Source organism: Erpetoichthys calabaricus, chromosome 10, assembly GCF_900747795.2.
Source record: "Erpetoichthys calabaricus chromosome 10, fErpCal1.3, whole genome shotgun sequence".
NCBI classification, from domain to species: domain Eukaryota; kingdom Metazoa; phylum Chordata; class Cladistia; order Polypteriformes; family Polypteridae; genus Erpetoichthys; species Erpetoichthys calabaricus.
Genome location: NC_041403.2, coordinates 76,787,174 through 76,859,262, shown reverse-complemented (window position 1 = coordinate 76,859,262; position 72,089 = coordinate 76,787,174). Strand labels below are relative to the sequence as shown.

The 72,089-nt window shown below is 38.9% G+C and overlaps 1 protein-coding gene across 3 annotated transcripts; it reads right to left on the bottom strand.

Moving 5' to 3' along the window:
- Positions 1-19,738: 19,738 nt before the first annotated feature.
- On the bottom strand, positions 19,739-43,532 carry LOC114658538 (diencephalon/mesencephalon homeobox protein 1-A-like). 3 transcript variants are annotated; one of them, XM_028810589.2, is made up of 5 exons: positions 43,478-43,532; positions 29,325-29,489; positions 27,264-27,442; positions 24,861-25,242; positions 19,739-22,178 (listed from the first exon to the last, which is right to left on the bottom strand). In XM_028810589.2, exons 1-5 carry the CDS (start codon positions 43,491-43,493, stop codon positions 21,772-21,774), a joined length of 1,149 nt encoding a protein of 382 aa, XP_028666422.1. In that variant the 5' UTR covers positions 43,494-43,532; the 3' UTR covers positions 19,739-21,771. The 3 variants fall into 3 exon arrangements, with proteins under 3 accessions (XP_028666422.1, XP_028666423.1, XP_028666425.1); XM_028810590.2 differs by lacking the exon at positions 43,478-43,532 and adding an exon at positions 42,819-42,960; XM_028810592.2 differs by lacking the exon at positions 43,478-43,532 and adding an exon at positions 37,810-38,106.
- Positions 43,533-72,089: the final 28,557 nt, after the last annotated feature.

The window sequence follows — 72,089 nt, the reverse complement described above, 5'->3', positions numbered from 1 at the left end:
TGTAGATATGTAGATATGTATATATATATGTATATATGTATATGTATATATATGTTTACATAACCTCTTTAACGCACTACTTCTCCGCTGCGAAGCGCGGGAATTTTGCTAGTTGTTTGATAAAAGCAATAGTGATCATGATGTAAATTATTCATCAGACACAGGCATTGAATTGGACATCTGCTCAATAGACTGTTATCTGCCAGATTTCAGTGATGCTCGTATTTGGTGTCAGCTTCATACAACTGCTGACAATCCTTTGCCTCCTTGTTACCTAGTTGTGGGTAACCCCATCTAAAGATGTCTGTTGATCATGATTATCTGGACTATTTACGATTTGTCAATGTTAGTCTGATGGAGAAAATAGTTGTTGAAACAAACTATCATGCTGAGCAGTGTCTGAAAAGTCACAGTATACCATTTGTTTGTCACAGACTCTGGCAGCCTAATGTTGGTGTTTATCATTCTCTGGTATTGCAGAGCATAGTTGGTAAACCAGTCCAGAGATGATACTGGTCCACAAACCAGTTGTTGCAGCCACCCATTTTTGGTGAAGTTCTAAGTGAGTGTTGTCTTTCACTCATTATGAGATACCTACATTTCACTAGTAACAATGACTATGATGAAGCCAATCACTTACCACCCAAACTGTACAGATTGTGGGATGTGTATCAGATGACTATTAAAAATATGTAGAAGGTGCATTTTTCTAATTGTGACAAAAGTACTGATGAAAGTCTCATGGGTTACAAGGGATGTCTGAGGTGGATATAAAACATCACATCCAAAAGTTCACGATTAGGTATCAAGTTCTACATGTTGGGTGAAGCAAGCTCTGGGTACACCTGGAACTCAAAACTTTACACAAATAGAAGGATCAATTGGGATGACAATTACAGTCAAAATGGTGTCACTACATCATCTGTGTTGTCACTGGCTGACCCTTTGTTTGACCAAGGTTACTGTATAATGATGCACACTTTCTATACCTCACCCTAACTGCTTGAGATTTTATGTCAAAAGAAAACTAACACATATGGCACTGTACGACTGAACCACCATGATATATCAAGTGATTCCAGTTGCGTGAACATGTCAAGCAGCGTGTTGCAGTAACCATGTAAAAAAGGCAAGATGATTGCAATCAAGTGAAATACAAGAAAGACATCAGCCTCCTTAAAACTGTCTACAATGAAGAAACTGTCAATGTTTGGTCAGGTGAAATGTTGAAGTCACTAATCCTTGTGCGGTGGTAGGCTCCAATAACATAATGGGTGGTGTCGATCACGTGGGTCAGGTACTGACATTCTACTCTCTCATCTGCAAGCAAAAGAAAAAATATTACAAAAAAATCATCACACAAAGCACGTATACTAAATCTGCATCAGTACAGCAGTGGACCCTGAATGTACCTTTCCAATTATAATTATGTTGGCTTTTTGGTATTTTCATGTTTGTGATACAAATAATAACAACCTTTAGCTTGTAAACATAATGCTAAGGAGGCTACGTGGGTTTGAGAATGTTATGTTATAAAAGATATCTACTTTAATCCAGCCAATACCTTAGTTTTTCATTTTAACTATTCCATCTGCCATATAGTAACTGCAGATAACTCCTTTTTTGGCATCGTTCAAAGTAGTGAATGTTATCAAGAGAGTAAAAGTACTAAAATTGGTGCACACAAAAGATGGATAAACAAAGTTCACATAACAGAAGACAAAAACAAAACCCTGCTGTTTTTCCTCATGGCTACTTCCTCTTGTCATGACAGGAGGTGACTCACTCGGTTGCCTTCTCTTTAAATACCACCAAAAACACTTCCTTCTTCACCATGTCCCTTTCTCTCATGATCCTCTCCTTCTCCTTTCACCAGCTCACCTCATAATTCCAAGATTGCACTGCTAGAAGTACTTTTCAGTTTAAGTTTCAGTAAGGATGCAAAATCATTTATGAGTTAGGAGTGACCTCACTTTATGTTAAAAGATCATCAAGCTAGACCTCCCTTTATTGACTCCTTATGTACCTACAACCCTAAGCTTTTAGTTCACCTTACAAGTACGGTACTGGTGTCTATTCCTAAAAGGAGTAACAAGATTCCCATCTTCCAAGTCAAACATTCTCAGTAACTCTTAGGTTAGAACAGTGGTTCTCAAACTGTGGGGCGGGCCCCCATAGGGGGGGCGCGAAGTAACAAAAAGGGGGGCGCGAAGATGTGAAAAAAAGAAAACAAGAATCGAAAATATGAAAAATACATCTATTGAAACCAAAACAAATTAACTTAAACTACATTCTGATACTAGAAAAATAAATATAGAGTTAGATAAATGTCGATAAAAGTTAAGTAGGTATAATAAAATATGCATCTATGATATATCATTAATTAAAAAAGAACAAATTGGAATAAATGGGCTCCTTTCAAAAAAACGTTAGGGGGGCACGATTAAAACTTTTATGAAAACTCAGGTCACAAATACTTAAGGTTGAGAAACGCTCGGTTAGAAAAACTGGTCTTATTCCAGTCCCCCCGACTTTGACTGTGAAAGGAAAATCTGGCCCCTGCTTCGCCAGGCTAGCGACACTGTGCAGTTGGAAAAGAGATCTTGTGTTTCTTGTTACCTTTTTGTTGTTTGACTGTCTCTCTTGATAGAGAGTCATACAATTCTAACACATGGTGTGTCTCCTGTCCTCTGTCATCTGGGGGACCTGCTTACAGTGTCTGCACCCAAGCTATAACACACTCTCTCTTTTTGGTACTACTGCTTAATGCACTAAAGGGGAACCATGCTGACATAGCCTGCCACTCCCAGTAGCCTGTGTCTTCTCATGTCATGGTGGTGTCCTAACTCTTGTCAGCAATACACTTAGGAGAGGTTGTGCATAGCTGGATGTCACTAGTATCATGGGGCTGGCATGGGGGACTGTAAAAGAGAGAGACTCTACTGGTCTCATAGAAGTTAATGTTTTGTCCACAAGGTCAAGATTTGGTAGCAGGGAGGAAGTTCTGGAACTTTCCTTTAGGTGAGGATAGGCAGCATATACAGTAAGCAGCTCGGAGTACCTAGGTCATTAAAAGAAGATTAGTCCTCATAGGTGCAATGGGATTAGGGTCCAGTATTGGGTATTGTGAGATGGTGTCCCTGGGACTTTATAGGGAATAATGCCTGATTTTAGAAGTAATTCTGATAGTTTGGAAGCCCAATATCCAGTGGAGTTTTAAAGAGCCACAATTATCTCAGAGTTTGACAGAAAGTTCACAGACGACAGAGACCCAAGTCACTGATTAGGGTGGAAAGGTGAAAATGGCCTGAACTCTAGGCAGGGATCCTAGTACTTCCCCAAAAGGGCAATTAGCTGCTACTTTTTTGTGGTAATGTGTGTTTTCTTTCTCATTTTGCTAGTAAAAATACTTTTAGGCATTAATACTACATCGAAAGTGCTCAATGTGTCAGTGAACAACATACAAGCAATATAAATCTATGTTCATAAAATTAGGCAACTAATTATTTCACTTGGCAATAGCAATATTGGCCTTTAGAATTCCTTCAGACACAGTAGTCTCCTGGATATTTTGTTTCTGCTCCATCCCCAGACAGAGCACCTAAGCAGTTCTATGATGGTGCTCAAAATGGCCTTATCAATCCAGATATTTCTTTTAAATAAAAAGTCTTATTTTGCATACTTTGTGGACTGCCAGTTATTTATACTGGATTAGGGTTGCATGTGGAGAATCTTCATTTTACTACATATATTGTCACACACGTGCGCATGGGAGGCAGCTAAAGGGCTTGAGTGATGGCAGTTCTGAGACAGGCCGGGGGGTGGCAGAGTGCACTGACTCTTTTTCTCTCTTCCCTGTAGACCATTCCCGGGAGATTCCATCAGCCTCTCTTGTCGTCACTTCCAGGACCGAGCCAATGGAAAAAGACCTTACTGGCTCCGGCCCCTGTGATGTCATGTCCGGGCAGGAACCAATGGCTAAAGAACATGGGCCCGATCCTTATGACCTCACTTCCTGTCTTCACCTTTAAAAGCCTTCCCCTTTCCCCTATTTGTCAGTCTTGTTCTGGACTCAAATTTATGCACATCTGTGCTGTTTATTGCTACGAAAACGATTTTTCAGCCAGGATACCATATTATACGGGTGGCTGCCCCAAACCTTTATCTGTGCATGTTTCGTTTTTGTGACAATATGTATATTTATGTTCAGTTTTGAATACAAATGATCTTTTTCAAAGTATTCAAAATATTTTTTTCTGATGTATTTGATATCTTTTCCTGTCTTTCTTATCGTTTTTAGTATTCATTTAGAAAGTCATTCTAAGGATGGCACTGACTGTTAGCACTTTAAGAGATATATTCTATCTGTCTACCATGGCTCCATACACATGGCTCTTTTGCTCCATTTCCTTATGAACTCTCCTCTAACCGCAGGCTCTGAACTAAAATGACAAGTCATATAAATTATGAGATTGAAATTGGACTCAGATAATCTTTGTCCAATTTAGGCTTCATCATTTGCATGACTTGTCACTTCAGCTCTAAGCTGCCTGCCAGAGGCTGGTATTTATTACAAAGTACACTTGAACAATGGATTCCAAACTCATCATCTTTATTCTTCCCACAAGACTAAGAGATTCATGATAGCAGGAATGTTTGAACTTTGTGACAGTAGAAGTTTTTAATTCTTTTTCTTTTATAGTCACACAGAAAGGCCACACACTAGATGGGTTTGTGAAAAGGCAAGCATTGGGAAAGGCATCTGGTGTAGTATGTGTTGGGACTTCAGGGATCATCTAATGTTAAGATACTTGAAAGAAAGAAACCCAAGAGGTAGCTTGCTGAAGTGATATAAACAACAAAAAGCATATCAAAATATTAATAAAGATCTAACTCTGTAGTATATATGAACAAATAGAAAATGGGTGTTGTGGAGGTATCTGGTGAGGAAAGCATGTTTTATTTGTGGACAATGTTGAGAAAACCAATAAGGCACTGGGGTTTGTAACAAAGGAAGAAACAGTAGTTCATTTAGGTTTAAAGTAGGGAATATTAGATATCAGTGTGAATATGGTGAGTTCTAGCACATTGCAAAAAGAAAGATGCAACTTATACTGTGAATGCTGCATGAAAATAGATGAGTATTAAAAAAATCCAGAAAGATAACTCCACCCTTTAATAACAGAAAAGGGAAAAAAGATTCACACTGGAGCAGTCAAACAAATTGAACTAAACAAAACTAACAGCCCATGAAGAGAAGAAGCATAGTAAGAAAATACTGTAAAGAAACAAGAAAAAGAGGCTTTGATGAAAATGGTATCTGTAGAGTGTTAGTAATAGCAGGGTTCTGTTCAAAGCTGGCTTTTGCCTTGTGCCCATTGCATCTGGTACACATGCAAATTCTCTGGCACCCTCACAAAATGTATATTATTATAATATGTATTAAGAGGAATGCCTAAAATAAAGAGACAACAAAAACATACAGTATATTGTATTTGTGTGTAAATTTATCTTTGTACTGTTTTACTGTATATATGTAAATTAAACATACATATATTTTGTGTCACGCATATGTGTCTAGGAACCACCTTCCTGGCTCTGACGAGGTAAGCAGCACCACCTCAGTACAAAAGATGGTTGCTAATGCTAACGCTATCTTTCCCTTTCCCCATAGTCAAGGAAAAATGCCCCAGGGGAAGAACTGATCCTGCAGCCCACCCAAGAAACGGCACCCCTTCGGTCCTCAGAATATAAGGTTGTTCCCAGAAGTGCCGTCAGATGCTAACCTGACAAACAGAGGACACAGCTCCTGTGATTTTTCACAAACAGCTAGACTTGAGCTGTGATTTTATTTTTTGAGACAGTATCAAGTGTCTTGTCAGTCATTCGATTAAACAGAGCTACAAGGGTGGTACACCAACCCACAACCCCTTTTCTTTGTCTCTGTCTTGTTAACCTTCCTGGCCACTTCTTACTATATATACGGTACATATACAGTGAACATCTGGGCCTGTATATGTGCCTTCTTGAGCAGGGGGACCTTGCAGGCGATGCAAGACTTCAATCCATTACGGTGTAGTGTGTTACCACTGGTGTTCTTGGTGACTGTTTGTAATAAGTACATAAGTTTAATATGTCACTGTGCTCTGTACAAAAAATATTTTATAAATCCATTCACATGTACAGCTAACACAAGGCCAGATTTAGCACACAGGGGCTCATCATTTAGAACTGCTAGGCAAGCATTAGAAGACAACAAAGGGACAAGTGTGAAATGGGCATTGTTCTATTTCTTTGTGTCAGAGTCAGCATGACATTGGATCTTCTTTTCCTTGTTTGGAATGGCATGATTTACCTAAGTGGGGCCTGCACATGGAGAATGGGTATAAAACCTTGGAAAATTGCCCAGCACACCTTGGAAGCTGATGAACGGATGGGAGATAACGTCATCCGATGCTGAAAATCCTTCCACTGCACGGAGAAAATGGCAGACTCTACACATGGGCTTGTCATGGCTTCCTTGTAAACCGTCATTAAAGAAAGCTAAGTGATTTCTCCTATGTTATTTCTTTTCGCTGTATCACTGAGGGAGGGGTATCACCTTTTATATTATATCTGTATAGTTTCGGGTTACTTAAGATGCTGCAATTAAAAAAGAACTTATTCCAACCAGGGAGCTAGCGCCCCCTGCTGGAAAACACTGTGGTCCCAACTGCCTTCAGATCATTAACAAGCTCCCCTCGTGTAGGTTTGGGCAGATCCCTCATCTTTCTCATGATCAAACTCACCCCATGGGGCAAGATCTTGCATGGAGCTCCAGACGGGGGGCGATTGATGGTCATTTTATATTTCTTCCATTTTCAAATAATTGTACCAACAGTTGTCACCTTCTCATCAAGCTTCTTGCTGATGGTCTTGTAGCCCATTCCAGCCTTGTGCAGGTCTACAATCTTGTCCCTGATGTCCTTTGACAGCTCTCTGGTCTTGCCCATGGTGGTGGAAAGGATGGAATGGAAGAAATTGATTCTATGGACAGGTGTGTTTTATACACATAACAAACTGAAATCAGAGTACCTGTAATTGATTGATGTATTGTAATCTGTGTGCCACATGGGCACACAGCCAATATGTGGGAGCCAGAATTCTGGCTGGTTGTACGGGATCAAATACTTATTTCTCTCAATGACATGCAAATCAGTTTATAACTGTTATGTACTGTGTTTTTTTCTGGATTTTTGATTGATATTCTGTCTCTCTTCATTAAAATGAAACTACCATAAAAATTAGAGACTGTTCATTTCTTTCGAAGTGAGCAAATGTACAAATTCAGCAGGGGATCAAAAACTTATTTCCCCCACTGTATATATATACAATATATATAATATATATATTGTGAAGAAAACACAGTATAAACGTTTGGGGTTTCCGCCCCGGTTTACTGTAACAGAAATTGAGTAACGTCTCCACAATACAAAGTTAAATGGTCACATCGGACAATGTATGAAGAAAAACGGGGTTCATTGATACAGGGGGACATGAAATTGAACAGGAATGGTGGGAACACCTGAGATGCATGATGGGAGATAGATGTCATCATCTCTGAACTGGAGGGTAGAAGGGAACCTGGAAGTATGGCGTCTTTTTGTTTACTCTGGGCTTTATTACGGCGGCAAGTCCTCGTTCTGGCTGATGAAACAAGAAGAGAAAGGTTAATGCGCCCTCAACATGAGTTGTCGCGATGTGGTCTGAGTCCTTAAACTGCTCCCCATGCGCTCATTTGTGACATGACCCCCCCCTCTAGCCCAGACCTACCAGGTCGGGCGGCCCGAACCGAGAGGTCGTAAGCCCGCGAGAGTGCATCCATGTTGGCCTGAAGGTTACCCCAACGATAAGTAATGGTGAACTTGTATGGATACAGGTCCAAAAACCACCTGGTAACCCGAGGATTCGACTCCCTATGAAGGGCCATCCACTGGAGGGCGGCATGGTCCGTCACCAGGGTGAATTCCCGACCCAGCAGGTAGTACCGCAGTTGAGTTACCGCCCCACTTGATTGCCAGGGCTTCCCGTTCCACCACTGCATACCTCGTCTCCCGGTCTAACAGTTTCCGGCTCAGGTACATCACGGGGTGTTCGACACCATCAACACTTTGGCTTAACATGGCACCGAGGCCAGTGTCCGAAGTATCGGTCTGGAGGAAAAAAGGAAGGGATAAGTTAGGCGCTCTCAAAACAGGTGCCGAAGTGAAGGCCAGTTTTAAGTCACTGAATGCTTGTTCCGCGGCTTCATTCCACACCACATGCAAAGGGGCCTTCTTCTTTGTCAAACATATCAAGGGTGCTGCCCTCTCAGAGAAACGAGGTACAAACCAGTGGTAGTAACTCGCTAACCCTAAGAAAGCTTGCACCTGTTTCTTGAGTATCGGACGGAGCCATTCCAAGATGACTTTTATCTTTGAACATTGTGGTTTCACCATCCCTCCTCCTACCAGGTAGCCCAAATATTTGGCCTCGTTCAACCCAAAGAAGCACTTCCGGGGGTTGATACGTAGACCGGCTTTCGCTTGCATCAGGAGGACGGCGTAAACCTGTAATACATGCTCTTCTCAGGTGCCAGAAAAAATGATGACATCATTGAGGTAGGCAGCACAATAGGACTGGTGTGGCCGTAGCACTCTATCTACCAGATGCTGGAAAGTAGCTGGTGCCCCATGCAGCCCAAATGGGAGAACCTTGTATTGCCAGTGTCCACTAGGGGTATTGAAAGCGTTTTTCTCTTTAGCGGATGCCGTTAAGGGAATTTGCCAGTACCCTTTGGCCATGTCAAGAGTAATCAAATACCAGGCCTTTCCCAACTTCTCGAGGAGCTCGTCGACTCGGGGCATGGGATAGGTATCAACCTTGGAGACCTGATTAAAACGTCGGAAGTCATTACAAAATCTCCAAGAGCCGTCCGGTTTGGACCCCAGGACAATGGGACTGGACCACGGGCTATGACTTTCTTCGATAATGTCCATGTCGAGCATCCGCTGAATCTCAAACTCTACCTCAGCATTTTTTGCTTCCGTAGAGGTGGTACGGTCTTTCCCAGATAACCACTCCCGGGTCTGTCACAATATCATGCTGAATCAGTGCAATCCGGCCTGGTGCTTCACTGACCACTTCTGGGATGGACAGGATTGCTCCTTCGAGCTCCTGTCATTGGTGGGATGTCAAATTGTGACCGAGGTTAAGTGATGTGATTTTGGTGAAAAGAGAGAGGGTGGACTCGGAAGGAGGTTGTTCCTCCCTGGTCTTCAACAGCTTTAATAAGTTCACGTGATACACCCTCTCGGTCGGTCGACAATTTGGTTGGATAATCAAATAGTCAATGAGTCCTTTTCTTTCTTTAACCTTGTATGGGCCCTGCCAATGGGCAAATAGATTTGAGTGAGAGGTGGGCACAAGCACCAGTACTCGATCCCCAGGCTGAAATTCGCATAGGGAAGAGTTTCTATTATAATTCCGGGCCTGCGCTGTTTGAGCCCGAGACATGTGGTCTTTTAGTATAGGTCTGATTTTATCTAATCGATCACGTAAGTGCGCAATATATTCCAACAAATTTGTGGAGGGAAGTGCTTCCCCTTCCCAACCTTCTTTTAGTAAGTCCAAAATGCCCCAGGGCTGTCGCCCATATAAAAGTTCAAATGGGGAAAATCCCGAGGAGGTTTGAGGCACCTCCCGATACGCAAAAAGTACTAAAGGTAGGAGCTGGTCCCAATTCCTTCCGTCCGTGTTGACTACCTTACGGATCATCTGCTTAAGGGTTTGGTTAAATCTTTCCACTAACCCATCCGTCTGAGGGTGATAAACAGACGTTTTGAGATGCTTAATACGGAGTAACTTGGCCACCTCCCTGAATGTATCCGAAGTAAAGGGTGTACTTTGATCCAATACCACTCGGGAAAATAATCCTACCAATTAATGTGCAACATTTTTTAAATTAGCAGCTCGCAGGGGAACTGCTTCGGGATACCGGGTTGCATAATCCACCATGACCAATATATATTTATGGCCTCGGGCCGAAGGCTCTAGGGGTCCAATGAGATCGACTCCGATCCGCTCAAAGGGAACGTCAATAAGGGGAATCGGGACTAGAGGAGCTCGTTCCCTCCTGGGCATCTGGTGTAACTGACAGACTGGGCAAGACTGACAGAAACGGCGGACCTTCTCATTGATCCCGGGCCAATAAAATCGGAGTTTAATCCTTTCCAATGTTTTTTCGGCCCCGAGGTGAGCACCTAAGAGGTGGGCATGTGCTAGGTTGCAGACCTCCCGCCGGTAGGTTCGCGGCACTAACAACAACCTCCGTACCTCTTCTTCGTGCTCCACAACTCGATATAACAAGTCATTTTCTAGGGCAAAGTAGGGTCCCGGAGGTGTGGAATGTAACGACGCCAGGTCGTCTGTGGATACAACGGCATTCCGGGAAAACTTCAGGGAATCGTCATTCCACTGTTCTCTTTTAAATGATGCCGGCATAGAGCAAAATTGAAAGTCTAGGCTGGCTAATACATCATGGCTCAGGCCTGGAGCGGCGTCCTCCCGAGGCAGAACCATACCCGGTTTTACTTCCGGATCGGGGTCCATCCCTGAAAGGCATCCATCCTGGCCGTCCACGTCATCACTAGTTGCCGAGGAGCACAGCGTGGGAGCAGTTTGGAGGGCCCCCTGACCATCCATAAGTAAACCCAGTGTGTGTACAGGAGTGGTGACAGTTCTAGCACATTTATTTTTAGACCAGTCTTGTCCCAATATAACCAGATAGGGGGGTTCGGGTAACACCGCAACGAAAAGTTGTTTTGGAGTCCCCCTCCATGTTATATAACACCTTGCGGACCTGAATGATCTAGTTTCTCCATGCACACATGTTATACTCGTCCTTTTAGTGAGCCATTGTTGCGGCAAAACATAACGGTGAGCAACAATGGTGATATTGCTCCTGGAATCAAACAAAGCCACCACCGAGTGCCCATTCACCAATACCATTCCCGTATTTGTAAGTGCCAGAGGGTTTGATGGCGCACAGTACCTCTCTCCTCTCGCATAGCTGCAGTCCATCAGTTCCACGTTGAGGGGACAGGTGGGAAGAATGTGCCCCACCTCGCCACACTTGAAACAGCGCAGCGGGGTGAGCACCCGGTCTCTTGACTTCGCTGGCGGCTCTGTGGTGACGTACGAGCAGGCTTCTCAGACCCCCTGATTTAGTTTACCGCCAGTTGTCGCTCCAAGACCTCCAGGAGCCCGTTCATATCCCGAAAGGGATGTATCTGGACCTGCTGGGCGAGGTAGTCCGGCATGGCATATACTAACACCTCACAGGCCACCTGCTCAACCACCTGACGGGCTTGATTAACATCTGGCCGTAGCCATCGCCCGAGTTTGCCCCAGAACTCGAACGCCTGGGCCCTAGCTGGAAGCTCTGGGTTGAAGCGGCAGTGCCGCCATACACTCGCCTGCTGGCCAGATGAAATGCCATAGCGCTTATACAATTCGGCTCTTAGGAGGTCGTATTGGGTGGCTTCCTCCTCAGGAAGATCGTGATAGGCCCCCTGTGCCGGACCCTTCAGATAGGGAGCCAAGATGGACGCCCATTCCGCTTGTGGCCACTGATTTCTGGCCGCCGTTCTATCGAAGACGATCAGATAGGCTTCCAGGTCGTCGGTTTCTCTAAGGGGAACAATTTGAGGAGGTGGAGGTCGTGCGTTGTCCGGCATCACAGCTTCCGCGGCCGCCAACCATCTCTTCGTTTGTGCGAGCTCTCTCTGTGTGGTGGCCTGGTCCATCTTGACCGCCTGGAGTTTGTTCGCCAAAGTATTTAATACCACGTTCAAGTCTTGCCCTTCCGACATCTTCGGGCCTTACCATGCTGACTACGCCAATCTGTGAAGAAAACAAAGTCACAAAGTATAAACTTCTGGGGTTTCCGCCCCGGTTTACTGTAACAGAAATTGAGTAACGTCTCCACAGTACAAAATTAAATGGTCACATCGGACAATGTATGAAAAAAAACGGGGAACATTTATACAGGGGGACAGGAAATTGAACAGGAATGCTGGGAACACTGAGATGCATGATGGGAGATGACTTCATCATCTCTGAACTGAAGGGTAGAAGGGAACACGGAAGTATAACGTCTTTTTGTTTACTCTGGACTTTATTACGGTGGCGAGTCCTCGTTCTGGCTGATGAAACAATAAGAGAAAGGTTAGTGCGCCACCGCTGTCCCTCGGCATGAGTTGTCATGATGTGGTCTGAGTCCTTAAACTGCTCCCCAGGTGCTCGTGCGTGACTATATATATATATATATATATATATATATATATATATATATATGTTCTAGCAATTGTTGGGTTTAACATGTATGTTGAATGTATCCTGAGATTTTCAAGTGACAATAAGTCAATATGTTTATATATGGAGATGAGCATGTAGTTCAAATTAGAATTATTCAGCACAGAATAATAACTTGTGCTACTCCCTCCTAGCTCTAGAGTGCCGGATTCAAATCCTATCTCGGGCTCTTTATGTGTGAACCTTGCACTGTTTCTACATAAGGTTTTTTCAAGTTACACCATTTCTCTTCCATACCCTAAAACATGTTGATTAAGTTGGTTGACTACTCAAAATTCACCTAGCCTGAGTAGATGGGTGAGCATTTTCTACAATTAACTCATAATCACATTCTGAGTTGGTTCTTTCTTTCCTCCCAATACACACAAACTTGAGCTGTAAGAAATAAATGTATACAATGAATGAATAAGCGCGGATAGTGATATTAACTGAATAGCTACATGAAATAAAAACATTCAAAACTGAAAGCAATGTTGAATTGATGCCATGACACTTGGTTTATTTATTATGATTATGGCACAGATTATAACATTACATAATAACTTACAACATGTGTGATTTAAACCATACTTTCTATTTTGTACACATAACCCAAACAATGCAACAATGTGTTGAAAGTTCTATATGAATGAATTACACTGATTAAGTAATAAAAACTTTTAAAGAATATATTTTAAACAGACAAACATCTCAATATAAGAAAGAATTCTCTTTAATAATGATAAAAATATTGTAAGCTTGTTTACATTCTAATGAATACATGGTGAGGAATATTGAGTTTATAAGTGCCAAAGAAAGAAAGAAAGAAAGAAAGAAAGAAAGAAAGAAAGAAAGAAAGAAAGAAAGAAAGAAAGAAAGAAAGAAAGAAAGATATTTATTAATTATGCTGTATTTTTCTTTACTCGTATCTGAACTCTTGTAAATAAGTTGCAACTCTGGTATTCATCTTTTTGTGTTCTGGTTGACTAGACTACAGTATATTCAATGAGATTCTTTTCATAGGTCATACAATGAAAAATGCATTATTCAGAAGTCAGCAAAGCTTAACACAGAAAGAAACAGAAATAAACTGACAAACTGTTCTAAAATATGCAAGCAACATTTTTCAAAAAGTAAGAAAGCCGTCTTTATTAAAGTGGGCTTGTTATAAAGAGCAACACAAACAAATCAGTTTAATGCTGGTCATTAACCTTTTAGATTTTAGTTTGATGCAACTGCCATTTCCAAGTGACACGTTTGGTTTTCACCATAATTATTTGCCTGCACTCATCTTCATATTATGTGTCCCTCCAATAAAAGTGCAAGCAGAAAGTTTTCCAACTGGCTCTTGCTTGAAGAGACACAGTACAAGTGAGTAGGCACTATTTAGGACAGGTTGTTCAGTTTTTAAATCTGAATATTGTGGACTTATGGTTTGGAATCCTCAATCAGGACAATCTGGTAAGAAGATATTAGACAGCTTAATCAAGTAACAGCAGAAGCTGACAATTCAAAACACTTGTGTGTTACATTGGCTGAGAGTGAACAACCATGCTTTTAACATAAGAGGGCACTAGCTCACTAATTGTGACAGCACTTCAGGTCATCTGAGCATGTGAACTACTGAACCCTGTCGTTAATGTTACTTATAGATCGCAAGACTTAACAAAGAAGCCCATGATGGAATATAATAACAATGACAAACCAGAGAAGGGCAGTGAACACCACAGACAGCAGCTGAAAATAAACTCTCCCTGTATAATGCATAATAATATTGTCTCAGGTATATGAAACTGACCTACAATACTTCAGGAGTCAGTACACTGACACACAAGAATCTTTATTTTCTTATTACGTTTAGTTCTGTAGTACAGACATGATCAGCTCCAGGCCATCTGCTGTTTACTGTCTGTCTAGAATTATTTCTTGGATGCACTTCTGCTATGAAGGGTGGCACGGTGGCGCAGTGGTAGCGCTGCTGCCTTGCAGTTAGGAGACCTGGGTTCGCTTCCCAGGTCCTCCCTGCGTGGAGTTTGCATGTTCTCCCCGTGTCTGCGTGGGTTTCCTCCGGGCACTCCGGTTTCCTCCCACAGTCCAAAGACATGCAAGTTAGGTGGATTGGCGATTCTAAATTGGCCCTAGTGTGTGCTTGGTGTGTGGGTGTGTTTGTGTGTGTCCTGCGGTGGGTTGGCACCCTGCCCAGGATTGGTTCCTGCCTTGTGCCCTGTGTTGGCTGGGATTGGCTCCAGCAGACCCCCGTGACCCTGTGTTCGGATTCAGCGGGTTGGAAAATGGATGGATAGATGGACTTCTGTTATGAAAGAGGACTAGAATGGACACATAAAAAAAACACCATTCTGATCCATTAAGAGTTATAATGACAACGAATATTTTAACATTTTAATAACACTAACAGAACTATTTGGACATTTCTTGGTGACCTCAAAGATAATAACTTGATACTGTTCATAGATACATGAGGCAAGAAGAGATAAACAATCTGATGTGTCCAGCACATGACTTTTGTGGAAATTGGCCTGGACACAGACAGGTGGACACCGATGTTTCAAGCACCAACACACGTTTATTGTACATTTCTATTTACAAAGTGCACACACACAACCCAGTGCCCCAGCACCAATCACCCTTCAGTCCAGGCCTTTCTGATGCCTTTGTCTCTTCTGAACGCCTCCATTCATCTCCTCCGAGCTCTGTCCTTCTTCCACCTGACTCCAGCCATTGAATGGAGGAAGGCGGCCCCTTTTATATTCACCCGGACGTGCTCCAGGTGCCTCCCAATGAGCATCTGCCAGCACTCCCTGGTGTACCGGAAGTGCCGGCTGTGCACCCGGAAGCACTCTGGTCTTCGTCCCCCTAGCACTTCCGGGTGGTGGAAGTGCTGAGGGCGAGGGCCCCTATACGGTTGAGCTTCCATGCTCCTTTCCTGTGGTCCGCATAGCCACCAGGGCAGTCGCCCCCTCATAATCCCTCCTTCGGTCCTTCCGGGCGTCCCGGCTAGGTATCACCCCCAGCCACTCGCCACACTTTGCTCTACATAAACATGTGATTTGAAAATGTGCAACCCTATGTAAATATATACCTGTGGTTTATCTCTGTAAAGCAGAATTAACTACAAACATTTTTCTCAAAATCAGCAGGCTTCTAGCATTTAAATGTGCTAAGACACATACTGATTGAGTGACTTGTTACTGAGTTATCATTTGGAAATCCTGATACACAGATATCACTTTGAAATGGTTGGATTATGCTTGGTATGCCTAAAACATATAAATCTTTTGAAAACTTGAAGCTGACACTTTAAGATCATCACAATATTTCTCCTGTATACTGTATAAACTTATGAAATACGTAGAAAAAGTGGTACAATACCTAAAGGGGCTAAGTATGTGCATAACATGCCCCCTAGCAATGGCAAAAAGTCACAGGCATCATATAACAAATGCAAATATAATGACTTCTAGTTTAAACTGTAATGCCACCTAATACTTAGAAAGGCTAACTCTCTTGTTCCTGGGTACTGCCATGTTCCCAATAATATATTTTTATTCTTACATGGGACATTTCTTAATGGTTAAATCCCAATGTCAATGGAACACTTCTACTCTTGTGTATGGGTCTCTCACTTCTTTTCTTAAAGCTAATGATTTTTCTTTTTCTCATTTTTATGTTCTCTTGTTTATTTAAAAAAATGTTGCTAAAAGAATGATAGAGTGACTATATTTATAGTGTCATTAAAGTGAAATTTTATAATATTCTTCTCTGCAAGGCCCACCATACCAATTGATTTGCTCTGCTTTTTGAATTGGGCATCATTTGGGTCTTCTCAGAATTGCCCCCATTGTGGTGGAGGTCTCATCTTCCTATGACACATATAAAGATTACCAGCTACTGGTACCAGGCAGAGTGGTGGCTCTGAGGCTGGGGATCTGCACTGGCAATTGGAAGGTTGGTGGTTCGAATCTCGTAAAGTGCCAAGAGGGACTCTGCTTTGTTGGGCCCTTGAGCAAGGCCCTTAACCTGCAATTGCTAAGCGCTTTGAGTAGTGAGCCAAGCGCTATGTAAATACAAAAAAATATTATTTTTTTATTTTACTTATCGTCAAACTGCAGCCTGTCAGGCAACACTGCTGTCTTCGGGACAGAAACTCGGCTTTGACATTGGTTGTCTTACTGTTACCATCTACTATCTGTCCATTTTCTTTCCGTATGGCACCTCGTAATTTTCTTTCCATATGCGTCTTGATTTTCTTAAAATAATTGTAACTGTATCTGTTTTTGTTGCCCTTTATTGATTAATAATTTTATAAATGTTTCTTCTCTGTAGATTTTGCATATTTTCTGTTATGTATGTGAGTTTTCTGCCCATATCAAAAAGATGTTTAATAATTTAGCCTTGGAGCGGCTCAGTGGTCAGTAGAGCTGCTTCCTGAAACCGGCATCTTGGTTCAAATCCCACTGTCTTTTATTATCTATGTGGAGTTTTCATATTCTGCGTGGATTTTCCCTAAAGCAGTGTGTGTTTGGCAAAAATGGATATAATGAGGGTATTAGAAATAAACTTGATCCATTAGGATTAAAAGTCAAGACAGAGGTAAAGAATTTAGGGGTAAGTATTGACACTGACCTAAATTTTAAATCACATATTAATCAGATCACCAGGACAGCATTTTTCACTTAAGAAATACAGCAAAAGTTAGAGCCCTTATAACTTTGCAAGATGCTGAGAAATTAGTTCACGCATTTGTTTTCAGTCGGCTAGATTACTGTAACGCACTCCTTTCAGGACTACCAAAAAAAGACATCAATCGATTGCAACTAGTCCCTACATTGATGGATTGAAGGCCAGAGGTCCACATGACCATCATCATCAAATTCTTCCATGTGAAGCCTGAAAACCATGAGGACCAATTGAGATCATTTATGTTAGGTAGAATGCCTAGAGGGGGCTGGGTGGTCTCGTGGCCTTGGAACCCCTTGCAGATTTTGGTTTTTTTCCTCTTTTTTTTTTTTTGTTTCTTCTGTCCTCCTTTGCCATCAGACCTTGCTTTTATTCTATGCTAATTGGTATTGCCTAATTTTCTTTTTTTCTCTTCCTTCATCCTGTAAAGTACTTTGAGCTACATCTTTTGTATGAAAATATGCTATTTGAATAAATGTTGTTGTTGTCGGTGGGTTAATTGCAGATTCCAAATTGGCTGACTGTGAACATGAGTGTATAGGTGAGTTGGCCCTATAATGGAATAGCATCCTGTTTCTGCCTTGCTCCCAGTGCTGCCAGGACAGGCTGAAACTTAAGCTGATCTGAGAATGTTAGGTAAGTCTTGTATGAACATATCCTGCGAAAAATAGGTGACCTTACAGCTCCAGACTAGTTCCTGCCTCGTGCTGCTAGGATGGGTGCTCTTTCTGCTAAGATGGGTGCTCTTTCTCCATGGCCCCGGACTTGATGAATGGAAGGTAATCTAATAACATCCATCCATCCATTTTCCAACCCGCTGAATCCGAACACAGGGTCACGGGGGTCTGCTGGAGCCAATCCCAGCCAACACAGGGCACAAGGCAGGAACCAATCCCGGGCAGGGTGCCAACCCACCGCAGAATCTAATAACATTAAATGTAAAAAGAAATGTAACTATTCAAAGATTCAGAATATGTTCTTTTTGCATTTAAACTAGAAGCAGCTTTAGAAGAATAGACATTTACAAAAACAAAAAAAAACTGCATTCAATTAAGATTCACAATGGTTTCTTATAATGTCAGCAGTCGTATTTCTCCTTGTACAAATGTTTTCTTTCATGTTTCTTAAAATGGAGACATTGATCTTCAATGATAGTCCTTTCTGTTTCAAGTGTGGGTTGCAAGTATTCCCACATACACACTCAAACCTTGATAATCCACCTGGGAGTCAGCAGGGCTGCAGCTTAACCCAACAGCATTGAGCACAAAGCAGAAGATGATCCTAAACAGGGAGTCAGTCTGTAAATGAGCCTATTCACATAAGCCCACTGTCACACAGGGAATCTTTAGAATCACCGATTAAACTAAAGCACACATGTATGTGGGGACTTGGTGGAAAGAATATACCAACACAGAGAGAACACACAGACAAACAGCAGCCAGAAATGGCATCCAAACACAGGTTGCTGTATCTATGAGGCATGAGCACAGCCACAGCACTCAATTAAAAGCCTAAACTTAAACAAAAATTATAAAGGCTACAAGTCATTTATAATGAACATACCTATTGTATATTACCCAGATGTACGGTTGTTAAAAAACATGATAATTCAGAACAGGAAATGTGACATTAAAGTATTTCGAATTGGTCCAAACTTCAGCTACACCCCAAACATTTTCTCCAGATAATACATTTATCAACATCTCACTGAAATGTACTTTCTTTTTGAGGGTTTTTATTCACATATAAATTCAAGACATCTTTGGTAAAAAAATGCACTTTTAAAAGGAAAGTGTATATGAATACCTTCAAATAATATCTTTATTGAAGATTATATGACATACCACCATTTTTTTACATATTTCATCCACTTTGAAAGTTCACTTTCTATAATTGTTATCCTGAATTTACTCTTGCAATTAAAATGGCTTCTCATTATCTATGACGACAGCCAGAATAAAACCCTAGACGCTATTACGCTTAAGAATCTGACTCATCATGAAATCGGATCTATAATACTTCCCTGACAAGGTGCCAGCTGCATCTAATGCAATACAATACCATGGTCATGTATGAAAGACTACTGGTGCTACAATATAATTATAGTGTTTTTCAATCTTTGAACCAAATGAAAATGAGAATCATACAATTGAATATTTATAGATAAAGTGTCTTTTGTTTGATTTATTTACATATAAAAAAAGATTACAGTGTTTTATAGAAAACTTCAGAATATGTAACAAGAACAAGTCAGGATACGGACTCCTGGTGATGTCAGAAACTTCTAGTATGTGAGGAAGTGCTTTTAGTGGAAGTTCCTGCCTCCACGTGAAGTGCTTAAGAAATCACCCTCTAGACCCTGCATAATGACATTATCCACTTTAAATCTGCTTTGACAAACAATTCTTCCGAATTTAGTCATAAACTAATAAATTATACTCTTTCTGTGCCGAGTAAAACATGAACAAATAACGACCTGTTGTTACATCCACTAAAATAAGCAGTGATAATCCAATACAGGAGGCCATTGAGTCAGCATTTGAGTAACAGAGGTGTGTAATTCTGACTTGTTGGTCTTGAGAAGGAAACTATTTTGCATGTTCATTAGACTTGAAGAGTGTTATTAATTCACTATTAAGATATACATTGTATTTTGTCTTCACTTTAAACCTTATCATTAATTTAGGAAATTATTATTGACTTGCTGATACAAATGTTTAGAATTTAATACAGTGGATTCCACCATTTACTTTCATATGAATTCTTCAACAAGAACACGGGAACACAGAAACACAGATGTAAACTTGTTAAATGTAAATTTCATGCTAACAGAAATTTTGATCACACCTTGGATCAAGTATCAATTACAAAGCAGCTATTATTAGTTTATGCATTAACTATTTTATTAACAATAATAAATTATCGTTCAAAATGATGAGACTCTTGAAATACATTATTGCCATTTTTTTATTGTTTTATAGCATGTAAAAATGGCTTATAATATGATGGATAACATGCAGGCTGTTAATAGCTGCTCTTAACAGACACCTTGACTCAAGTGGTACTGAACATTTGTCTCAACTCAGAGAACTGTAGATATGTGGAGTAAATGACCGAGCGACATGGTTGACAGTAGTACTTTGGGGACCTTCAAAATCTATCTGAATTTGAATTAGGGTCGATATTGGACTGCGTGGCCTGTTTTAATCAAAACTCATTTACTCTTATGCTCTGGCTTCCCATGACATTAAGTTGCATTGAGAAGGTTTGGGGATGAGACCATTTTGAGAATGTTAATATTATGATATGTTCAGTGTAGCCATGAAAAAAAAGTAAATGTTTATAATAGTACAGTGTAGAATTAATTTTGTGGTTAGAAAAGGCAAACCAAATGAGAGGTTTTTATAATCATCTTTAACTGATTTTGTGGATTTCAGAAATACCCTGCTTTGCTGGGTACAGTGGATGGTCTCCTTGACAGTACTCTTTAGTTAATGGTGGTATCAGATTGCCTTTCCTCACCTTGACATCCCTACTAGCTAACACTTTAATTTTTGCAGGTCATATATCTGTCTAGACATTTACACATGTAGCATGGTTGTTGGTGCTCACAGAGTTTAACATCCTCAAATACATTTGCATTCAGTTTCAGCTTTACCAGTTTTACTTTTCTTAAGAGTTGCTGAATTGGAATTAAATTGCTTTGCTGAATTTCTGCTTAGTTTTCTTTTTCAAAGTAGTTCATTCTTTCTTTATGTGGATTCCTTGAAATTCAAATGTCTTCCAATTTCACATAAAAGTGTACATGTTTGAAATTAAAAATAATTAAATATCTTCTTCACAGTCTTCATGAAGGCAACACCAACTTTTAAACACACTGTCCAGGACGACAAACAAACGAAAAACAGACTATTTACAAAGCCGAGAATTTCTTGGTATTGAGAAACTGGTGCAATAGCAATTGTAAACAAAACATTTTCTTGTAATTATGTAGTCTTGTTCAATGAATACTTTTCATACAGTCACTGCACTGCCAGGTCCAGCATTACAGTATTTTCATATACAGGATCCAGCTAACAACCTCTGTGTCCATGAAAAAGGTGACATTTAGATTGTCCTTTTTTAATCATTCAAAAAAAACCAAAAAAAAAAACATAATGGATTTGTAATATGCATTCATAAAATTCCACAACTTTTATAAATGTTGAAATTCTAGCCACTATCAAATGTAAAAAAAAACACCCAACTTATAGATGTAATAAAGTCTAGTTTAGAATAACAATAAAAACAAACACATACAGTAGCACTAGGGTTTAGCAACTTTTGGCATCCAAGTAGCTAAATGAACCTTAGTAAACACTGGCAGCGTGAAATGAGTTGTTACATTAGGCTAGATATGGAGGGAGCAAGGATTGCAAACAATGAATGACATTTATTTGGACAAAGAGCATAGTTGTTTCAATTGGATCCCTAATATGAATAAAGAACATATTAGATCTAGTAACTACCATGTTGTAAAATTAGAAATCAGCACAAAATTGCAGAAGTGCCACTTTTGAGAATAATTTTACTGTGAAATGCTAGCAAGACTGTCAGTGCTGAGGCCTACATTGCAAAGCGCATGGTTACTCCAACATAAGTAATGTCAGAGCCATCAGTCCTCTTTACATGGCTCCTCCAGTACAATTACAGTCTTCTTACTCAGTTGGGCAATGTGTCCAGTCCCAGTGAGGCGGCGTGCTGCTTGGCACGAAGCCGCAAATTCTCAATGCTTGTCGTCTTGCTGTTTAAGCTTGGAAGGCTTCCAGAAGCTTGAAGTATTGGGTTATTCCACATTTGCTGAGCATGGGAAAGAGATTGATAATAAGACTGACAGTGAAGGGAACCCAAAGGAGCAGCCATGTTAACATTCATCCCCAGGTAGGGCACTGAAGAGGGTGTGCCCATGTCGAAGGAAGAGTAGTGCACCAAGTTATTGGTAGCAACCATATGCTGTCGAAACTGCTCTTGTAGCCGGAACAGACTGAGAGGAGAGGAGGAGTATGAGTGGCTCTGTACCATCCCACTGCTGCCAACACTGGATGAGGGGGTCACATTAATGGGAGAATCTAGAAAGACAAGTAAAAACATTAGAGTTTACTCGTTTGGTTGAAGTACTGACTTGTTTTAACATTTCACATTGCATGTATGGTTACACTCATTTCCTCACTTAAAGGAAGTGGTCTTTAGTTTAATACTTTAATTTTACTTTAGCTGTAATGTGATATGAAAACATTTTATTTAATAACTTCATGGAAAATTAAAAATCATACCATCCATCCATTATCCAACCTGCTATATCCTAACTACAGGGTCACGGGGGGTCTGCTGGAGCCAATCCCAGCCAACACAGGGCGCAAAGCAGGGCAAGGTGCCAGCCCACCAAAGGGTGCGCACACACACACCCCCCAAGCACACACTAGGGACAATTTAGAATCACCAATGCACCTAACCTGCATTTCTTTAGACTGTGGGAGGAAACCGGAGTACCCGAAGAAAACCCACACAGACACGGAGAGAACATGCAAACTCCACGCAGGGAGGACCCGTGAAGCTAACCCAGGTCTCCTTACTGTGAGGCAGCAGTGTTACCCACTGTACCGCCCTTAAAAATCATACAACAATGTGAATTCTTTTTTTGGGATTTGTCCCTAACCATGTTAATTTGTGTACATGTCGAACTCTTTCCATTTTAATTTGAGAACAGCAGAATTAAAGTATCAGTTTTGTTAAGGAAAAGGCATAATAATTATAAGGAGCCTGCTGTAATTGTAAGAACATTCATTAAAATGAAAATGTTAACCAAGATTTGTATCAAAAAACTAAATTGGTAATCAGAAGTGTTTTCCACAAATAAATTATTTTTGATTTTCACAACACTTTATAATAATTAGACCTTAAAGTCTGGTATTTCAATGTGTGCACTGCTTTCTTTTTATGCAGACATTGCATGCAACACAGATGTATGCAACATTGCCTGTCAATGCATTTCATTTGTGGCCTCAGAATGATGGCATTCATTGAAAATACTGAAGAAAAATAAAATCAATATAAATTAGTAAATATAAAATAGGTTCGTCACACTCTGAACATGATCCCAATGCTCATTGATTTTGCTACTGTCTGAAAACCTGTAGTTAGATGGCTTTGCTAATCTAAGCTGCCGCAGTGTTAACAAATGTTTATGTGTGCATACCAACAGACTAGTATACAACAAATGTTCATTCTTTGTAACCATACTTTAAGATAGCGGATATGGCAATTGTAAATTGAAGATCACCTATGTAATGATGAGGCATCTCTCTAACTATGCCAAGGACAATGTCTCTTGCTTCCATGAAGAGGACACAGATGATGGGAGTATCCTCTCAGGTATCATACTGTTCTATGGGCTTCTCTCACCCATTGTTCTATGAGTAAACCAGCTAAGGATATCTTTTGTTTAGCACTGCATTTCATTCTCTTAACATCTGCACCACTGGCACTGGGGAAACTGTTTAAAGGAATATATTCATCCAAAGAGGAATGTCTTTTTTTTTTTTACATTTTACTTACCCCATATAGTCTGTAGTGATGCCCAAGAAAAAATTTCAATCAAAATTTTCAAATAATTAGCTTAAAACGTCAAATGTACATTTAAAACGTGGCACCAAGATCAGCAATGTTTCTATTAAATGTATGCATCTTGCATTAGAACACAGGCCAAAAAATTTCTGTTATAAGGACAATAAAATTCTTTTGAAGGTGACTCAGTCTTAGATGGGTTAGACATACTGAGCAGGAACCAAACAAACTACAAAATAACATTTTTGGATCCATGGCAATTGAAATCAACCAAGACCACAATTTAAGTTGTAGAGGAAAACATTTAACACTATTCCTGTCAGATACTCTTTGCAGCCCTGCTTCAATACAGTACATTGATTGGGTTGCTTACTTCATCACACTGTTCCAAGCTCCAAATGCTCGCCACACTCCAAGATTTCCCCCTAAGGTGTGTGCCACAAACCAGAAGGTGTTAGTCTTCACAGTGAGATTTATGCCATTAACTTTCCTATGTGGAACCCCATTAGGGGGGAAAAGCAGTATGCAGAGTGAATGGATGGTAAGATCGCACCACTTACTTTAAAGTATTTGTGGGTTTTAATTTGATTATCAAGTAAACTTTATAAATACTTAAATATGTAAATGAATAAGTGAAGGTTCATAATCCATCAAACTAATTTTTGTGCACTTCCTTAATTTATTCAAGAACAATTTTAATAAGGAAAGGCTTAGAAAAGAACGTCAGAGCAGAAACTAAGAATGTAAATCAATAAAAGAAAACTATTAAAAGAATGAATGCAACAGTTAAATAAATGGACCTTTCAGCTGCCGATATTCCTCACATTCTGTTTATAGACCATCACAGCAGACCATGCTAGCAGTGCACATTCAAAAATTACAGCTATTTGAATTAAGGTCACTTTCCGATGTTTTTTTATTTCTTTACAGCAGAAAAATTGCAGCTTTGGCTGCCACACTTGCATCTTTTAGTCCAGTTCATTAAGTCAGTGTTATACAAACAACAATGTGGGACCAGATGACTACATCTAATCCACACAATCACCACCCCTAGCTATACAATTATTTTGTAAGCTGATCACATTTTTTCTTATTCAACACACAACATTTTTCAATAGATAAATCATAATACTATTGATTATTAAATCTGTCATGTGAACTGAATGATTCCATCTGAACTCCTGTACCTGCTTTAGGGCTCAGTCGCTTGCAAGGTGGAGTCTTATTCCCTGGAATAGGACTCTTGTCGCACTTGGGTTCTTCTCTTGGTAACTTGTATTCCTCTTCCTTGTCCGTGTGTTCTTCTGCAGCAGATTCGCAACCAGACTGCTCAGCGGAGGTCACATTCACCTCTACGCTGAGCTCGCTGGCAAGTGTGTGAGAAGGGCGTTCAGTCTCTGAGGAAGAGGATGAAGGTGGGTTGGTAGACTCAGATGCCATCGAAGGTGGCAAATCACCTTTCCCATCATCTGGGGTGCCTTCTGCTGCCTCCTTTTGTTTCTGTAGCTGTTCTTTTTGTAGACTTCTTTGTTTCTTGCGGAACTTGGCACGTCGGTTTTTGAACCATACCTTTAAAAACAAAAACCAGTAGTTATAATTGACATCTTCTTTATATGCTTTTTTATTACAAGAAATCATCTTAGCCATTTTCAACAACATATGCTGTGTGATGAATAAGATCTTACTGCAGGATGCAAGCTTAAATAAATTGAACATTTTCTATATAAACTATAAACAAACAAGCTGACACACGTTAAGTTGGCTGATCTCTGCGTGGGGTTGAACTTTGTGTTAGCAGCTGCTCACAGTGTATTAAACTTCCACATACCATGAAGTATGAATGTCAAAACTTGTTTTAATAACAAGCATGTTTACAAAGCACTAATACAGTTAAATGAAAGTCCACTACATAATCTGCTGCAAAACAGATGAAGTTTATCTGTTAAAGGTAGGCCTTTAAAAAGTGTTCATCCTCTTGGTAGTTTTTGTATTACTTATTGTCATACAATATTACAGTTTATTTGACATTAACTAACCGAATGACTAATGTGAAAGTGGAAACAGATCTCTGCAAAGTGATTTAAATTAATTACAAATATAAAAACAGAAGTATTCACCCCATTCAGGTCAATATTTAGTAGATGCAGCCATTCCAGGCTTGAGTCTATGTGGATCGGTCTCTATCAGCTTTCCATGAAATACGGTTTAACCACAACATAAGCAGTTCAGTACAAAACAGAAGACATCATTGTGTAAATGGTGAGTTGTCACTCAATTATCCACCTCCTTGAATAATCAATCAGTGGTTCATGGAGAATATGAACAAGTCCAGTGCTCACTCAGTCCACTACAAACACTTGACCTGACAACATTTCTTTACACTTTCTGAAGAAACGAAATACACAAACATTAAAAGAGTGTGTACACATCATGGAAAAGACACTCTAGGCTGGAATGTAACTGAAGGTACAAATATTTTGAGGCAGAATGATTATCTGCTGCTTTAAATTTAACTTTCAGCTAGCAATAATCACGCCTCAGATAAACTAATTTGTTTGGTTATAAATTGATCTATTTGTATGGAATGATTACAATAAAATTAATAAAATAAAAAAAAAAAATTAACTTTCAGTTAATTTGAATATCTTATACACTTATGTCAAAAGTTTAACAGAGAATTTCCTTCAAATGCACTACACATATGAAAATTGGTTTGGTCAAATGGAGCAAAAAAAAAAAAAAAACATATTTAGTCACATTAAACAATATCTCTGATGGAAGTTAATAATCCAGGGTATTAGGGACACAGCCCAGAACTATTTTCAATATTTTATGTTTCACTATGGTGTTGGTATGGACACCAGCCCCTCATGCTGTGAATGTCCATCCATTTTCCAACCCGCTGAATCCGAACACAGGGTCACGGGGGTTTGCTGGAGCCAATCCCAGCCAACACAGGGCAAGAGGCAGGAACCAATCCCGGGCAGGGTGCCAAACCACCGCAGGACACACACAAACACACCAAGCACACACTAGGGCCAATTTAGAATCGCCAATCCACCTAACCTGCATGTCTTTGGACTGTGGGAGGAACCCGTGGCGCCCGGAGGAAACCCACACAGACACGGGGAGAACATGCAAACTCCATGCAGGGAGGACCCGGGAAGCGAACCTGGGTCTCCTAACTGCGAGGCAGCAGCGCTACCCACTGCGCCACCGTGCCGCCCTGCTGTGAATGTGCATAAGCCATTTTCAGACCGCTAGACACATTATTGCACATGGTCATATGTCAATGTGCCCATTTCAGAACTGTCCGGGGTCACCTGTGAATTTTCTACCTTAAGATTACAGTCATATTTATTTGTGCATATTGTTACATGGATTTTGGAGTGCTACTCACTTATGATATGAATGACCCAGAGTTGTTCTAAAAAGAAAGGTTGTCTCCACCACACCACATACTGCACGTTCCTGCTCTATGCCTACAAAAATTCACCTTTCCTAACTTAGCCAAACTGTTTGAATATACTGTGACACACACATTCATATGCTGAGAAGAGTGGCAGGAGGCAGGACTAAACACACTGCACCTGGACGCGTGCCTCCGGCAGGTTGGTGCACATTGCCAGTCGCTCTCGCATAACCACGTCAGGGTAGTGCGTCTTCTGGAAGGTCTTCTCAAGTGCTTCCAGCTGTTGGGCAGTAAAGGCAGTCCGGCTCCGACGTTGTTTCCTGTGCTGAGAGCCATATCGAGCCTCGAGGATAATGTCTTGAAATGTAAAGCCGTTGGAAAAGAAAAAAATAAGTGGCCAGTTTAATTAATGGAAAAACTCGCAGACTTTTTTTCTTAGGTTTCATCATAGCATTCAAATTTTTCTGAAACTTGCATTTGACTCAACTTGTAACCTGCTGTAATTTATCATTTTTAATATTAACAATAAAAACACTAACAGGCAATAAAGATTTTCAGTTTGTTATGAGATTTTGGCAAGGCTAAATAAATGCAGCAAAAACAATTTAATAGAAAGTGTTCTTAAATTAAGTTTTTTTTTCAGCTGACAGTTGTATAGAACTATTGTGCATGTTAATCTCATCAAAATATTCAAAAATAAATATCTGGTGTTTCATCCATCTATTTTTTGGACCCATTTATTATAATAAAAGAAGAAAAGAGTCGGAGTCTCCACAGCACTGACTGTAGGGTCAAGCAGACCACCAGTCCACCACAGGGCACATTCACACCTGCTGGTATTAAAGACATTTTGGAGTCATCTGTTAACCGAACAGTCATATCTTTGGTATGCTTGAGAGAACACCATAGTATACAGAAAAAAAAAACCCATTAAACTTTAAGCTGGTATTGTGTTATGTCAAAATAGTTTAAAAAATGTTCACATTGTCACCGTTGAATAAGAACTATATTGGTTAAAAACCACAGGAATAATTCTTGATTGCAAAAACAGTTAAAAATTTAAAATGTTTTTAAAAACAGATAAATACATGTATATTTACATTTAAGCAGTGTTTCAGTTGCCAGTATCAATTAAGTGTTTTACTGTACAAGAATGTTTTGTAGATAATTGTTGCATTGCCGTAGACTCACGGTGATCGTGTATTCAAACATGATTAACCAACTGAAGACTACCGTTTTTTTTTTTTTTAACAATTATACTTTAAAACTGGTAAACTTAATTACAAAAAAATTTAAACTCAATTTCTAATACCATAACTAATAAATTAGTTGATGGTGAATTCAGTTGTAACTTCAGTGTTAACACTACAGTAAAAATGATGCTTTAAAACATGTACAAATACTTTAAGAGTACAATTATTTTGAGGTTTCTTGCATTCTATACAAATGGTGAAATAGTCCATTCTAATGTTAACAATGATAGAATATTAACTATTTATTGCACTGCTTTTACTGATAGACCACTTTAATGTTTATGTTTCTGACCATTTAGATGGTTAAAGCTGCCAATTACTTAACCATTAAATTACGGCCAAACTGTTTCCGGTGTACCTCAAAGCTTGAGCAAACGGAGTTTGAATACAAAGCCAGTTACTGCTGATATGGAGTGTCCGTGTTCTCCCCGTGCGAGAGGGAATCCTACTACCTCCTAAAGGCTCTACACTGGCCCTGTGTGAGGATGTGTGCCACTGTGCCCTGCATTTAGTGACATTCTATCCAGGTATAAGGACCCAGCTTGGCTCCTGCCCCTCCCTAAAAATTAATTGGGTTAGGTAGGTACAAAAATAGATGGATGGTTGTATAAATAACAAGCAACTCTTTAGCTCACGATGATACATTTTTCACAAACTCCAGTACCTTCAAAAACACTATACTGGTAAAGATTAATCAGAAACTAAAGAGGCTTCGATCATTAATTTCATGCGTAATAAATATATCTTTTATATTTATGAAAACAGTCAAAGAAATAACACATACGTTTTTTAATAAACAGTTCAGAAATACATAAATTACAATTCTAATTTAACAAAGAGTTAACTTAAAGCAAGAAGGTGGATTAGGTTTTCTGTATCACCAACAATCAATAAACAGTATACCTCTTCAGAAATGGAATTAGTAGGACTTTGCCTAAAAGAGAAGAACAGTTACAGGTTGCAGATTATTTTTATCTGTCTCTTACCAGCCAGTCTTTCTGCCAAAGTAAGAGCGTGCACGGACGGTCTGTAATCAGGTGCATGTTGGGCCTGTTGTGCGGCCTGCTGGTGGAGATTGTACATGGCACTGAGAGAATTCATGGCATGAAGGGAATAGCCGTTTACTCCATAGTGCTGCATGGCTCCAGCTCCTGAGGAGGAGAAATCAGCACATTAGTAAGAGATAAACATCCTGAATTGTTTGGACTAGGCCAAAATATAATTATGTTAAATTTAATGTTAAAGACAGTTAACTGCTTTACTGTTCCTACTATAGAAACAGAACAGGCAATTTTAATAAAGTAAAACAGGCTCTCATAGTAAAAGTCAAATCCTACCTTACTATTTTTAACACATTTATCATTTAGGTATTAAAAGGACAGTTGTTTTACACTGCATAGAGAATCTGTACATGATGGTGGCTCAGTGGTTATGTTCACAGTTTAAGAGCCCTGGACTCAAAACCTGGCTATAGTATGGCGTAAGTTTGATCTTCCTGCATTAGCAAACATTTTCCCCCTCGATAGTCTGGTTTTCCACCCACTTTCAAAAGACATGCACATGAGGATGATCTGTGAATTTAAACTGGTGCGGTTAGTGCCCTTTACGGGACTGGTGTCCCAACCATGGCTGCCTTCTACTCTCTTAAGAATAACGGTTCTGTAATAGCACTTTATTGGATTGTGTGGTTCCTCATAGAACCGCTGCTTGAGTAAGAATCATTTCATTTTGGGTTCTTTACACAAGGAAATTGGTTCCTTGAGCTTTGAAAAGGTCAGAAATCTTTAGGCTACCAAGCAGGATACTAGAAGATCAAGAAAACAATGGCTTAGCCTGCATTACCAGCCTTTTAAAAATAAGAAACCCATTAATATTTCACAAACCTGTTATTATCTATTCAACAATATTTATGGAATATGTTATATGGATCTAAGTAAATAAAGGTTCTTTCTGGAACCTTGTGGATTGTTCTTTTGGAAACCAAGAATGGTTCTCTTGAGGCATCATTCTAAATAACCATTTTAGCACATTTGTTTTTAAGAGTGTGCCTTGAACCATGTGCTGACTTGATAGGCTGCTGTAACCCATGAGCCCAAGAAGAAACGAATGAATGAAATCGAAACAAAACAAAATGTGTCTTTGGTCAGTTTAGACTAATTAGGATGGGTTCGTTTTTCAACCCAGTAAAACAAAGATAAATAGTTAACTTATTTTCAGCTTTTCTAAAATTGTTTTATTAAAAGACTATATGATTGGAGTTTAGACAATGTTATATTAAAATAACAAAAAGTAAAAGACAGCAAAAAAAAAAAAAAAAACACAGAGTACCGACAGTAATGGAGGCTTTCAAATATTCTGTGCCGCCTATAAATTTCCATTAAGTCAAACACAACGTGTGCATAGAACATGCAAAACAATTGACTGATCTCAGCAAGTTTACATCCAAAGTTAAATAGACATTTACTTTTATATCTACAATCAAGATGACATAATTCAGATACTTCACAAATAGAATACTGTGCAAACAAAAAAATCCAAAAACAAATAAAAAGTGTTAGTGATTCCAGTAGGTATTTTAAAACTCTCAGTCGTTTGCAACACTATAAATCACGTATTTTATTTTGTGTGAATGCCTTCTCATTTGGGCTAGAAACTGTATACTTTACGAATGGACATAATTTAAACGAAAAAGATAATTCGTTAAATTGTTAAATTTAGAAAGTGACACATTATGTGCTGGAAAATAACGGACTGTAGGTGTATACCAAAACCCATTGCTCATCAGTATGCAAAAATGAAAAAGGGGGACGAGATAATAAAAAAATCAATTATTGCAAAGGATGAACGTAAGCATATTTGGTCTTTGAAATTAGAAAGCAATTTATCAAAAAGATTGCGTTTTCTTCCCTGACAGGAAAATATGCTTACTGTGGTTAAAGCAGTCTTTATATTTCATTAAGCAAGCGGGCAAGCCAATCCTCGCCAGAAGCGCAATTTGTGTGTCTTGGATTGCTAGAGCTTCTGTTTGTGCGAGTGTGTAGCTCCTCCTAATATAGGCCACTGAAAGAACGGTACGTGTGCGTTTTATTGTGTGCCTAAAAAGCTCACGAGGATCTTTTATGTACAGTACATGCCAATCACAGCTTGCCCATAGTTTGCCACCTTATTATTATTATTATTATTTTTTGCCTTACTGTTGAATGCTGCCACCTGTCGGAAGGAAAATCGCAGTATAGTTTTCCTCGAGCAAAATCTTACCTTTTGTTATTATCGTTATTTATTTATTTACATCAAATAACAGAAACCCCTGAATCCTCGTACCTCCTTCATCTCCAGTTCAACGCGGCAACTATCCTTTCCGGACCTGTTTGAAAACTAACAACCCGCGCGCTATTATATCAGATACACGCCCCGCCCCTCGCCCCTGCAGGTCCCGAGGGTCGCGCTCTGCCAAGCGCTCTTTGATTGTCCCAACTCTCACAAATCCCCAAAGCTGATTTCTCTCTAATTGTTTTCATTGAATCAGCTAATAACAGATTTCTCCGCTCATCTGCTTTATGTTTGTAGCAAAACGTGACAAAAAGCAAGCGGCCTTTGGGAAAAGGTGGAGAAACATTTTCTTTTCTTGCTGCATTTTTCTTTATATCTTTTTTCACGGACAAAAACGTTATCCATTAACATCCAATTATTACTTGGCCCAAGTCATTAATTATAAATCAGGCTTCTAATTGGGATAATTAGCTCTCTTCCAGTTAATGTACTGTGACTGATGCGTTTTGAGAGAATTTTAATCACTTCATTTCCTCGTGATTGCAGTAGCACAAATCCCTCTAAAACCTTTACTTTTTAAGCGAGAAAAATCTGCTTTAATAAAAAGCTGTTTGGAATTCTATTAGGAGAAATCGTAAAGGGCTTATGGACCACGGCAGAATGCCCAGACGAAGAAAATCGAGACGAGAACGGAAAATTTTAGAAACGACAACGTTGTCAAGCCCTTTGCAAACACCTGTTAGTCTAACACCTTTGTTTTGAGAATTGAACCGTTGCTGTATTGTAGCAAATGAACAGTTTTTCAAGTAAAACACACTGAAGAGAATTAGAGCGGTCAATAATGACTTTCATAGCAATGTGTACAAAATACTTTTGGTAATTTCAAAAACTTGCAATACCTGCATAGAGTAAAGTTCAGAAAGCAATAATATAACGAGCTCAGACTACATATTTAAAGTCACCCTGTTTATTAACTTTTTATAGCTATTACTGTATGTCATCGTCTACATAAACTTTAAGAACTTCACTGACCTTGACTGAAAAATAATAAGAAAAATAGTGTATAAATGACAAAGCGTTCGCCTCACGCTATCAGCATGCTTAACAACCTACGATGGGTTGATTTTAAAAATGACAGTGGCAGACATAAATCAAGATTGATTCATGTATGCACTAACAAAATTTTAAACAAAACGGAAAAAAATAACCGGAACACCTCACGACTATTACCACTTTTCGATCTAATTAATGCAAGGTATTTTCTAATATTTCAGTTTTGCCATGCTTGTTTACTCGGAATTGGGGGAAGACTCCCACTGCGCTAAGCAGATGTTCAAACTGGACGGGACGCCAGTCTTTTATATGGCACACTCGCGGACATGTTCACACTTTATCGCGGATAGCTAACCTAATTGTTACTTTTGATTTGGGCTTGCTTGCTGGGGCACGATCACGGAGAGAACTGATCGAAGTGTCAGACATATAACAAGCAGTACCTAAATGAAAGTATACTTATATGTAACAAATTAATAAAGTGCAAGATATATTACGATAGCGGCGCAGAATTTGGAAAAACCTTAACAAGAAGCAAGGCGTCAATCAAAATTAAAAAAAAAAATAAAAACACGCACAAAATGCACTTGTATTTAAAGAAATGGAAAACAAATAGATTATATTTCATCTAAGCAATTATCGACTTTGGGTTGGGTACAAGGCAGAAAAGAACCCTAGAGGAGATGCCGGTGTACTGCAGGGCGCAGCACGTGCACACCCTCCCCGCTCCCACGCCTCATATTTGCTTCTCTATGATTAACCACCAAATATTTCTATCGTATTTTTTAATCAATTTATTTATGAACAGTCTGTTATTAGAACTCTTGATGCAAAAGTCAAATTAGCAGCATTACCTTCAAGACAAGTCACAATCCAGGACGTGGCGCCAGTCCATCACAGGACACGCACACCCTACAACTGCCTCCTATTTTTTAATTTATTTACCATTTAAAACGAATAACCGTGAGGAATTATCGTAACATTTTCGTGTTCAGTAAAGTCTTTCAGGAGAAATATTAAACAATTTCGCGCGTGTAACAGAAAAACCTATAAGCGCACCAGCACGTAAAGGAACCTCGAGAATTTTTTAGTTAACTCTGTTTCCTATTTGCCCATTATTTATAACTTTAACTGACATACCTAAAAGCGGTGTTCATTTTACAGTGCAATAATACAGTATTTATGAAGTTAAGGCGATATGCATAACACTAACAAACATAAAGCGGTTACCAGTCTTAGTGTGTCTTTTTCTTTTTCCTTGCAGTATAAAATGCTGGAGGACATGATTAGATATGTATTACAACCACTTCTTTCACAATGTGGAATATTTTATGGAATCATCCGGGCAGAACTGTTTAGACACCGCAAGCAAAATGTAAAACGCAAAACGACATCAGGGAATCCGAATATAGCATCCAGCAAATACAGGATATAACCTACCTGTAATTATAAAATATCGGTATTAAACGCGTCTGCTATTCCAACCACTACAAAACATTTAGGTATTAACAGTTTAATTTGTTACTTTCGTTTTCTGTTAGCCTTAAGTAAATAATATGAACTTCCTTAATTTCAACACAACGTAATGTATTAAAGGGCAAATAACGATAAACCGCCCAATATGTCGCTATTGGAGTTATTTAGCTTTCGTCCCTTAGTGCGCCTTCTCAGCTGCAAAAAAAAAAAAAAAGAAGAAAGAAAAGAATAAGAGTTCGCGATTAACTGGAAATGGAAAGGTAAACACACTAAAAGAAAACTCTCGCTGTATTCTCACTCAAACTCTCCCATAAAAAGCACGTGTCGATTATTATCCCATCTCGTTGCTTTTAATAAATAAAATTAATATATTTATATCATAAAACTATATATATATATATATATATGGGTATATAATTATTTAAAGCGTTAAGAGACCATCAATATGAGGGCATAAATTTGTTCATTTATCAATAACGCATTTAACAGGATAAACTAGGTTAATTAATATGTAGATATTTAAGGGACTGTCACATTTTTATTAAGAGCACACTCCAACCGGCGTTATAAAAATGTTACAATTAAAAGCAATGAAGAAAAACGAAAACGATCGCCGAAGGGCGAAGTTAACAGCTGCAAGGGCCAATTAATAATTTGTACTACTCGATATTACAAATGATTTCCGTACATAAATATTAATTTCATGCGGGCTATAATATTTTTCATTTGTCAATACTTCATGGTTAGGTAACCTTTAGAAACAGATTTTAATTCCAAATTTAAACATTTTGCAGAGAGAAAGTAATGTTTTTATCTTATTAATTATCATGGTATTATTTAAAACAAAACATGTTCTCGTGTGTACAAATAACTCACAAAAATTAGCACTGTTACGGAAATTATAGAAATTCAAAGAAGGCAACTTTAGCAAAGAAAGTGTTAAATCACACGAAATACTTAAAACACGGTTTCTAGTCTTAAAGGATACAGTGCCTTTACAGACTCTTCAAACACGAGCTATTATAATGTAATCAAACAATTGTTACTCGATGATCTGCAGAGTCAGGGATAGTAATTGAATTTTAACCTGTAATTGCACGTTCCGAGGTTTTCAATTAGCTTTTGAATTGCACTAATTGCTTTCATTGCTCGCTGTCACACACTGGCTGCGCAGTAAATTCTTTTACTTGTAAATTAAAACGAAATTATATAGAAGTCGCATTACGCCCAAGTAAATACAGGTTAACAGGTTTCTTCATTGAAATATATGCTATATGTTAAGTATTATGCAATTATGTACTTTTCTGTCTGTAGTGTGTATAAAGTAAATAAATAAATAAAAGACATCACACACACTTTCACAGGCACCAGTCCATTTAAAAATATGAAGTCATGCTATACAACTATACGGCTTATCCAGATGCAGCTCAGGATAAGTTTTTGGGGTCCTGATGCTGTCAGACTCCCAATCCTCCATCCTTGTTGAAGCACTTCATTAGATTACTCTCTTAATGACTGCATCGAAAGGACTTTGGCAAGCAACTTTCAGGCGCAATTGTTCATTATATAGCCCATTAAATTGCATATTATTTATTTTGTGTTCAGTTTTTAACAAGTCGTCCTGTGGTATATTGGCTGGTGCAAATGCCGAAATGCCGGAAAGTGATAATGTAATTTTGATTGATTTTACTGCTTATCGTGTATGGCAAAGACTTAACTGTCATTTTATTTTAGTATGCAAAAGGATTTTAAAACAACACAGAATTTAATTCGCTAGTTTATGACCAAACTATAAATATAAATGTTATTATCCAAAAATCTTACATTATTGCATGCTGTAAGTGTAATGCTATTTGTTGTATTTTCTGCACACATTTTAACTCACAATTCCCGAAATAGATTCTAGAATTTCCTTTCTTAGTTTTCGAGCACACGATATAAAGCGGTCGAAAGCATAGTGTTAATTTATCACAGGTAATTAAGTAAACCTCTAAATATAAATAAAGTCGAAGATGCAATCAGAAAGTTCATTAATATACCTCGGATTACTATAGTTTAACTCTGTATGTGTCAGCAAACTGTAGTTATTACATTTTACGAATTGTAAGGCATTTTCTCACAGATTATCTAAGACCTACGTCTTACAAATGAGCAATTTCAAAGTAATCGCAGGTCATAAATGTTTCCTAAAACACATACCATGTAAACCTGGATTTATGCAGCAAACGGTTTCCTAAGTTACCTTTTATTCCCTGATTAATACCGCAGTTAACGCGCCAGAGAATTGAGGATTGGCGTGGACAGAAGGTGCTTTGCAAAACATTTACTTTTCTCGGCAAGTGTTTGTGTTGAATGGAGACCGTTTCTCCATCTCCTTCTCTCTGTGTCTCTCTCGCTTGCTCACTCTCTTGGCTCCTATCCCATGGCCTGGGGGGTTCCTGTGGCTGAGATGTATGAGATCCCTGCCTGTAAAATATGCATGTTGATCCCCATTTGGCTTTCCATCTAATGGAGGTGCAAATAGGTTTCGACTGCAGAGTCCTTCATTTATCATCAGTACTGACACCATCTAACATTGGTCTTTTACCTCCTCCTGGCTCACCCCAATAAATAAATAAATGAAATGTGCAAGCACAAACAAACATATATCCGCGCATTTTTTTTCTAATCCTTTTCGTCCAGAGCTCTAAACACAACCTGAAAAAAAAATCAAACACTTTCTACTTACTGGCAACTTACTTAAACTTAAAAATATTGTCACATGCAAAGGTCAAAATCTTTAATTGCAAAATGTTTATTTAAAAAATCCTCATACGAACTCTTGTTAAAAAAACAATTTTATATACATTCTCCTGTCAAGCAAATTTCAGTGATTATCTATTTATCTCAGTAGTATATCCGCTATCTGCCCCTTTTTGCCCCCAGGCACAAGTAAGCGATGCTGCTCGATTATTAAAACATCATTATGTAAATTGACTTGAATTTACAGTTTTGGTCTTTGATCCACTTAAATTAGAAGAAAACTGTTATTGTTAAATATCTATAGCCCCGAGCAATATGTGAAGAGTAATAGGCAACAATCTGTTCTTATGTGGTGGCCCCCAGTAATATCTTATTATCATCAGAAAGTGACAGAGAAACTGAACGAACCGCGCTTTGAACAGAAACTGCAAATATAACGGTGTGGATGTAGATTTGGTATATATCAAGACTGCTGAAAACAATACAATGACTTTTGGAAAGTGTTTACAATAGCAATAAAAGTGTCAAAAACAACGTTATTGTTGTTCATGAAATAAATAAACCACCGTACATCTGTGTAAGTGCACCGTGACGCGTCTTCCGTACGCTTAGGAGTAATACTCAGAACTTGAATTAAGTTTAGCTTTGTTTAAATGTAAATAAACGATGGTAATGGTTATTCTGTACTACATAACTGCTGTCGTTTGGTCCTTTCCTGTACACGCATTTTATAATTGTCTTAAGATATGTCATCGATATGAGAGTGTTTAACCTAAAAAGAAAACAAATATACGGGTGATTATAAATTGACCTTAATGCGTTTATATACAGTTTCGCCATACTAAGCCTGCGTGTGGCTTTCAAAGCCTTTACGTTTCGTTTATAGCCAGCACACTTCCACTGCATGGTGTTGAGCTGTAAAGTCCGTACCTGTATTACAATCAAGCCGAAATTTCCCAGATTTCCCTGTAGCTTCGCTCTGTTGGTTATATGTCGATGTCCTTCCAAATTTTAGCTCGGTAAAGTGTTCTCACTTTTTGTGAAGTTCAGCCAGGTGCTGGCGCGGCGCTTCTCGCCCCTTCGTTGTCTGTATAGTGTCTGTTGGCACAGCACTCGATGCGCTCCCTCGGCTCACACTTCTGGTCTCACTCTGTGCTGTTTTCTGCGCGCCAGTCTATCCATTGGTTTGTTAGAGAGGCCACAAGACCAGAGAAGCTGCCATCTACTGGGCCGATGACGGAGGAAGGATTTTTAAAAGTGCTTCGCGGCGCCTTCAAGAAAGCACGTCGGCTTTTCAGTGGCTCTTCAGCCTATCAATCAATTCTAGACTTTTGCGTTTATTCCTCCCTTTGCACCGTCAGCCTCCTGTCTCACACCTCCAGTATCATTTAGCCCACAAGCAGGTGCGAGGGCAGCTACCAAATTAACTGTTTCGTTGATCTTGCTGATATCTTTTTACACATGAATGCAGACTCAGACTCGAAAAACTGTAGCCAATTCAATGTATTAAAATGACTGAACATAATGGAAGCGTAGAAAAGTGCACTTAACTTTGCTGAAAGGATGTACAAGGGTGCTGATCTGGCTGGACAGAAACCGAGCTCAAATTGCGATTATAGATTAAAATTCCTTGAACTTTGACATATAAAGCTGTGTCTAAAATAGACTGGTGTCTGTTTAGAGGAGAGACTTGCAGTAAGCATTATGCAAGGAGTTTAAAATATCGTGTTAAATTATAAATAGTTCAAAACATCTATGTGTTGTTACCATACAAAAACCGTAATTAGAAAGAGTAAAAATTAATGTTATATATATATATATATATATATATATATATATATATATATATATATATATATATATATATATATATATATATATATATATATATATATATATATATATGTATATATATCAGGAAGGGTTGGAAATTGGGGATCGGAGAAGAACTCTCCAGAGTTATATCGTGTACGTGGGGACTGTAAGCACACAGAGAGACGTGGTGCCGTTACTGATCCAGAGCAACAGTCAGCCGGACTTTAGAATTCCACATTTACTCTGCTTATTAATTTCTTTATTAACTATGCTTTCGAAATGCAATTTTTTCGTAGTTTTTTGTCCTTAACTAACTGTTCTGCCATGAGTTAGTTGTGCGCACATCTTTAGTATATAGTAAGTTGAATAACTCAAGCGTTCATTTTATTTGCTTTTCAGCTTTGTCATGCCTTTGCAGCAGAAAGCGCAGTGCAAAGCCTTTAGAAAGATCGCTAATAGATGCCAGGGTGCTGCCTTTAGAATCTCTCCCGGCCCTGGAGGATTTAGGATGGGATTGGGGAGACAAGACGCCATTTCAGCCTCCAAAACCCCCTGTCTTAAAATGACTGCTGGTAAGAGGATTAAAACAATAATGCCCTTCTCTTCTTGAAGGTTTTTAGAAAAGATTTCTTCTCCCGGAGCAAAACCGTTTAGACTGGAATTAAGGACAGCGAAAAGTAGCCTTTTAATGTAAAGCTTGCATATTTTGTGAAAACTGTGTGAGTAAAGGAGTGGCAGGGTGAAAACCCAAACTATTATTTTGACCGTTTTTTAATGGGGGGGGGGGGGGGGGGCGATATTTTTCTCTATCGGAATGTGAAGTGCAGCCAGTTAAGTGTAAGATCGCAGAATATCAGCGCACAAGGGGGCATTTCATTATAATATCCATACATCCATTTACCGACCAATATATTGCATCCTTTGCAGATGCAAACTGATTCAGCCCTTCTCTCATTGTATTTTTAGTGTTTTACATGAATGATTGAATAAGATCAGATGTGAATACAGGTGGATAATTTATAGTACGTCGTAATGAAATTAAATGTATTAGCTATTATATGTCCTTAGGGGAAAACTTAAATGAAACACGCACTCACGCTCGAATGCGACCGTACAATATTTACTCTGCTTATCTTCGGTGACAGCAGCAGATGACAGGTACACTTGTAAGGCTCTTTGCGAAAGCGTACGAGACTACTAGGAAGAACAGACTCGACGCCTGTACCACTCAAGATACAGCGCTCTTTCAACACCTTTATCACTCGGAATAATTTTTCAGTTATGTGATGTTTACTTTCTTTGTTATTTAATTATTTAAAAGTAAATAATCAGTCATTTAAGAAACTGGAACACCTGATATGAGGACTTCTATTGCTTTTTTATTTTATCCATCCATTCTGTTAAACCCGTTTAATAGAAGTTTTAATGTTGCTGCAAGAGCACATCCCGGCAGCATGGGGCGCGAGGCAGGAACCAACCGTGGATTTGGAGGGGGGGAGGGGGGCATTGCTGGACAGCGCTGCGCCATTCTTACGCACGAACACTGTGTACTTATTATCCTAAAAATAACGTTTCCAGTGTGTAGTGAAAAAAGGTATACAACTAATATACCAACTAGATAGATAGATAGATAGATAGATAGATAGATAGATAGATAGATAGATAGATAGATAGATAGATAGGGTAAAAACAGCTTTGCAGAACAACTATTTTTTTTACATTTGCATTCATACGCATAACCATATGAATAATTAGACGTATTCATAGAAAAAAGTAACAATTACAAAGAACGCAAGATTGTCCAAAGCTAAGTGTTTAAAACAGGCTGAGGTGTTTGGGATTTGACACCTGCGGTACGCCTCTGTTTCTTTTGCCATCCTTACTTTATTCCTAATGTACCGTTAGTTTTCGTGTGCCCGTGTGACTCCGCGCGACTAGTAAAGGGAGTCAGCAAATAAAGTGGATGTACGTAAATTTATCCAAATGGTAACTTGGTAATCAAAATAATGTCGCCTTCTTTCCAGAACCACTTATGCCTATTTCGAAAAATTAAATAAAATCATTATACTACAAAAGTACACAATGCCATGAAAATGGAAACAATTTAGTGAATATCTTTATTTTATCATACATTTATATATACAGAACAGGTTTACAAACAGAATATACATACTGTTCGCGCGTATAAAATGTCATACACTTGGACTGATTATAATTATGCAAAAATAATACTACAGTCACGCTTAAATATGCCAACATATCTTTATATCTATTATTGATATTATTAAACTGCAACATATTTTTAAATATTACTAATTTTTTAATTATATTGATACCTGTAACCTGTTGAAGCCGATAATTTCTTTTCAAATTTAAGAATGATAAATGAAATAGAGTTAAAAATAAATACAAAAAATGATCTTTGATAAAATACTATTTTCGTTGATTAAGCATACATACCATTACAACTTTTTAGTGTTTGCCTCGTCGTTTAAACCTTTATTTATATGCACAATTTTAAAAAGCGGCATTATATTTAAAAGCTGACCCGTGGGCTAAGCTGCAAAAATACTTTTATATTTTTAACTTTTTAATTTTTTTATATATTTATGCATTTATCAAAAGACTGTATTGCTAAATGGATACTGTCATAAAAAGACAGTATTTAGAAAAATAGGATGCAGTTCTAATCGAAACAATTTTCGATTTCCAACTAGTAAACATTTTTACTTTACAAATATATAAATAGGATAAAATACATTTTTCCTCGTTTAAAACAGTTCTCTATAAAATTAAATGTTTAACGTATTGCCCAAAATTAAAGCTGAAATCCTTCAACAGTCAAACTTCTCACGTACAGAACACAAACTGGTCTTTTCTTTTTCCCCCCCAGGATTTTCGTGTTTTGACCGAACCGTGTTTATAAATAAAATCTCCACTACGAGGAAACAAAATGCCAAGCTTGGATATGACATGTCTAGCATGTTCGGGTTTAGTTAAAAGAGATATTGCCGACCTAGAAATAATGTAATTTTACTAATTTTGTTTCGCAAATATTGTATTGGGCATTTTGATGACTCGCATCCGAGAAGAGTGAACTTTTTATAATTTTAGACTTTTACAAAAGTTTAAAAAATGAGTAGCGGTTGAAAACTTAAGAATTAAGTTAAAAATGAGTCTCAGTTTGCCCTCGGAAAATTTTCTGGTCGTCATTCGGAGGTTAAAAACTATGTAAACTAAAGGACTGTGTGTGATATTTTCTCAAGACTGAGCCTTGCAGTACGGAAAAGCGTCCCTGGTAAATCACAATTTAGTGCCCATCGTGTTTAACTGCATGAAATACTAAGCAGGTCGGTCGACTGAATAAAAATGAGCCTACAAAGGAACATGATTCATTAGTGAAGCAAATACATGCTAATTACACTTTATCCACCACCTTGATGTTTTATTTATTGATTTTTTTGTTCACTTGTGACAAAAAGTTCATTTTGTTATGTAACAACACCCTCCCCCCCCCCAATAATACACACACACACACACACACTCATCACCACAAATACACACACGCACACACCTCCTTCTTCCCCCGAAGGAAGAAAAAAGAAAAGAAACCCCATCTCCTCGCAAACGCGTATATCTGTGGCTGCGCACTTTGGGTCTGGGAGAGAGAAAGGGGATTAACTTGTGAACTGATGGAAATAAGAACTTAAACGGGAGGTAAATCTGGGCAATGGCTCATTGTGGGAACCATTTCTAAAGCAATTAAAGCGAGAAGGAATTCCTCTCAGCTCCTTTTCCTTAAAGCAGCTTTCTGGAGGATTTAAAGCGGACTAATGTCCAGTCCATCAGATGGGTTTAAATGCAAGTGTCAGTATACAGGTTCCTATTAGAGTCTATTTAGCACTCCCTTCAGTTTACTGCACACATCCCCCCCAGTTCCCCAAAGCTACACTCACACACACTCTCTTTCTCAAGTCTATTTGGTTTATCTTTGGGCTTGTTTTGTGTTACCTCTGCATCACCATTGTTTCATTTAATTAATTCACGTTTATATTTTAATGCTTTATCTTTCTTTACAGACCACAGATTTTATGGTGCTGAATTTCCTAAATGTCTGCACTTACCAATCACTTATCTCTTAACTCACGACCTTCCTTTCTGTCAGTGGAGCTTTCTGTAGAGCTTGATTACGTTAATCACAACGGATGGCTTCGTTTACCTAACATTTACTTAACGGTGTAAGTGACTCCCTTCCCCATCCCTTAATCAGAGAGCGGAAAGAGAAATAAAACCATCGACTCCATCCTATTATCGGCCTTAAAAACACTCCCAAACACCTTGGAGCCAGCTAATGTTGAAGCTAATAGCTAATTAATAGCTCTAATGATATTTCCGCAACTTCATGAATACATTATGTTTGCAATCCAAAAAAGCTTTAGCCTCTCAGCCCCCATTCAAGGGTATTCCAGCATCTGCTCATTTAAGGGCAATTAATCATTTTGATGTATGGTTTAAAATTGACTGCTTCCTGGGGACCTTTTTTGACAAGAATAACAAAGCAATTTGCCAGGAGCCATCTCTTGGACATGTTATTAGCAGAGCCTTCATCTTAAGAGCCCTCCAACCCCCCCTCCCTCCTTTCTTCGAATTAGATACCTGCTTAAAGGGACCGGCCTCCCCTTTCTTTTAATTTCCAACACCTCCCCCGATTCCTTTCAAATCCCTTTATTCATGACAAGAGCCTGCGATATCTACCTTAAATCTCTGCACAGAAAGTTTTTACCTGGTCGCAATGTCATTTCAGTTTTAAATCCCACTCCCTCTAATGCAGAAGGTGAGTTGAATGTCAAAGTGGACAATTATGCATTACCTTTCAAAAGCAGCAAATAGGGACGAAGGCGGTGGCACGTCAACGTCATGATCAGCCCACCTGCATTAAAACGACTTATTGTCCTCTAAACCCTCCTCTTCTATACTTTTTAACTACAGGCTCTCGATTTTTGTCATTAGAGCCACTGCAGTCCATATTTTTGTCAGGTTGTAAATTAACATGTAAATACGACCCTGAAATATTTAAAGTTATGTAACTCATCGCACTCGGGGCTGTCCGGTGATATACGCTGACAACTCCGGGTAAAGCTGTGACGGATTCGGGTTCAGTAAATGGACAGTATAATTGGTTAAATAATACTTGAAATGCTCATCTTACTAACAAGGAAAAATAAACACCATACTTTAGAATATTTAGTAAAATCTCCAATACTTGGACACTCCGCAAGTAAGTTTCAAGCTAGCCTTGGAAGCGTATGGTTCAAATGGCAGTTTTAGGTTCACTGATTCACCTGAACAGTTCTTTTAAGCTTGCAGGTGTTGAAACTGCAACAACCGTGGCCTATTTTGGAATAAACAATGATTATAAAAGAGTGATTGGTAATTTACCAGAACAATACGCTTCATCACGAGATGTGCAGCCGCCACAGGACGGCCGTTTCGTGCCCTGATCCCGATGCCGCCGGGACAGGCGCCGATTCTCCACAAACCGCAATTGGATTAAGCGGCTTTAAGAATGGTGTTATGTTGTGTGGTTTTTCAAGGTTCCAGTTATTGCTGAATGTGTTCAGTTTAGTTTAAAGTCGTACGGGCTGACAGCATCAAGTGTAAATCCCCGGTACGGAGCACCAGTCCTTTGCAAGACATACTCAGGCGCAAATCCAGTCTGACATCTGCAAATTGCAATTCATGTAAGGATTTTGAAATTAATTATACATAATAGTTGGGACAAGGATAATGACAGAATATTGGGCAATTTATTCTTTTATAGTAATTTAGAAACGCACAACCTCTTGCGCAATGGTCATTCAGCCCGTTAGAACAGTTGTCTAACCCTCATGCAAAGTTTCGAGTAATCATCTTATAAATAATACACACAACACTGACAACATTATAAATAATTGAAAATGTCATGACTTACATACAGGCACACACACAGAAGTTGTGCTCTTTATATTTACAATACTATTTCGCTTCCCCGACACACATCCGTGTATTTATCAAGCCAAATAGCGGAAAGAGTGGAAATACGTGCCAACTCACAGCGAATTTACCAAGAGCAGAAGTCACAAGCCAGTGGGCCTTGAATACTCAACAGGTTCCAAACAATAAACGAAACAAAAAAAATACTTGTTATAATAAAATATCTTTATGAATTATTAAGCATAATGTGTGTAATATCAATTAAATATATTTTGATAAAAAATAACTAAACCTTTAACTAAGGCTGTTAAAAAAAGCAATAGATATCAAATACATTTTATATATTAACAATTAAAATTAAAACAAATATAAATGCAACTTGTTGTCTTTTTATTTGGAAAAAACAATTTCATGTGTTTGTGACTCAATTTTGATATTCATAGTAAATGTGTTAATACAGTTTTTGTATAGCATCACAGATGATCTTAACACACATTTGGTGTGGAGCCTCATTTCATTTCTGTTATAAATGATTACATAAAAGTTGTACATATTTTTTTAAATACAATGGTATTTTAAAACTACAATCAATTAAAAGATATGAATGATCAACATTTCAGGCAAAATCAAAGTTCTTCCTAGGTGACGTCATCAGAGTTACTCTATGAAAGCTACACACGGGGTAGGTTAAAATCCACACTATGTGTTTAGCAAATTAACAAAATGGATTGAGGAGAGGTGAGCCTGTCAGGTGTTGCCAAAAGATGCATTTGCTTATCACAGTATAGCTGGGCAGAGTCTAAGGATGAAAGAGACATAAAAGTTTGATGCTTCTTTCATTTGTTTTGAGTGCAAGGTAATGCAGTCTTTCCGTGATAAAGTCACCACCATCCACTCTTGAAAATAATGTTTTTTTAATGGCACTTTTAGGGTTTATAAACTGGCTTGTGTGGTTCCTCATAGAATCATTGCTTGACAAGGCACTGTTTCATTCTGGTTAGGTTCTTTGCATGTAAAATTGGTTCTTTCTGCTTTGAAAAACTTCCTTATATGTAGAAAAATACTGAAATATTTAATGTATGTTAGGCTACCTAGCAGTAACAGATTATGAAAATCTGGATTTAGCCTTCATTATTGTACATATGCATCAAGAGTCCTTTTAAAATCAGGAACCCATTTCACAAATCTGTTTCCATCTGTTCATGATTATTTACTGTATGGAGCCTGTTACAGATCTAACTAAGTAAAAGTTCTTTTTGGAACCTTCATGTGGACAGGTCTTTTGGGAAGTTTGGTTCCTCTATGGCATGACTCTGAAGAACCGCTCTGACGCCTTTATTTTTAAAAGTGTCCTACTGGACTCAATCCTTACAGGTTGTTATAAGAGAGTCAGGCTCAAATAAAACCCACGCTGAGATATCCTGTGGGAAATGTACTGGATGTTCACCTAATAAACAAAAAACTTCAGTCAAGGAAAGCAGAGAGATGTAACAGTGGAGCAGAATTATTTTGTATAAATTTTTTGTCTGTACTTCAAACTGACTTAACAGAGTTTGATATTAAGAACAGTTGAAGAAAAACAAAATAAACAAATAAGAAGGCTGCATCTTCAGGGTAAGGCACGTTTGTTAAAGCACTATGTTTAAATGGAGTAATGAGTTGCCGTGCATGTGCCAAAGCCTGGATGTCACAGTAGTAGATGCACTGTTATTGTTTTTTTGAACTAACAAGACTCAGAGGCTATTGGCATGTGCGCCAGTACAATTTCTCTTTGAAATCCAAATAAATGGAGCACATATAGCTGTGAAAGTTTTACTCATCAAAGCTTTATTGGGGTGTCAGTTTACTTCTGGATGTCTTGCTTAAAAAAATAAAACATAGGCATGCAGTTATCAAACAGGGTGCCATTCCCAGTAAGATCAGTTGAAATCAAGCCCTTAATATTTAATCTGGTGATTGATGGACTGTACATTCAAATAACCCAGTAATCACTGCCACTAATTCATCGGATTTCGTTGACCTCTATTTCTCAAAGAAATTCAACAGCACTGGAGGTGTGTGAGGTGAGTTACTTTTATGACTTTACAACTTTTGCAATTTTGTGAAACTATGTACACAGAATAGTAGGCTACTGTGTTTTATTGGTAGGCAGAAAAAAAATATATGATATCATATTTATCATATTGGCACACAGCTGGGTGCACTTCATCTCCAGACTATTATGGAATAAAATATATTTTACAAGATTTTTACCTACAGGTGACTTGCTCTTTATTAGTTCATCTGGGCAAAATCAATACTTCTGAAACAGTGAAATCATTTATTTCAGGCTTTAAAGCATTTTTCAGCAGAGAGGGAAAATGCCAGGATAAGCCTTTTCCGTGGAAGGTTTATTTTATTTTATTTATTTATTTTTGATGTTGTTCCAGAATACTAAAATGATATGAATAAAGATACACTTTTTAAAGTAAAGCAGGGTGCTGCAGCAGATTCACACTTCATCTACACTGAAATCACAGGTGGAAGTAGAATTGAAAATACTTTTTGATGACAGATGTTGTGTTACATTTGGAATTGAAGGAAACAGGGGTTTATTTATTATTCTTGGTTCCCTGTTACATATTGTGGTAATAAAACTACCTGGTCCTGTTATTAACAGCTGGAGGATGGGAGTGCATGAATATCTGGGGATGCTGAAGGGAGTTCTGGCTATTTGTCCTCTGGGCTTCTATATGACATGCAAAACCCTGGAAAATAATTCTTGGGAACACCCGGAAGCAATTGACGGTTGGGCTGGGAGAGTTAGGAGGAGAGACAGACAAAGATACAAGAGTTGGGAGGAAAGAAGGCTAAAGGCCTCAAGGAAAAGCTATAGAAGGTAAGCGAGAGGAGTGTTTTGGGGTTATCTGTAGGTAGATAAGTGTAAATGACACCTGACCAGACAGAGAGGGACTGTAAATGCTGTTTAGTTGGGCACAGAGGGGCAGAGAGGATATTCGTTTCTGTTTGTTTATTGAATACTTTATTAAACACTCCTAGTGTATATCATTTTAGTTAATAACACACTCTTTTTCCATAACTATGACTTTCTGGGTATTTATTCCTTTTTAGGGACACCAGCTATTCAAATATACTGTACATAGACGCCACTTAATATGTAGAGCTACAATACAGTGTATGTTGTGACACAAGGTTACTTTAACATATTTAATAATTTATGAAAACTCAGATACTATAATACATATTTTCCATCAACAAAAATACTTAACAAAGCTGCATAGTTCATTAAAGTGGCATTCATATAAATTAATTAAATTATAGACCATCCAATTAGAGACACAGAATTGAAATTAAAGTACAGTAGAAAATTTTTTGGGTCCTTTTATATTACATTGCTGGTCCCAATGAGGAATATTAAATCATGGCATACACAACATTCTTAAACCTGTCTATTTTAATTGAGGGTCCAGCTTAATCCTGAATTGTACAAAGCAGGTTTATTAATGGATGGTTGGGTGAATATAATATAATATTCTATAACTACATCAAATAAGTCTCCATCTCAAATGCCAGAGCCAATTCATTTTATGTAAATATAAGAATTTCTTTAAGACAGCCGGAAACCAAAGGTGAATGTGATGCAGGTCCACCACAGTAGACATTCATGCATACATCAATGTATAGAATACCTGGGTAAGCTAACCCTTCCTAATACCGTATTAAAAATGAGCTATAGATCCACTGTCGATTTTACCTATTTTTAAAAAAATATACAGTGGATTTACTCTGAACTTCAGGAGCATGGCGTAAATTTATTAATGTTTGAGTTTGACTTCATCACATTTCCTCTATTATGGGTTGTTTGATACCTTTCTGAGTTTTAGTATTACTGTCTTTATGTTGGCCTGATGTCTGTAAGCTCTTATATTATGAATCAGTCAAGAATTATTCAACACTCATTTAAATCAGGAAATTCCACAGCAGCAGATTAATCAAGACTAGATCAAGACTAATGGAATGGGTTTTCAACCAGAAAGGCACTCCATGAGATCAAAAATAATTTAGCAGGGCTCATGAGTTGACTAAGAATAGAATCTATTTGTGTTGCTGCCCTTTGTTATCACATCTTCAGACTGATTGGGGAGAAGCAGTATCTGGGGTCACTAAGATGTTGTACCAGTAGATTTTGTAGGATTCTCTTATTAGTTCCTGTTTTATTTTTATTTTCCTTCTATCCTGACTCCCAACATATTTCACCAGCTCTCAGTTCCTCTTTGCCTTTGGCCAGAGTTACAACACAAGGAAACCCATTGTGTTCCTCTAATCCAGAAGCAATACAGCTTCAGCAACATGGAAGGATAAAAGCACCATCAAACCACAAGTTTATAGGGGCAAATCTTCTCTAATCCCTCGCTTTATCTAAACAATGCCTGTCGTTCCTAATCCGCCATCGCTTAAAAAAAAAAAAAGAAAGGAAAAACACAAGGAAAAAAAATGCTCTGATTTGAGTGTTTCAGGGTAAATTGTACTCTAAACTTAATCGAAAGACTAATTTCGTAACAGAGAATCTGAGATCCTCTGACAGGCTCCCTAACATGTTCTTCAAGAAAAATGAAGATCTTTTAAGAAAAAAATTATTTAGGAAATAAAGAAAAATGTGAAATAGTTTCTTATGGATTTATAAAAAGGCAGAGATTATGCCAGCAGCAGTAAATGTCTGAGACACTAGATGAGACACTAGTGTTCAGCACTGTGGCCTTACAGATCCCAAAAGACAGTCCCATTCTGGTCATTTTCACATTCACATTCCTGTTGTGGCTTCTTCTGTAAATGTTTTTAAATGAAAAAGAAAATACGAGAAAATTGGATGAATAGCATTGACAGTGCCTCTAACTTTTCTTTCTTCTTTTGGCTGCTCCCGTTAGGGGTCACCACAGTGGATCATCTTCTTCCATATGTTTCTGTCCTCTGTATCTTGTTCTGTTACAAGGCACTGCTTTAGTTAGTTAGTTAGTTAGTTAGTTAGTTAGTTAGTTAGTTAGTTAGTTAGTTAGTTAGTTAGTTAGTTAGTTAGTTAGTGCCTCTAACTGTATGATATTATTTATATTCTATAGCGTATGCTTTTCATTTTACAAGTTGGAAAAATCAGGTAATGCTTAAGTATACATTCTTTCATCATGGTGTTGTCATATAATACATTCCTGACAAACAGATGTGTAAATAAGTGTTTGTCAGGGTGCAGGTTGGCTACATGCTACCGGTTACATCCTGGGGAGTCACTGGAACCCTCTCGAGCCGATAACAAACCTGAAGATGATCCCGCGGATGAGGACACAACACACAGACATAGCAAGGGGTAGGAGAATAAAGTGCTAAAGTGTCTTTATTAAAACAATCAAGTCAAGTGCTCCAAAAGTGCAGTGCAAAAAGTTCCATAACAAATAAATAATCCATAAAACAGTGAGCGTGGAGGTTAACATCAAAAAGATGTTAATGTTAAAATGTTAAATGTTAAATGTTAAAACACTATGCAGAAATCTCCTATTTGAAATCAGTCCCCGTGCTAATTCTAACATTAACCCTAACCCTAAGCCTAGCTCTGGTGCAAACCATTAAACAGAAAGTTTTCTTAGTTTAAATCCAAATGGGACCTTGCAGCCACGGAGGCACCTAATCAGTAGTTTAGCAAACCTTCTGCTCTGCTCCTAGGCTCGGCCCCTTCTGCCATCTGTGCCTCAAATTGAAGCCTCCAACTCCCGTTGCCAGGCTCGTGACTCTGTGGTCCATGGCTCCACCCGCAGGATGCCTCACTGAGCCCTTGCAGCTGCCACTGCATTTCTCCTGGCCTTACACAGAGTCGCTACATCCCAGATCACTCAGCTAGAGTGGCCTCCTTTCCACTCCCTTTGGGAAGTCCTCCCAGGTGCTTGCCTTCTCTCTGTCTCTTTGATCCGCACCAGCTTCTTCTGCATCCTGCCTTCTTCTCTTCTTCCCTTAACCTCCTTTCTGGTGATCTGTCTTTCTTCCCTTCTTTTCCCAATTTTTTTCTGTTCTTCCATGCTAGTTCCCCCTTAAATGCATCTGTGTGTGCAGTGTCTCAATTGTACACCACAGAAAGCAGATGAAGTAATTGAGACAGCCACACTCTATTATGCAGGTGCATCTCGCCTCAACTACCTCACCAACCTCCCACAGCTGCGCAAGCCACACACCCATGAAGATCGACCCGGCCATTCAATTAATTATTTATTTAAAAACGGGCCACTAAAATGTTAAGCCACAGAACCACTATACTACAGTATTGATATAATTAAATTATAGTGTTACAAAAGTAATGACATAGCATGCTACAGGTTGTAAATTCAATTGCATAGTCATATTTGCAAATGCAGTTAGTTAAATTTTGCAATAACCATATTTTTAAGTGTATACTAGCCATGTAGTTACTCAACAACACACAATGTAAGTATCTCCTAAGTAGACATGCCTAAACTAAATACAATACAACAATGAATAATCTTATACAACTGTTAACTTGCTACCTACGTATATTATTATCATTTTGTTGTTTAAATAAGTTATATCTTAATTACAAAATAAGGATTGTGAAGAAGTTTTCAATAAATACTGCTGTTATATTTCTATAATATTAAGACATTAACAAGTAATTTAATTGCGAAACAATGCAGGAGGCTTTTGCTATTTTTGCTAAAACAGTTAGTGGTGAGTGAAACAATTTGTGTGAGATTGAATTTGCCACAAAACTCAGTGTTTTGCTTCACAAAAAAAAACGAGGAACAAATGGCATTTCACTTCTAGCAAAATTTGTGCCATTGACACAAGAAGAAAAGTGTTTAGTCCTTCCCTAAATCATTTACATGCATCAATTCCACAAGTGTCTGCCTGCCATTTAGTATTTAAATAAAGATCTCTACTGAAGAAAATCACTGGACTCATTTTCTGTCTTGTATAGACATTTAGTTAAGCTGCTACATGTGTTCTGGTAGTACGATCCCCACTTTGCCAGTTATGATGACAACCTTGGTGATGGCAATCCTAAATGTGTATCAGAGATGGAAAAGAAATCTGAGCTCCATGGTGTTTGGAAGTGTCTTCCTGTGTAGTGGGGTTTTCCTGTGGAGGAAATATGGTAATGTGCACAATGGTGTGCTTTATTGTGTCTTCTTGTAGAAAATATGCAGCAGGTACCATTTTTACAAAATGCACTGTGCACCTAATATGAATAAGGCATGAATAGAATTGATTTTACTGATGTGCAACAGATTATATGAATTACATAATATTCTGTTTTTCACCCCAAGAAACTTTAAACCTCCTAAAAACTCTTTTATTGAGTTTCCCATTATACAATTGCAAAATTGGCTACAAAACAAATTTTAGTGTCAGTTCCACAAAGCTGCATGTGAATCCAAACTTGCCTGTTTTACTCATCAATAAGAACAATAAATTGAATTTAGCAACAAGGAGGTTCAATCCTAATATGGCACCATTCATTTTGGGTCATTTAATTACAATGGATATTATTTCTTATTCTCTATGTCATCAAAAATAAAAACTGCTCAGAAATTAAACCTGAAGTTTATTGTAAATGTTGCAATATAAGTTTTCCTTCCTAAATTCTAAAGTGAAGCTTTAGGAAACTATAAGTTGATCTTATTTATAGCAGCATGTTTTGACCCCTTCTTTTCATTCCTGAAATTTTAATGACTCTACCTGGATTTGTCTTCTGATTAATGTTTTTTATTTTGGTGACTGTAATGTAAAGTTCTGCTTTTTAGCTCTTCTTGTCAAAATCTAATCCTGTATACATTTATTAGAAGTTAGCCACTTATAGGCCCTTCCCAGTTATTTATAGTAAATTAATAAATTCCTCCCACAGTCCAAAGACAAAGACGTGCAGGTTAGTTGAACTGGCATTGCTAAGTTGGTGTGTGTGGGTGTATGTGTGTGTGAGAGTGGGTGTGTTCACCCTGCAATAGGCGGGTACCCTGTCCATAGATTGTTCCTGCCTTGTGCCCATTGCTTGCTGGGATAGGCTCCAGCTACCCCATGACACAAAATGGATGGATGGATCAATGGATGAATGGCTGGATGATTTCCCTCTCAGATGCAACCTCATTTTTCAATTTCTTTTAACCTTTTTCTGAATGGAGTGCGTGAATGTCAAAGGACATTTAAACACACATGTAAATCCACTCATAGTGGTCAAATTCAGAAGTCCCAGTTAACCAAACATACACATATTTGAAAAGTAGTAAGAAATCTATACAGAGTGACTGAGGCAGAAATCAACCACTGTTCAAGGAGTTGTCAGTTATCACTCTGCTACAGTATTTTATCATGCATTATAATGATATTTTATTGTATTTTGTTTTGTTGTGAAGACCGGCTTTATGGGCATTATAAAGACTTTCCAAAAAGTAATATATGAAATAAAACTGATTGAATACTAGAAAGGAGAATGATTACATTATAAGTACAAAACTAACCAAGCTACCAGTCAAAGACAGATAATAGAATAATTAAATAATATTTTGTATTTTTTGCCCTACCTGTATCTTCAGTGTCTTTCCCCTATTTTTGTATGTGTCTGAACTTCACTTAGCTGGTCATCCCATAAAACCTACTTCTCAGGCTCTGTCATTATTCTTGAGACACATTTCTTGCCTCCTCTCGGCTTTTATACTTCCCATCTTTGATGCCTTTTTTTCTCCTCATGTGCCTAACACTTGCACCTTCATTTTTAATCATGCCATCAAAGCCAAATTGACCAATCATATTGCTGTAAGGGACAGGACTCACACACAGACCATAATGTTTTATTTTATAGTAGATAGAGATTAAAGTAAATAAGTAAAGTTATTGCTTTTTTATAATGTTCAGGTTATCACTAGAAGACATTTTAATAACATGAGGCACATTTTTGGTGAATAAGCACCTTGTCATCAGTAATCCATTTTATAAAACTGATACATTCTTAAACAGTCTGAAATTTTTGCTTAAGGTTATGTCCTATTAAACAACTTTTCCAGTGATTTTCTGTTGTAGTCTTCATTTACAGAATCTTGGCGAGTTGGAGGCAGTTAGTGATGCACTCTCATGAAGTCAGTCATTTAATGTGACGTGCTCAGCAACTCACTGCAACTAGTCTGCAACTTGCTCTGATAAAATCCTTTTGACTTTAGGTGTATGGACAAGCTCTGTGTATGTGAGAGCTGACAACCAATTAATGTTCATCTTCAAGTGCAATGCATTAAATGCAGCGGTAAGGAAGAGAGGTTCATTTGTCTGATAACTGATGCCTCATATTTTAAGTACCATGACAGACTGGAAAAAAGTAAAAAAAGGGGATAGATTGTGGCTGAACTTGCCCTACCTGTTAACCCTTCGGACACCACTGGCTCCATCAGGCAGCATGCTACTAGCTGTCACAAAAAGGGGCGAGCACAGTTGTAATGGAAGGTTATCACTCATGGCAAAATATGACATGGGCTGTGGTTTTCAGGCAGGTAAACTAACAAGGTCTGGTGACAACATCAGTGACAGCTGTTGGCAAATCTGTTGTGTAATGTGACATCAGCTTTATGCAACTTAATCTAATGTATGGCTAGTGATCCACTCACACAGTGAAGACCCAAATACTTCTTTCTGTGGCACAGAAGCCACCATTATTGCCACTCTTGTCATGGCTTTAGGGGGCCATTGGCTTCATTCGAAGGCTAAAAGTAAATATGTTTCAAGATCTAGGGTGTAGATTACTGTAATTATGTTCCTCTGACTGAGTGGTACAATATTCTTATTCATGCCTCAGGTAGTTTAAGAAACCCTGCTTTATTGAAATAGACATTTACTTATCCCTGCCACCTTAAGATTGCAGAGTCAGCAAATCTGAGTGTGTTTACTCTGTTAATGTCTGAAAAGTTCTATGATGCCACTTTTATTGATTATTTTTACTACAGACATATAAAAAAGTTTGGGAACCCCTCTCACCCTGCATAATAATTTACTTTCAACAAAAAAGATAACAGTGGTATGTCTTTCATTTCCTAGGATAATCTGAGTACTGGGGTGTTTTCTGAACAAAGATTTTTAGTGAAGCAGTATTTAGTTGTATGAAATTAAATCAAATGTGAAAAACTGGCTGTGCAAAAATTTGGGTACCCTGGTAATTTTGCTGATTTGAATGCATGTAACTGCTCAATACTGAGTACTTGCAACACCAAATTGGTTGGATTAGCTCATTAAGCCTTGAACATCATAGACAGGTGTGTCCAATCATGAGAAAAGGTATTTAAGGTGGTCAATTGCAAGTTGTGCTTCCCTTTGACTCTCCTCTGAAGAGTGACAGCATGGGATCCTCAAAGCAACTCTCAAAAGATCTGAAAACAAAGATTGTTCAGTATCATGATTTAGGGGAAGGCTACAAAAAGCTATCTTAGAGGTTTAAACTGTCAGTTTCAACTGTAAGGAATGTAACCAGGAAATGGAAGGCCACAGGAACAATTGCTGTTAAACCAGGTCTGGCAGGCCAAGAAAAATACAGGAGCGGCATAAGTGCATAATTGTGAGAATGGTTACAGACAACCCACAGATCACCTCCAAAGACCTGCAAGAACATCTTGCTGCTGATGGTGTATCTGTGCATCGTTCTACAATTCAGCACAATTTACACAAAGAACATCTGTATGGCAGGGTGATGAGAAAGAAGCCCTTTCTGCACTCATGCCACAAATAGAGTCGCTTGTTGTATGAAAACGCTCATTTAGACAAGCCAGATTCATTTTGGAACAAAGTGCTTTTGACTGATGAGACAAAAATTGAGTTATTTGGTCATAACAAAAAGCACTTTGCAGGGCGGAAGAAGAACACCAAATTCCAAGAAAAACACCTGCCACCTACTGTCAAATTTGGTGGAGGTTCCATCATGCTGTGGGGCTGTGTGGCTAGTTCAGGGAATGGGGCCCTTGTTAAAGTCGAGGGTCAAATTCTTCAGGATAATGTTCAGGCATCAGTCACAAAGTTGAAGTTACACAGGGGTTGGATATTCCAACAATACAATGACCCAAAACACAGTTTGAAATCTACATAGGCATTCATGCAGAGGGAAAAATACAATGTTCTGGAATGACCGTCACAGTCCCCTGACTTGAATATCATTGAAAATCTATGGGATGATTTGAAGCAGGCTGTCCATGCTCAGCAGCCATCACATTTAACTGAACCGGAGAGATTTTGTGTGGAAGAATGGTCAAAAATACCTCTATCCAGAATCCAGACACTCATCAAAGGCTATAGGAGGCGTCTAGAGGCTGTTATATTTGCAAAAGGAGGCTCAACTAAGTATTGATGTAATATCTCTGTTGGGGTGCCCAGATTTATGCACCTGTTTTGTTATGATGCATATTACATATTTTCTGTTAATCCAATAAACCTAGTGTCACTGCTGAAATACTACTGTTTCCATAAGGCATGTCATATATTAAAAGGAAGTTGCTACTTTGAAAGCTCAGCCAATGATAAACAAAAATCCAAAGAATTAAGAGGGGTTCCCAAACTTTTTCATATGACTGTATCAGAGCCGGCCCTAGACAATTTTTGGCCTGAAGCACACTGATACAGAGGGCCCCATAAGGGGCCCGACCCCTGCAGCTAGGGAGTCCGGGGCAGAGCCCCGGCCGGCAAGTGATTTCCTGCATTCTAAGCACCTGATTTATATTTCTTAGGCGGTGGAACTGAAGACATTTGGAATACAATAATTTCAAACTGTGGAAATTTGGCAAGGCCTAACTACTATCTACAAGACGTTCTTTCTAACAAAATGGAAATATATTGATATGAAGGAAAGTGATGGCTTTACGAAGAGAAGGGCCCGTTTTATGCTCTGTCGAGAATGCAGTGCGGCGGAGCGGCCCTGACTGAAGCGTAAGTGGCCGCCTACTGAGGACATAGGCACAGATGAGCCATGGAGGCAGCAACAGGCACGCGGGCCTGAGTGAAGCGTAATGAAGATTGGAGTCCCGAGTGGAGATGTCCACGTGGAGTAATTAGGTGATGGAATATGTTGCCCGTGAATTATATATATAAAAAAATTAGTAATAGAGGTTGGAGTGAAGGAGTCTGTTGCTCCATTGGGCCCTCCGCAGCAGCGTCGCATCACAGGAAAAAAAAAACCTTGGGTGCAGTGGGCCCCCTCCAGCTGTGGGCCCGAAGCAGTCGCTTCGTTCGCTTCGCCCTAAGGCCGGCTCTGACTGTATATGTGTGTTATGATTGGAGTGTTTCTTTTGTTATAATTTTTGCTAATATTTTGACTGCCATTTTCTTTACCTTGAACAACACCAATTTATCTTCATTTTATGTTAGTAATGGGGTTCGATTTTCACCATTTCACTCGCAAAATTTGCACTGTGTTGTTGTGATTCTCTCAGAACTTTCATGGTGTCCATTAACAATTAAGGATTCTTTATGGATTTAGACTTGCGTGCTTTTTTGACTTTGAATTTGATTAATGTTTTATACTGGATTATTTTGGCACATTTTGACCTTAAGTTTTTGACCTCAACACGATATTTTTTCTTTTAGCATTTTTAAATTTTTTATCATTCATCTTATATATAAATGTCTATGCGTGAAAGTGTGTGTGTCTGTCTGTCCGGCCCGGAAGTGTGAGTCTACAGCATGACGCTCAAAGAAAGCGACAAAAGTGAAACCACCGATCAAAGAGCGTCTCACTTAGTCGCTAAAACACAAGCAAGGCGAGCACATTGGCAAAATGAAACCTCCGAGGAGAAAGAAACTCACTTAGCCGCTGATAGACAACGGATGCGAGCATGTCAGCAAAATGAAACTGCTGAGGAAAGAGAACCTTGCTTAGTTGCTAATGCACAACTGATGCGATTGATTGATTGAAGTGCCAGAATCCATGGTTTCTAGGAGTCCGGGCTTTATACGGCACAAGCTTACACAGCTAGTAAGTGCTGAGGGCCAGGGCTCTTCAGGCATCTGGGTGCCCCGTGGCAGTGACCATGGGCCCCTATAGGGTTGAGCTTCCATGCTCCTTTCCCATGGTCCCCATAGCCACCAGGGCGGTCACCCCCTTGTGGTCCAGAGGAGGTGTAATCCCTCCTTTGGTCCTTCCGGGCATCCTGGCTGGTTACCACCCCCAACTGCTCGCCACAACTTATATTTATTACTTAGTGCACTATGGCACTTTAATTTTTTGTTTTTTTAATAAACACTTTTAACTGTTTTGCACTTGAACTATAAGATATCTTAATGGTGGAAGGTGCCCATGGCTGCTGGCATCAGGTTATCATAATTATGTTTAAAATTTAAAACTTACAGTATTAAGAATGCTTTTCTGTTTGTATATTTGGTCTATTCCACTGCAAGGAGCTGGGAACAGAGTTCCTCTCTCAGCTGGTTATTTGGGGAAAAGGAGGACACTCCTGACACTAGGCTACAGTGACAGTCACGTCTGGGTGAAGTCTGAAGGAACTGACAGAGGGTAGTGAACCATGGCCCTGGGTGAAAATGATTTGCAAGTGTGAACTGTATATCCCCAATGGTTGATACAGCAGGGAAAATAAGTATTGAATGCATCAAAGTTTTTTTCAATTAATATATTTCTTATGGGGCTATTGACATGAAATTTTCACCAGATGTTGGTAACAACCCAGGTAATCCCTGCTCAGGTGTGATTTTGGCCTATTCTTCCACACATGTATGAACAGGAAACTTGAAGTGGCAACTGAAAATTAAATATTACACCGTTGGCTCATTATTAAAAAGAATTTGTGAAAGTAAAAGAAAGTGTATGTTTTTATTAGAGAAAATAAAGTACAATAATGGGTTTTATAAATCCGTGTTTTATACTGATGGAGTTGTGATGCCAGAGACACCATGTGATGTGAGTCACATGGTTTGCAACCAAACATAGAGGCCCTAAGCAACATGGCTCTATATATCAGGAAAACATCACAAAATGTTGGTTTAAAATTGCGCTTTAAGAATTAATAAAATATGCCAAAAATAATCATATATTGTATATTGCAAAACTGTAATAAGAAAACAAGAGAGATCACAACAATCAAATGTTTAAAAAGTCTTTTATTTGCATTGTTTTTAACCTGTAAGAGTCTAAGAAAATATGAGGGCTGGAGTTGGTGTGGGCTTAGTTCACTGTGATGTGAGAAAAATGGATTCACAGAATGGTATCACAATAAAAAGGGAGAGTTAATTAGGAGGACAACTCCCAATCACCTAAGGCACAATTTAAAGATGAGCCTATGGTTTTAAAAGCCTTCATCTGAAAGCTGTCTGGATCGACTGATCCAGAATTTTGATGCACTATATGTACCAACTGGGGCCACATTTTTCTTTTGCTGTACTCCAGACAATCACACTGGCCATGGTCATATTTTTCATATCGGTCTAATCTTTTGGTGAAAGCTGCTCCAAGGTGACAAATCCTACAGGCTCCTTCTTTAAATAAGAAATTATTTTATGGGGTCTTGCTGTGGCACTGACTTCATATTTTACACTAAATCAAAGACTCAATATGTTGTGAATTAGTGCTTTTATTTCACTTTAAGGCACAAATGGCTCACTAGAGACCCTGAATCACTAAATCTACGGTCAGAGGAGGCAGAGAGTAAGAGAAAAGGAGGACAATGTGCCCTTGAGCGACCTATGCCTTTCTAGACAAGCTGGTTTCATTGCTGCTTTGCTCCTATCCTTGTCTCTGACATACCTGTTGATAGTTTCCCAAGTTCTTCAGCAATCTGCAGGCTTTGACTGCCATTCTCATGATATCAGGTATCTGTGTACAAGACAAGCACCCCAGATGTGCAATGTAGGTAGCTGAAATGGGTCTAACGATCTCTCCGATTCTCTTGTTCAGTCTTTAAATGTACAGTCTTTGTTCAGTTAGGAGAAGCATTATATGTAATCCATTTCTTTTTTACTTGTTTCATGTTTTATTTCTTTATTACTTGGGTCAAGTTACCTTTCTTGTATAGTGTTCTTCACAGGGATACTCAGTGGTTTGCACTATCTACTTCGGAGATCCAACATCCTGGGCTCAAATTCTGTATTCAGTTTTCTGTTTGTTAAGAATTTATACGTTCTCCCAATGCCTGAGTTCTTTTTTCTCCAGATGCTTTGATTGTCCCTCATACATCCCAAAGACATGTATGTTAGTTTAACTGGCAACTCTAAACTTGAAGTGGCTAAGTGGCAATATGCCCTGCAATGGAATAGCAGCCAGTCTATGGTTGGCTCCTGTTTATCCGTCTGGTTCTCAATAATCTTGGATTGGATAAGCAGGTCTAAGAATTGCCTGTTATGTTAATACCTTACATAAACTACACAATGGTTGGTTTAAATATTTGCTCACCTAAGCATACCATTAAAACATAGATCTATCTATCTATCTATCTATCTATCTATCTATCTATCTATCTATCTATCTATCTATCTATCTATCTATCTATCTATCTATCTATCTATCTATCTATCTATCTATCTATCTATCTATAGATTCAGAGGAGTCATGACAGAAATTATTTAAAAAAGCCATTTCAGGGTCACTTTAGGTTAAGCTTATAATAAATTTTAGGGTCAGAATTGGTCACTAACATCATATCACTGCAAAACCACAGTGCACCCTGATGGTCCTGAAAAACTATTTACTTTAGAATTACATCAACATTAAAGGGCCAAGTCTCTTAGACAACTTAACAACTTACACAGAAGAATGATATGGTACCACACCTTTCACTTAAACACGGTCTCCACAAGCAGAGTATGCACCTGTTGATTCACTTGCCCTTTTAGCATCCTTGCGAACATTCGTCTCTTCTTCACAGACTTTACACACTACTTCACATGTACTCCTGTTGTTGCTCTTCCTGAGAACTGAATACATGTGAAAGACACCCCAGTGTCTTGTTTCAACATAGCATGCTAACATAAATAGCCATTGCCAGTTTATACTTTAGATAGGTTTACTTGTGCCATTCCACCTTTCCTTACACACACAAACACACACACACACATATATATATATATTGTAACAGGTGGCCCGGTCCCATGCCCGGCTGGGACGCCCCTGCTGCATATGTTCTGGGGGAGCAGCCATGGGCTCCTCAGTACCTCCCCCGGGACCCTTGGTGGCAGCCTCTCTGGGTGACGTGGGTGCCTCAGTTTCCCGCAGGGCTCCATGGGAGATGGAGTCCTCCACAACCCTGTGGGGATCTGGGGTGGCTGCCAGGGGGTGCTGTATGGATCCCAGAGCCAGCCTGGACACCTCTACAGCCCCGCCTGGAAGTGCAATTAGCAACAGGTGATCAAGCTCCTGGAGCACTTCCGGGTGGGCTATAAAAGGGGTCAGCTTCCACCACTCGACAGCCAGAATCAGGAGGAAGAGGACGAGGTTGCCTGGGAGGAGTGGTGGTACTAGAGGAAGAGTGTTGTTGGTATTGTGTTTAATTGCTTTGGGACTGTGTAGGCCTGTGGGACACGGGGAAGGTGTGCCCCACGGCTGAAGAGAAAAATAAAAGCCTGTGTGATTTAACATGTGCCTCTGCATCAGTCTGTGCCGGGTCGGGCGCTATATAGCGCCTTATTATAATATATATATAGTCACACATGCATGCATGGGAGGCAGCTAGAGGGCCTGAATAAGAGTAATTCCATACCAGACAAGGGGGTGGCGGAGTGCGCTGACTCTTTGTCTTGCTTCTCTGCAGACCAGTCACAGGAAATTCTGCCTGGCCCTGATGTCATCACTTCTGGTTCTGGCCCTAATGATGTCACCTCCGGCGCCAGGGGGCCACTGGATTATGTCACTTCCGATCCTGGCTTTGATAAGACCACTTCCGGCCTCACTGATGACGTCATTTCCTCTGTTTGCCTTTAAAACCACCATTTTGACCATCTCTGATCAGTTCTGATCTGGACTCCAATCTGTACACATCACTACAATAATTTATCCAATTTTGCAGCCAGGAAATAATATATGGGTGGCTGTCCCTTTCTGTGGCTTTTGTTGAGTTTATGACAATATATATATATATTTAGACAGAGAAAGAGAGAGAAATTGGTGTAAGAAAAAATAGTACAGAAGCACTACCATCATTTTAGCAGCTAGCAGTGAGCCTCCATACACATTTTCTGTCATTTTGTTAGTTTTGTTATCTTGCTGGAGAAAAGACATGCTGTATTCATTGGAGCAGTGTATTTTCATTGTGGAGATGAATGTTTGTATAGGTCAAGTTTCAACTTCATGTATATATGTCAGGACTTTTTGGAATAATATCCTGTGGTGAGTGCTCTTGCAAAATATATTACTGATGAAAAAGTGCCATACTTCTTGGATTGGTGACCAATGCACTCAAACCAATGTCTGTACCCGCTGACATTGTCACAGACATTGTTAATCATATGGAGAGAATATATGTATATACACCTGAATTTTCCCACTTATTTTCCAAATATGCCTAATTTGTTCTGAAATATACCCCATTTCTCTATGAAATTGTAATAAGCAAGTTCAAATAATGGGCAGAGGAAAGGAAGTATATACAGTATATCTACAATCATGTTTTCTTTTGCTGTGGCATGTTGTTTACTATAGAAAGATGCTTATGAGATAGATAGATAGATAGATAGATAGATAGATAGATAGATAGATAGATAGATAGATAGATAGATAGATAGATAGATAGATAGATAGATAGATAGATAGATAGATAGATAGATAGATAGATAGATGCAAGTTTTCTTTCTTTCCTTCTGTTTGTACTCCTGTTGGTCCTTCTCTCACCCCCTCATCATCTCTGCTGCAGTCAAAACTCCTTCGATGGTGTAGTGAAGTCTAATGGTCAAGAATGGTTTCCTCTAAAATTTCAAACACAACATTTATACTAAAACAAATTGCCTTTCTGGATGAAACATAATGTCCAGATTCCTAAGCTACTGTTAAAAGTCCACACATTTTCCCTACGATTAGATGTGACGTACTATTTGACTATGGCCACTTGTTGAAACTTTGTGTTTTCTGCCAGTTTAATCAATGACACCTTAAAGTTGTCTTTATATTCAGTTTAATGGTAAAACGTTTTTTCATTTAATGGACAGCTACAGTATATAGCTTTTTGTGAATATAGATTTGATATTTTCAATATTCTTTCCCAATTTCTTCCCAGCTTTATTTCAGTCCGTACTTTAATCTTCATTTTTTCTGAATACATTTATAACATAACATTTAACAACATGTATAACAATACATGTCAATCAAACAGGTTAATAAACAGGACAAAACTATACAAAAGAGACAGAATATATAGAAATTACGATACAGAACACAGCAGTTAAGTCAGTTAAGGGGAGGGCAACTGTCCTAAATGGACTAATTCAAGAACCTTAGGATCTCATTCACAAGTGATCTAACAAGTGATCGTGAGATTTACCAAGAAATTGAAATACCAGCAGTAGCAGCACTTTGGCGGATGTTATACTGGACTGTGGTATTGAAGTGGAAGCCAGGTCCTTGAACCATGCTTTAAATTTAATGGTTAATCCATATCTCCATGTTCACCTTTTGTAGTCATGAACTCTGGGTAGTAATGAAAAGAATGATATGGATGAAATGAGGTTCCTTTATGGGGTTGCTGGATTCAAAATTCATGACAGAGTGAGGAACTTAACAATGCTGCTTCTCTGGTTTGGGAGGAGTCAGGTGAGGTATGTCGGGAATGTACTCAGAATCTCCCTTAATACTTCCCACCCATGGTTTATATGACGTGGTACACTGGGTGACGATCTTGAGGCTGACCAATGTCCAAGTGGTTGGATTATAACTCTTAACTGGTAGCATCTTCAAATTCCCCATGAGGTGGTGAAAAAATTTGTTAAGGAAGCCATGGCCTGCTCATCCCAATTCAGCATATTGCTAATGTAAACTTTATTAGAATAGGCAGTGTGAGAATTATAAAATGATGGTGATGAGAACACTAGTTATCTGAACATTATGTCAAGATGACAGAAAAAAGGCTGAAGAACTGTTGATGCATGCTGCCGTAGGAAATGCAGAGAAAAAGTAATTGTTAATGTAAACAGCAGTGCCTTAGTGTAGTGGATTGCAGCACCAAAGAATTTAGAATCAGGCTCAACTACTGGCTGGGATGCTAACTGTATGGAGTTTGCATGTTGTTCGTATGTTTACATGTGAATCCTCCAAAGACTCAGAGGTCTTCTAGGATGGAATACCATACTGTCCATTTTGGGTTCCTCCCTTGCTGCTATGATAAAGTCTGTCTGTTGCTCTACTACAGAAAATGGGGGTCCAGAAAATGGGGACATGTAGTTATTTAAGCAAGTGGCAACACAGTGGTGCAGCGTATCTCAATGCCACCTCACAGTACTTAGGACGAGGCTTTTTCATGGCTTGTATACCTTATCTGAGGTTTCTGCAGGTTCTCATCATATTTGCCTAATTCGTGTCTGGTGTTTTTTGGTGCTAACACAGATTCAAGTTATTCCTACAACCCTGACCAGAGAAAACAGATACAAGAAAGCAATGGTAATAGAGAAATTTAAAGAAAGGTACCAGAGAGATGCCATGGGAGAACCATTTTCAGTGTCCACAAGGTCAATCCATATGAAGGTTTCCGAAAGAACATTTATTTATTTAGACCCAAACCAAGCTCCATACAGTAAATAGCTGTGATTTGTGCATACAATATCACAAGCAGGTTTTCTTAATTAGTTAGTATCCTGCTAGGCAGCCTACCAAACGTGAAAGATTTCAGGTTTTCTTTCCACATATTAGAAAGTATTTCAAAGCACACAGAACCAACTTCACATCCCTACAACCCAAGTGAGGCAATTTTTAAAACTTTAAGGAGATAATGCTAGAGATGGCAAGAGCAAAAAGGTACTGACAATATCTTTTATGGGTATACCTGAGAGTTTCTACAATCTCATCTCTATGGAGGCACAGCATGTATTTCTTAATTTTCAGTGAATGACCTTCTTAGAGGTTAAAGAAAACTAAACTAAAATAATTCTCTCAAAATATAGGCAAATTGATATGTCAGCAATAAGAAAAACTAAATTTGATATCGTCCAAACTTTATACAAATAAACTGAAGCTAAACTTACAATGAAATGACAGATGAAAATAGTTTAAAGGTAAAAAATTAATTAAAAAAAATTGAAGCAAAATAACCTTGCCACACATGCATGTCTTTGAGGATGTGAGATGAAAATCAGAGGCTCCAGAGCAAAGCCAACACAGAGACAGAAAGAACATGCTTACAACTGCACAATAGTCGTGGATGGGATTGAGACCCAGAGTGCTGCATATTTGAGGCAGCTACAACTTTTGTCTTCCTTTTGTGGTTGCACTTTTTAAACGTTTGTAGTCAGGTGGTTGTGGTTTTATGAGAAGAGTGCCTATGATTAATTATGTAGTTTTCACTCACAAGATTTCTCATGGAGACTTGTGTGACAATTGGTGTACTTGACTTCAACTTCTGTTGCTGCCTGACCTGGAATGCCTGCATGGCATTCTAGTCATGTGGAAAAATACCCATCTGCCCACTGTTTATCATGGGCTCACGAGATATAAAAATATGATTTGCTTATAATGCATGAACCTATCCATTACATCAGTCTTTTCAGTGTTTGATATCTATAGGATATTTTTGCATCAACTAAAAGTAGCAAATGTGAATTTTTTATTTACTATCTGTATGTAATATGCTGGGTGGCGCAGTGGTAGCGCTGCTGCTTCACAGTTAGGAGACCTGGGTTCTCTTCCCAGGTTCTCCCTGCGTGGAGTTTGTATGTTCTCCCCGTGTCTGCGTGGGTTTCCTCTGGGAGCTCTGGTTTCCTCCCACAGTCCAAAGACATGCAGGTTAGGTGGATTGGTGATTCTACATTGGCCCTAGTGTGTGCTTGGTGTGTGGGTGTGTTTGTGTGTGTCCTGCGGTGGGTTGGCACCCTGCCCGGGATTGGTTCCTGCCTTGTGCCCTGTGTTGGCTGGGATTGGCTCCAGCAGACCCTCGTGACCGTGTTTTCGGATTCAGCGGGTTGGAGAATGGATGGATGGATGTAATATGCTTGTAAAATGTAGTCTTTTTTTCAAAGAAAGAAAGAACTACTATGATACAATTATACAGTAGTTATGCAGTGTTTGAGATTGCCCCCTGCAGAGACTCTGGGTGAGCTCAAGAGGGGCAATTTGCAAGATAATTAGGTTCGGAGTCTGACCACTAACACAATGAGCCCAAGATTCATTACAGCAGCTTAGGAATATGCCAGGAGGAGCTGACAGATTGGTCATTGATTTGTGAGGAACTATGTGCTTACTAATCAGGTGAAGGGATTCTGAAGACAAGAATCAAGAAAAAAGTAGAAACGTCTGTGTGAATGTGTATGAGTTGGCGGGGGGAGGGAAGTGGTGTCATCACATGCTTTATAATTTAAGGAATTCCATCCAATAGCCTCTGAGTACACAGTATCACATTACACATCATGTATTTCATAGGACTCTGTGATGGACTAGTGTCCCATCCATGGTCGATTCCTGCCTAACACACAATGCTGCCAGGATAGGCTATGATGTCATAAAAATCTGATTTGGCTTTAGCAGGTTTGAGAACATTATGCATGTAAACGATGATTTATAGAGTGTTGGAGGTCTTTCAAATATATATACACTGATTTTGAATAGTCTGCTGGAGGACCCTTCATGTACAGGTATGAGCACTGATTGCACAGGGAAGACACTAGTAGTTTTGTAAACTGGAATTGGGAAAAGTAACATAGTGAAAATAGCAAGCCAAAAGTAATCCAGAAGTGTAGAAATTTAACAATATGGCTCAATATGTTCAACAGTTATAGTAATACAATGGGTGTTAATATGCAACCAAAGCCAAAACATTAGTCTACAGTTGTAATAAAAAATAAAGCAAAAACTCATAAGCCAGAGTTTCAAAAACAATAAAGAAAATGCTATGTTTCAGCCAGGGTTCCTCCACTGGCTGGTGTTCAAATTCCTTTTTTGATGTCTTTTTGCTTTTGCCTTATTCATTTGTTATCATTAAAAATCTTATCATGTATCTGGTCTAAAGTCATGCCTCTGTAAAGTTGCAGAGAAACCTCCAAAAATTGCCAAGGAGCTTCTGAAAGTTGCCAAAGTGCCCTGTTCTCCAAGGGCTATGAAAGCATCTTGCTCTCCAAAGGTTGCAGATGTGCCCCACTCTTCAAAGGTTGCCAACGGGCTCTCTGTCCTGGAGCTTGCTGAACGAATCGCATTACCAGGAGGAAGTGCTGTGTTGCCCTATGCTACGTTCATATGTGGGAGGGTCCTGCCTGAGCTGCTTTCATTGCCAGACTGCTATGAATTGACTTTGTTGCTGGGAAGTGCCAAGATGCTGTCAAGACTCCTGTACCTTATAGTTCCCAAGATAAGTATCTACACAAAGCACTCAATTTTTCTATTGACTTCAGTCTTCCCCATCATAAGGAGTCTTGCCTGCTCTCAAGTCATCCCAGTCCAGAGGTGTTCTGCCTGTCAAGTCATTGCCTCATTGCTTCTAGGGGGGTTGTTACCACTACTGCCTACTGTCCAGTTGTGGCCACCAGGAGGTGGTCTTCCCGTTGCTCAGTTCTGGTGATCAGGAGGTGGTCTTCTCACCTCATCTGCCCCATTGTGGTCAGCAGGAGGTGGTCTTCTTGACTCATGTGCCCTGCCAGGCCGAAGTCTTCTCTTTTTACCATTCCCACCGGGGAAAGGTGTGTTTTCTGAACTAGTTGAAGTGGGTTGGGATGTCTGGAAGCCACCCTTTAAGGAGGGGACTATGTTATGTTTCAGCAGCGGTTCCTCCCCTAGCTGGTTTTTAATTGCCTTTTTTTACGTCTTTTCTGCTCATGTTTGATATGATAATTATTTGCATTATTTTGTGTTTTTTATTAGTTTTGTGCATTATTTAATTAATATGTGTCCATGCTTCGACTATGCCCCATGTATTTTTTGGGTGGTACCCCAAGAGGCAGGACAACTTGTCTATCACCTTCAAGGGACAGCTCTCAACCCTATAAAGGCCGAGGAAAAACACAGTTCCTTGCAGTACACTGTATGCACTGGGCATTGGTGACTTCACTGTGATGTTTGCTGTGCTTTCTTGATTTACTGGATTTTTTGAGCTCTTGAACTCTTTTTTGGACATTTCTCTAGAATTGTTTATTGTTTCCTTTTGTATTGCCTATTTGTGAAGGCAACTCCTTCTGTGCCTTTTGAGCTCCTCCAAGCTTCTTTGTGCTATTTTCCTGAAAATATAGATTTTTTATTTTATAAAGATTCTTTATTTGCCCTTTTGTTATTCAAACCAATGGGTTACAAACCCTTTGATTTGGGGGGCATTTTGGAACAGATTTTGGGACTTTGTGCTAAACAACTCCCAAGTTCTGAACAGAAAAGAAGTGACAAAAGTTTGGGGTAAACCCCAGAAACAAGTGCAAAATAAAATACCATGAAACAAGCGAAGATAATTTATTTTCAATTGTTTTTCAGATAAATGGAAAAAGTTAATCCAGGCAAAAAGAAAAAAAGCCATCATCTCATTAATAGGTACATGAATCAACATGTAATGGTATTTCTTTTTTTGAAGCCTCCTTATCTCATTGTAGCTGATCGATGTGTGGAGGAGCTCTTAGAGTGTTTACTTTCTTAACACAAGCTGGTCTCTCCGTTATAAAAAAAATCTCACGAGGAAGACTAGGGAGATGAGACGTGATCTTCTCAGAAGACAATCTGACATTTCACAAGAGACACTTTAACGTCAAGTGAGACAACATTTAAAACAAGTTCACGAACTTCTAATGTAGCAGTTGTTGGAATGCTTTTGGCAGACAGATATCATGTGCTCCCAGCTCTTAAAACAACGACAAGCAGAACATGCAGCTCACCAGCAGCAGCTCGCCAGCAGATGATCCAACCGCTTCTCTTTAGCGTGCTGTCAGCGCCCCCCACCCCTTCACAACGAGAGCAGCAGAGATGCGAAGTGGCAAAAGGACAGCTGCTGTACAGGCCTTTAAATGATCGACGCTCAGCGCGACAAACAGAACACGCAGCTCACCAGCAACAGCAGCAGAAAGACAGCTGCTGATCCGACGACATTTCCTTAGCATGCGTTCAGCCGCCCCCCTTTCACAACGCGAACAGCGTAATGTCCTGTGAGAAAGAGATTTAACCACGCCTAGGGCCAGAAATAAAGAACAAGTATTGTTTTTACAAAAGTTTTAAAGTAAAAGTGAAAATAATGTATATGTAACATTTCCCATGAAAATAGCAATCTCTTTAAATTGTATATCCGGTAAACCAAACCCGGGGGTGGGCGAGCAAAGCAAGCAGGGGGCAGGGCCCCCTAGTTTATTATGAGAAAATCATTATGATGTCTTGCTGTGGACTGATAAAAAATGGACTGGCCTGACAATCCTTTACTCCATGCAAAAATCTTTGAATTGATTTTACAAATCCACTTATGAATAATTTAACATATGTCATGTGGATAATTTAAATGACACATTGAGTGAACTTATAATTATTTGAAATTAACTTCATCCCTTTCGTAATTTGAGCCATACCACTTACAGTTAATCACATTTTCAGAATTCAAAATTGGTAGCCTTATTTAAATGGGTAGATACTTTATTTTCTGACTCATTTACGGACCTACCCAGTCTTACATCTTCTATGTAGCTTAGCACAGTAAGCACCTTACTTCTTAAAGTATTTGCACTCTTAATAAGTCTAAAGGAATCTGGCATGATTTAAATAAAAAGAATGCTAGTAAGTGTTTGCTAAGAACAATAAAGTTGACTCAATTGGCAACAGCTGTGAGGTTCACTAGCTCTAAATGAGATTTGGTGTCAGAAGTAAACTACTATTTAAAAAAAAAAAAAAACTAGAAATGAGAAAAGGAACAGATTAGATTGTTTTAATACAGTTGGAAAGCAACCTGAAATTGAAAAAGGAGAAGTGTAAAATAGGTCTCCAGGAAATTAAATACCCGGGACAATACTAACTGGTGAGGCAATAAAGCCTGAACCTGACAACGCAGAGGTAATAGTAAATTTGCCACTAGAATGACCTGGAGAGATTACTAGGAATGGTGACCTATCTTGGGACATTTATTCTAAATATGTTTGCAGTTACACTTACCGCACCTTTTATAAGATCAGGCAACATGGAACATCTCACTGCATTAACAGCCTTGAAGAAATGGTAAACTGAGGTACCATTGTTTAAGTACTATGATGTTAGCAAGGCTGTCAAGGTTTCTGATGATGTTTCAAAGAGTGCTTTGGTGGCTATAATTTTGCAGAGTGATGCACCAGTAGCTTATGCATCAAAGCTATGACTGAAACACAGCAACATTATGCTCAAGTTGAAAAAGAAACAGCAAATTTTTTTGGGCTAGAGCACTTTCACCAATTTTTATGTGGAAAAGATGTTGAGGTCAAAATTAACCGCAAACCATGATAAGCCACTTTTAAAAAGTCTAATAGAAGTGCACCACTCAGAATCCAACATTTGCTTATGGGTCTGCAGAAATAACAGATGAAACTCACATATAAACTGAAAAGAAAAGCACATTGTGGATACTTTGTCACAAACATTGTTGCCAGTTAGTGAAATGAACCATGCCAGTGATTCAGAAGAATTGAAACATGGGTACATATGTTGATAGAAAACTTACCAGCAACAGCTAGCAAACATAACAATATTAAAGAAGCATTTCGAGCATTACTGCAAATTACACAGAATGGATGGCCAACAAAAAGAAACGAGGCTCCAATTGAAATACAACAGTATTGGAACTTTTATGAAGTGATCCACAAAAGTGATGGACTTCTCTTCAAGGGAGAGAAAAATAATTGTGCCAGCAATTCTTGAAGAATATATGCTAAAATACATACATGAGAATCATCCTGGTATAGAAACCTGACGCTGAAGAGCACATGAAGTAATGTACTGGCCAGGAATGAGGAAGGGCATCAAGAAATTAGTGAGCACATGTGCAATCTGACAACACAGTACACATAGTAGAGCACACAAAGAGCCTCTCCAGCCACAGACAGCTTGACAAGGGATAGGAGTGACTTGAATAATTTTAACAATGGTGACTGTCTGGTAATGGTAGATTATTTCTTAAACTTCTCTGAAACTTTCTCATTAAGCCATGATACTAAAAGTATTGTTATCATAATACTCCTGAAATCAAACTTTGCTCATCATGGCATTCCCAAGGTTGTTATAACATCTAATGGTCCGCAGTTCTCAAGTATTCCATATAAGAAACTTGTACAAGATTGGTTATTTATCCATAGAAACTGTAGTCCACATTATCGCCAGTCCAATGGAATTGTGGAATGTACAGTACAAGTGTTTAAAGATCCATAAATGGCACGATTGGATCTGCAAAACCAAAAGGGTATTGGATTGTCACCAGCACAACTCCTAAATAGAAGATGACAGAGAAGAAATCTTCCCACAGCACCTCAGGGACTAATTCCATAACCTTTCAGTAGTTGTGTACAGGACAAGCTAAAAAAGAAAGAAGAAAAACAAAAAATGTATTCTGACCATACTGGACATTCCCTACCTATCCTCAAAGCCAAGGGAGATGGTGTGCACACAACAGGAAGAGGGATGGAATCCTGCTACTGTCAAAAGTGTTGCAGGATAGCCCCGCTCATACATTTTGGAAACATCAGATGGTCAATAGTACAAGAGAAATAGAAAATGCATTCAGAAGACAAATAAACATTTCATCAAAGTGACAGAAATAAATAATAATGTTGAGCCATTCTAAAGGAAACTAATACCACAGAGATTGTAACATCTAAATCACCATATAAAAGCTTGAGTTGAAGAATTGTGAGAAAACCTGTAAGATACAGGGATGACTAAGATGGTTAAAAAAAGCTTGTTGTACATGTGAAATGTTTGGATGATAAATATATCTATATGTTATCTATATGTTGTGACGGATGTCCGGGGCCCATGCCTGGCTGGGACACCCCTTCACCACATCTGCCAGGGGAACAAGGGTGGGAAGCCCAGTATCTCCCCCTGGATGCTAGATGGCAGCCTCCCTGGGTTGCAGTGGTGCCTCAGACTCCCCCAGAGCTTCATGGGGGTTGGAGTTCTGTGCAGCTTTGTGGGGTTCCGCAGGCGCCACCAGGGGGTGCTGCAACAGGAGCTGCTGACCCCTTTTGGGCACTGGTTTCGCCTTACCCGGAAGTGCAGCCAGATGTCGGTAATCAACCACCTGGAGCACTTCCGGGTACCCAATAAAAGGGAGGCAGCAACCACCACTCAGCGGCCA

Coding starts and splice junctions, on each gene's coding strand:
- LOC114658538 (XM_028810589.2), bottom strand. Junction 27,443..29,324: donor TTTGGCAGAAAGACTGGCTG/GTAAGAGACAGA, acceptor TTACATTTCAAG/ACATTATCCTCGAGGCTCGA. Junction 22,179..24,860: donor GCGACTGAGCCCTAAAGCAG/GTACAGGAGTTC, acceptor TTGTCTTTCTAG/ATTCTCCCATTAATGTGACC.